This window comes from Astyanax mexicanus, chromosome 8 (genome assembly GCF_023375975.1).
Source record: "Astyanax mexicanus isolate ESR-SI-001 chromosome 8, AstMex3_surface, whole genome shotgun sequence".
Classification (NCBI taxonomy): domain Eukaryota; kingdom Metazoa; phylum Chordata; class Actinopteri; order Characiformes; family Acestrorhamphidae; genus Astyanax; species Astyanax mexicanus.
In genome coordinates, this window is record NC_064415.1 from 1,157,641 (window position 1) to 1,229,729 (window position 72,089).

The 72,089-nt window shown below is 40.4% G+C and overlaps 1 protein-coding gene and 1 long non-coding RNA gene across 3 annotated transcripts; both read right to left on the reverse strand.

Annotated features, from left to right (window-relative positions):
- Positions 1 to 1,290: 1,290 nt before the first annotated feature.
- wnt9a (wingless-type MMTV integration site family, member 9A) lies at positions 1,291 to 56,343 on the reverse strand. Of its 2 annotated transcripts, XR_007440325.1 has the most exons (5): positions 56,205 to 56,343; positions 15,338 to 15,597; positions 13,011 to 13,273; positions 5,437 to 6,829; positions 1,291 to 5,370 (listed from the first exon to the last, which is right to left on the reverse strand). XR_007440325.1 is itself a non-coding variant. In XM_007232454.4 (4 exons), the coding sequence occupies exons 1-4, from the start codon at positions 56,294 to 56,296 to the stop codon at positions 6,332 to 6,334; spliced, it is 1,113 nt and encodes a 370-aa protein (XP_007232516.2). In that variant the 5' UTR covers positions 56,297 to 56,343; the 3' UTR covers positions 1,291 to 6,331. The 2 variants fall into 2 exon arrangements, 1 of the variants encoding a protein (XP_007232516.2); XM_007232454.4 differs by having other exon boundaries at positions 1,291 to 6,829.
- On the reverse strand, positions 47,488 to 49,060 carry LOC125803916 (uncharacterized). Its single transcript, XR_007440338.1, has 3 exons — positions 48,616 to 49,060; positions 48,043 to 48,272; positions 47,488 to 48,008 (listed from the first exon to the last, which is right to left on the reverse strand). It is a non-coding gene; the product is annotated as an uncharacterized LOC125803916 (long non-coding RNA).
- Positions 56,344 to 72,089: the final 15,746 nt, after the last annotated feature.

Here is a 72,089-nt window from a genome sequence, read left to right on the forward strand (position 1 = left end):
TTGGTAAGGTTAGCTAGCTTGTTGTTAGGTTAGCTAGCTCATCGCTAATGGTAATTCTCTCCCCAGTAACATTAGTATTTTAGCTAGGTTATTGCTAAGGTTAGCTAGCTTGTTGGTTTAGCTAGCTCATGGCTAGCTTTAGTTCTCTTCCCGGTAAGATTAGTGTGTTAGCTAGCTTGTTGCTAAGGTTAGCTAGCTCATTGGTAAGGTTAGCTAGCTTGTTGTTAGGTTAGCTAGCTCATCGCTAATGGTAATTCTCTCCCCAGTAACATTAGTATTTTAGCTAGATTATTGCTAAGGTTAGCTAGCTTGTTGGTTTAGCTAGCTCATGGCTAGCTTTAGTTCTCTTCCCGGTAAGATTAGTGTGTTAGCTAGCTTGTTGCTAAGGTTAGCTAGCTCATTGGTAAGGTTAGCTAGCTTGTTGTTAGGTTAGCTAGCTCATCGCTAATGGTAATTCTCTCCCCAGTAACATTAGTATTTTAGCTAGATTATTGCTAAGGTTAGCTAGCTCATTGGTAAGGTTAGCTAGCTTGTCTCAAGCTTTAGCTCTCTTTCCAGTAACATTAGTATGTTAGCTAGCTAGTTGCTAAGGTTAGCTAGCTCATCGCTAACAGTAATTATTTCCCTGTCACTATTAGTATTGTAGCCAAATCATTGCTAAGCTGCTAACATTAGTTATCTTGCTAGTTTTCACTTAATACTCTTTTTTTATATAAATGTCTGGAAAATTTAGTGGTGGTCTCTAAGGTCTCTGTTATAGAAATGTGACAGAATTTGCTGAACATTCTGCTGAACATTTCTTTTTTTAGGATGTACTGCATATAATTTCACAATAATTCACATAAACAAAGAGTATAACTTTGAGTCAAGTCGTTTTTGGTCTTGAGACCGGTCAAGTACTACAACACTAGTGAAACAGATGCTGTAAAATATGGTAGATAATTGTCTTGTGATATATCGAGTATTTTATATCAACAAATGTATATCAACAAATTGTGATTCCCGCCACTCGTCTCCACACAGGGTTAAATAACTTGTAAAATAATTTGACTGCTGTTGTATTTATGCAGTGTCCAGGTGTTTATTTATGTTTTTGCATTATCGAATATATAGTAAGTAAATTTACTTTTTTTTGTCCAAATTCTGCTTTATTAAGTATTTTTTTTAATAAAGAAGCTCAGCTGGCCGGAGCAGAGGGGTCCAGTCTCTGTTCAGTGGGTTCACTCGTACAGGTTTGTGTTAGCGAGCTGCTACAGACTCACACTGATTTTTTCTCGGAACCATTAAAAAAAAAACAAACAAAAAAAAAAAAAAACAGAATTTATAAAGTCACACACTGCTTCCTGTGGAAACCTCAACCCCAAAGAAAGAAGCACAAACACCCAAAAACAGGCCCAAGGCGAGGCGGAGAATACAAAACAAAGAAATCCAGAATATAAAATCCGCTTGATCTGTACAAAATGTACACATGCTCATAAAACATTTAAAATAATTTATATTTATTCTTTATTTTCCTTTATTTTTTCCTACAAAATAAGATTTATATTTTTGTACACATTGCGTTGAGTAATGGAGAGAACTGGAGGGACTGTGATATTGATTAGATTTTTGTTTTTGTGGAGCACATGGCCTGTGATGTGTGTGTGTGTGTGTGTTGGTGTGTTGAGGGGACTGGCTAGCGGCTACGCTAACTCGGCGGCTAACGCCTGCTGTGTGTTTTCTCCTCAGGCATTCGCTGCAGGAGGTGCAGGAAGCCGGCGGCCGGACGCTGGCGCGGTTTCCTCGGCTTTGCCCTGTTGCTGTGGTTCACAGGAATTTCCCCACTTTGCCATTATGGTTAGCATGTAGCGTGCAAGGGGCTAAGCATATGCTACCAAGCCTGCTTTAATTAGCATGTGTCCTCGTCACAAAACTGCCTGGAATTCAGCTTAGAGTTGACAAACAGCCAGCGAAACACATATACAAGCACTGAGACACACACACACACACACATATATATTTATATTTATATATGTACACACACACACATTCCTGTCTTTGTGGCTTTAAGGTTTGAGCTTAGCGCTAAACGCTAAAAAGGCTAAAGACTACTGAACCTAACAGTAAGCTTTAGGATTCTGTTTTTATGGTTTTAATTTTGCAATTTGCATTGTTCCAATTAAAAAGCATCTAGACGTGTATTCACTTTTTCACATTTTTATGCTTTTTCAAGTTTTTACATTTTTATAATTTGATGGTGGGACATAGAGGGGTCTTGGTCCCCACAAAGAGATAAATACAAACAAACACACACACCAGATAAAAGACATCCATCACTATGAATCTCTTTCTTTGTTTAGTGTTACATTTTTGTTTTAGTTTTTTTCTCGTGAAACACTAGTAACTTTCTCCATTTCTCCTATGCTAATGCACCTATGCTTACATGCCAATGCTAATCTGCGCAGCTCCTCTGTTAGCCTCAGTTGTCGTTCTGCTGTGTGCTGTAGCGCAATGCACTAACGTCGCTAATGGAAATAAAAAAAAGGAAAAAGACTTTCCGGACTCACACCACAGGATCATAACCGTAACTATTTACAATAAAAAAAAAAACGCCACAGGAGTCCAATCCAGATCCGCTCCAGGATTTCCTTACAACTGCCTTAGGAACCAACAGTGACTTCCACAGTTCCCCTGAACCCGCCCGGCACTGTAGCCAATCAGCAGCAACAAAATCCTGGATGAGATTTTTTTTTACTTTTCAGACCTGGATTAACCACCGCTGTAGATTTGTACATTTATAAGATATATATAATCATAAATACACGACTTTTCCTTAAATACGTATTGGGATCGCGTCGGAGCTTCAGTGCGTGAACGGTGCCGTTTCGCAAATTTTGGGTCCCTCATTCAGTAGTTTAAATCAAACGAATTCAAAACAATAAAAATGTGATATATATATATTTATATTTGTATTTATATATAGCTCGCTCATTTGTCATAGGTATTTATATATATATATATTTAGCATTTGTATTTACATTGCGTCTAAAAGGAGGTCAAAGGACGTCGGACGCGTGCAGCCGCGGCGTTTACGAGGTTCGGGTTGGATTAGTTGGATCTGGTGATCAGATCGTGTCGGTGAGTCGAGCTCAATGCTCAATGAAGAATGAAGAAAACTAAAACCTCACTGTTAGCATTAGCTAGTTGAGTTAACTCAACTTGAACTGTGGAAATTCTTGATTGAATTCCATGTTTTTGGATGCATGCTGATTTACACTGCAGCCATTGTTGTTTCTTCCAAACAAAGAAATAAAAAATAACGTTATTGTGTTTTTCTATTAGCGGAAGTCGTTGTGGCCTTAAAGGAGGTTGAGTGAGTGAAGGTTGCAGGGCGGCGGCTGGGCAATATGGCGATAAAATCACGATAAACAATATTTAATGAATATATTTAATTTCCGAAACTAATGCCAAATTAAAACGTACGCATATACGAGTTTAATATTCTGTGATTGAATGAAATTTGGTCCAATATGTGAAGCTATGAAACAGACAATTGTAAACTTCGTAAAATGTAGTACGATGACACCATAATACTGTATCACCGTCCAATCAACAGCAAGGCAACAACGACTGTAGAAAAACATGGAAGAACCCGCCCAGGGTTCCTTTTTCTAGCTTGTTAGCTATCTGACAGCTTGACAATAACACTTTTAGCTTAGTTTTGCCTCTTTTTTTACGATAAAGCAGGAAAAAGATTTAAAAACTATTAGGGAAAACCTAATTGTTGGATTTGTTGGTTTAGAATTGGAATTGCTGAGTTTAGAGCTGAGAAATTACATGGAAAATGGGTGAAGCTGTTTTGTTATTGAACATCGTCGCTGTCCAATAAAAAACACTTATCTCCATTTTTGTCGATTTTTAGTTTACTACATAATTTAAACAGGCAAACTGTCCCTTACACTGTGCCAAAATTTATTGATGAACGGACCAATAGAAATACTTCAATATGACCTGAAATAAACTCTTTTTACAATGACTTCCATTAGACGTTTACAAGTTTTTTCTCTCTCCTGTAAAGTTGCAGTTTTTCATTGGACAGTGAATATATGGGGATATATGGAGCTACACGTTATACTGCAACCAGCCAGTAGAGGCGCTAGAGCTGTAGTGAACTGTTCACGTCCACGTCTGAAGCCACGTTGAGACGTTGTGGTGTCAAAGCTTTTCTACAGTCATTGAAAACCACTGCTAAAAACCTATAGATCACACAGGTAAAGAAGGGTATAGTGCGGGTATAGTGAGGATATCATCGATATAGATCGATATAAATTGATTAATCGCCCGTCCATCGCTGGCCGTCGCAACGTTCGGATTGCTGCTGAAGCAACGAGTCTGCAGATATTTAATATTTAAGTTCCAGAGGATTCTCCTCAGACGTTCCTGTACAGAAAAGGCCATAGTGGTTCAACTGGTTCCCTGAACAGTCATCTCTCAGAGTTCATACGAGGCCAAGAAAGGAAAAATATATCAGGAGGAATGGACTGGCAAAGGCTATCGTCGCCAATCGACAGCGAGACGAAGGAAAACACGCGGATACGGGAATTTAACGTAGTTCTTTCCTCATGTAGGACCAGTCCTCAAAGCTGCATAAATAACTCCACGTAGAAAAAACGAAAAAAATCAAAGCGTTAACAGGTCTGTGGTTCAGCGAGGGCCGAGTCGAGGGGATTCAAAGAGAAAGTCTTTACAAAGTCAACGAGAACGCACACAAATAACAGCGCATTTGTGCGATTAGTGGTTATTTTTTACACGTTACGATAAGTGGTGTGAAGATATATATATATTTATATTTATATAATAACTATAACACAATTTAACCTATGTACATGATGCATACACACACTATTGTGTGGGTGTAGAATATATGTGCTTATAGAACAAATCTGACACCCCTGTCGGTTTATTTATATAATGCTAATTCCAAACTCTGTCGTCAGAAGTAGCGCCGTCACACACACACACACACACACACACAAACATACACACAAACACACACAAACGAAATGTTCAACATCCTGGATGGACTTTTGCTGGAGAGCAAGTTATTTACGGAAATTAGTGATTTATCTTCAGGGTAATAAAACCTAACCTCTAAGCTTATGGAGCTTCACCTCTAGAAAGATAGAGTTTTACCTCTAGAGTAATGAAGATTCACCTCTAGAATTATGAAGCTTCACCTCTAGAATAATGGAGCTTCACCTCTAGAATAATGGAGCTTCACTTCTAGAGTAATGGAGTTTCAACTAGAGAATAATGGAGTTTTAACTCTAGAGTAATGGAGCTTCACCTCTAGAATAACAGAGATTTGTCTCTAGAGTAATGAAGCTTCACCTCTAGAATAATGGAGCTTCAACTTTGGAGTATTGGAGCTTCATCTCTAAAGTAATGGAGTTTCACCTCTAGAATAATGGAGCGTCACCTTTAGACCAATAGAATGTCATCTTTAGACTGAGCAGTCTTCACCTTCTAGATAAAGAAAGCTTCAACTCTAGAGTAATGGAGCTTCACCTCTACAATGATTGAGCTTCACCTCTAGGCCAATAGAAAGTCACCTTTAGACTGATGGAGCTAATAGAGCTTCACCTCTAGAATAATGGAGGTTCAACTCTAAACTGATGGGAGTTTATGTTTAGTCAGACTTCCACACTCTTAAAAACAGAGCTGTTAAAAAGTTCTTGGCATGGGCGTATGATTCTTGGACAGACCTTTTAATTTCCTTAAACTTTAACAAGTGGTTCTTTTACGGCACTGCTCCAAGAACCTTTTATCAGCTCTCTTTTTAAGAACGCACTGATCTTTTCCCATCGGACTGGATCTCCAGGGATCTTTGAAGCACAGTGTACCTGCTTCCTCTACTATCCAGGAGGTACAACTTCCATATCCACTTACAGACCCTTACTGTTGTTGTTTTTACCCTTTCTAACACCTGTTTCCACACTTTGCAGGTCTTTGCATGTCATTATAGCCCACTTTCAGTCTTGGAGACCCTTCAGTATGGTTGTCGTTGGATACCTTTGTTCACAGGGTCTGGAAACAATGAAAAATAAATCCTTTCTTTACCCAATTTTCAGACCCTAAGGGAGGTCACCATTGGTTAATCAAGATTACCGTAGATGATAATAAAGGGGCGAATGCTTGTTCATTATTTTTCTTTCTTTCGTTTACCCTTCGTTTTACCCCGTCCTGCAAATGTACACCAGTCTCAGACGTTTAGACGTTGCTGTCGTCGGTTACGTTTTGCCGCGGGGTTTCTGTCGACCTGTTGAGTTTTTGTTTCGTCGGCGTTAGTCCGTCACCCCTTGCACGTGTACACTTCCTCCTTCTGGGTGCACTGCTTGCACTCCACGTAGCAGCACCAGCGCACCTGGCACTGGCAGGGCCGCGTCACCGTGCGACTCTGCGTGTTGTGGCCACGCCCGCAGCAGATGGCCTCGCAGTTCTTGTCCTTGTAGCACTTCCGGGCCGAGGTCCCGGCGGAGTACTTGCTGGGCCGGCAGAAGTTGGGCGAGTCCTCGATGTGCAGCAGGTCGGTGGTGCGGGGGATGGGGTCGGAGGGGCGGGGCTCAGGTATCAGCTGGTGGGTGTGTCCGGGGGTGCGAGGGTTGGGCACCTCCCCCTCCCCAGTGGCCTCGTTACTGGAGCTTCCCACCTTCAGCGACGTCTCGTAGCGCTGCTTCAGCAATTTGCCGATTTCGTGGAAGGGGGCCAGCTGCCTCCAGCAGGTCTGAACCGTACACGAGCCCGAAACACCGTGACACTTACAGGTCGTCTCCACACCTGCCTTAATCACCTGGAAAAAACACAAACAGGAGCATGTATTACTCTTTAGGACCTGAAATGGTCTGGATGACTGCTTAAATAAGGTGCAACTGCTTTGCTCTTGACCAGTATAGGATATTTACAGTATATATGTACAGTATTTGTTTGAGTTTGATGGTTTGATGGATCAAGGATCAACCTGACCAAGCTAAATGAGCCTCATGACCAGCATCACCAAACTAGTTAAACCTAGGGCTGTGAATCTTTGGGAATCCCACAATTCAATTTAGAATCGATTCTTGGGGTCACGATTCGACTTTTTTCAGATTCTTTCAAATTGGTTGGATTTCTTTCTCAGCTACTGTCACGCAGAGCTTTTTAATGGTCCTGTGAGTTCCTCTCCTGTCCTGCGGAGCTCTTTAACAGTAAAACAGCTCAGAAGGACAGCAGGAAAGTAGGTGAGCTCTGTGAGGCAGTAGCTGAACCCCGCAGTACAGTTAAAAAGCTCATAGCGACAGTAGCTGCACCCACAAAAAAAAACGATTTTTTGAAAAGGATCGATTCTGAATTGTTCACTGTTAGAAACGTGTTTCGAGCTCAAATCGATTTTTTCCTGCAACTCTAGTTAAACCCCAATGACCAGCATCACCAAGCTAGTTAACCATCAAGACCAGCAGACCCACATGATAAAATTAGTCTACCAACATGACCCACATGTTCAGGCTGGATGAACACCATGAGCATCACGTCCAAACTGGTCATGACTAGCATGTTATAAGAACATTTAGCTACGTTTTAAAAAGGTTTCACGAAGGCTAGCTTGCAACACTGCAGAAATAATGTTCCAGGAACTTTCTTCAAGCATAGTAATGGTTTGGATCCCAATATTATTAGAATGTTTCTCACATAACATTCCCAACTAGACAAATACTAACAGTATGGAACACATTCCCAAAACTTTCATGGCTAAAACAGTTTAAAGACGTTGCAGCAATGTTACCAGAACGTATAAAAACGATAAATAAAAATATCCAGAACAAAACATCCAGAAAACTCGACACATTGAACGTTCTAAGAATGAATCTCCAACTAAATGACCGAAATTAAGAATAAACGACTCCTGTCTTGAAATTTCTAAAATTTGGGAGCACCTAATCTCTTAATTTCTTAAGAAACAACAAATGAGTCTCAATATGTCTGATCTTAATGATGATCGTGAAGATAATTATCATTATTATTGGAATTTATGCGATAACAGTATACAGGACAGTAAACATTAACCAGACAGAACCCCCATCACTGGGATCTTCTAGACGCTCTTCTCTGGACCACCTGAATGGATCTTTTATTCAGTAACTATGTTTGAAGTGCAGAAGCTTCAATCTTTCCTCTGATGAATGTGATCTTCTTCTAGTCGTGTTCCTCATAATAGATAATGGCTCATCCCAGACTTCTTCAGTCGGGTTTAAATTAAAGACTGGCTTTAAAACTCCATAAGTGAGATTAGTATCAGAGATGTGAACGGGTGTCATTAGGTAAGAATGTGGTAATATTCTCCTCTCCGCCGCTCAGCCGTACATCACCATTAACCCCAGACATCAAAGCTGAGCGCTTGCTCGCTGTTTGGCTGCTTGTTTTGGAAACATCTTTATTAATTCTGACCACCGGTATCTCTATATCTCCAGATCTCCCATAAGGGGTGGGTTTGGGGGCTGCTTTGATCCAGTGCAGCTGTATTGGTTTTTGACATGGTTTAAAAGCTCCAGCTGCTTCTATATGTTCAGTTTTGAGATGAAAGGCCCTGTGGGAGCGCTCTAAAATCACTTATAACTGGAATACATGAAGATACGCTGGATATGTTGGAAATTTATGTTCATTTGTCTTGGACTAGCCTTGTTTTGTGGCCAGTTGGCTGCGGGTTCACTGTAGATTTTTGGTTTACCTGGAAATTACAAATACAGTCCCTAAAAGCTACAATTTTCCTAAGCAGTTCACTTTTAGTGTAGTAAAACATGATAAAGAGTACTAAACTTTGTTAAACAGCACAACTACGCTCTCCTGCAGCTTTCCAAAATCCAGTAATTTTGTGCTTTTTTTTGCTCGCTTTTATTTTAAATCGCTTTTTACACCGTTATCTAGGTTTAAAGTAGCTCCACACCTCCTTACTAGAATCTGGAGAGCCCTGACATTTAAAACGAGGCATTAATAATTTAAAAAAGTACTTAAAAAGAAGATTATTAAACACCACTGTTTACATCCCATAGTGCAGGTTAATCTCCAGGTGCTGCTATCACTGTACTGATCATGACATAGACATACATAGACTCCGCATGCACTGGGGCCGGCTGATACACCAGGATGCAGGCTATGTAGAGTATATGTATATATGTGTCTATGTTATTATCAGTACAGTGATGGCGGCGCTCGGAGCTAAAGCTAGTAGTGTTATAGGATGTAAACAGTGTTTTTTAATAAGCTTACAGCTTATAAGCTTCGAGAGATGTTATGGCGAGAGTGTTATGACGAGATGTTATAGCGAGATGTTAGAGAGATGTCATAGAGAGATGTTACGGTGAGATGTTACAGTGGGATACTACAGGGAGATGTTACAGTGAGATGTTACAGTGAGATGTTACAGTGAGATGTTACAGTGGGATACTACAGGGAGATGTTACAGTGAGATGTTACAGTGGGATACTACAGTGAGATGTTACAGTGAGATGTTACAGTGGGATGTTACAGTGAGATGTTACAGTGAGATGTTACAGTGAGATGTTACAGGGAGATGTTACAGGGAGATGTTACAGTGGGATACTACAGTGAGATGTTACAGTGAGATGTTACAGTGAGATGTTACAGTGAGATGTTACAGTGAGATGTTACAGTGAGATGTTATAGTGAGATGTTACGGTGAGATGTTACAGTGGGATACTACAGGGAGATGTTACAGTGAGATGTTACAGTGAGATGTTAATGTGAGATGTTACAGTGGGATACTACAGGGAGATGTTACAGTGAGATGTTACAGGGAGATGTTACAGGGAGATGTTACAGGGAGATGTTACAGGGAGATGTTACAGGGAGATGTTACAGGGAGATGTCACAGTGAGATGTTACAGTGAGATGTTACAGTGAGATGTTACAGTGAGATGTTACAGTGAGATGTTACAGTGAGATGTTACAGTGGGATACTACAGTGGGATGTTACAGTGAGATGTTACAGTGAGATGTTACAGTGAGATGTTACAGTGAGATGTTACAGTGAGATGTTACAGTGGGATACTACAGTGAGATGTTACAGGGAGATGTTACAGGGAGATGTTACAGGGAGATGTTACAGTGAGATGTTACAGGGAGATGTTACAGTGAGATGTTACAGTGGGATACTACAGTGAGATGTTACAGGGAGATGTTACAGGGAGATGTTACAGGGAGATGTTACAGGGAGATGTTACAGGGAGATGTTACAGGGAGATGTTATAGGGAGATGTTATAGGGAGATGTTACAGGGAGATGTCACAGTAAGATGTTATAGTGGGATGTTATAGTGACGCAGCAGAGGAACGTCTCTGCCTTTATCCAGATCTTCATTAAAGGGCCGTGAACTTTCTCCAGACACTCAGAGCTCCTCACTGCGCCGCGGCTCCAACGGTTTGTTTAGGTTGAAGCTGGTCTTCAGGCCGAGCCGAGGTCACGCTCCAGATAAGTGGAGACAGACCAGAGTGGCGGAGTTATCATGTGAGCACAAGTTAACACACCACGTGTCAGAACCAACACTGTCCTCTCCGGGGAGAATCCCCATTCAGAACTCTACATATTCCACAATAGAGCATCTCACAATACAATATTATCTATATTATTAAGATACTGTTCATGATTCTGCGATACTCAATATATCACAAGATAATTCGCTATGATACTGTACAGTACCTGTGTTACTGACGGGGATGAAATAACCCTAAATTATCAAATACCAGGAATTATGGATTTATTTGTGAGTTACATTAACTTTGGTCTAATTAGTCTAATTAGGAAATCGACTCTTAAGGAGTTTAGAGGACCTGTCTTTTCATAAAAATATGCATATTTGACCCACATAAACTGCAGGTAATGTGTAACAAAGGGAAATCATACAATACATCACAATAACGATATTTTGTCCCACCCCTAGTCCAAAACTTAGTACTAATTACTGTCTGAGAAAATGTTTCTACATTTTTACAGTTGAAACCAAACTAAATAACCATCAACACAATTAAAAAAAAGTATTTAACCAGACGCAGAACTATATAACCATTCTATATACTCTAGAACCAGAACCTTCACTGAGGAACCCTCTAAATTCCAGAGCAAAAAGTCAACGTTTGTTTTACCAGGCCATAGAGGGTCTACTAAAATTACTAATGTAATGCTAAGTACTTCATAACTTCATACTAAAGAACATCCTTAACATAACGTAACATTCAAAGTTACAACTAATGTACTGTAGGCTGAATGGGCGGGACTAAAGTACTGTTGGTTGTTGAATGGGCGGGACTAAAGTACTGTTGGTTGTTGAATGGGCGGGACTAAAGTACTGTTGGTTGTTGAATGGGCGGGACTAAAGTACTGTTGGTTGTTGAATGGGCGGGACTAAAGTACTGTTGGTTGTTGAATGGGCGGGACTAAAGTACTGTTGGCTGAATGGGCGGGACTAAACTTCTATTGAATGAATGAGCGGGACATAAGTACTGCTTTTGACTAATTGGGCAGAGCTAAATTACTGTTTATTGACTGGGTGGGACTAAAGTACTGTAGGCTGAAGAGTATATTAAGTTTTGCTGATTCGGCTCTTTAATTGAAGTACTATTGAATTAATGGGCGGGACTTAAGTACAGCTGTTGACTGAATGGGTACTATTCAGTCTAAAGTACTATTAAATAAATAGGCGGGGCTAAAGTACTGTTGGTTGTTGAATGGGCCGGACTAATGAGCTGTTGACTGAATGGGTACTGTTCTGTCTAAAGTACTATTAAATGAATGGCCGTGAATAACATGCTATTGAATAAATGGGTGGGGCTAAAGTTCTATTAAATAAATGGACGTGACTAACGTACTATTGAATAAATGGGCGGAGTTAAACAACTACTGTAGGCTAAAAAGTATATTGAGTTTTGCTGATTCGGCTCTTTTTTAATTGAGCTTCTGAAACAGAGCGTAATGAACTCGAGTTAAATCTACTGTTTATTTCAGTCATTTAAAAAGCACTCGATTATCACACACACACATACACACACACACACACAGACACACACACACACACACACACACACTCCTCCAGCTGTGTGTGGAGCGAGGGGAAGGTAGTCCTAAAAACCCTGGAAGACTGGGAATGTATAATGGGGGGGGTGTTGGGGGAGGGTCTGATGACTCTCAGCCAAAACAAACTGCTGCTCTGGCTCTCGCGCTGTTCGCTCTCGCGCCGCTCGCTCAGCCCGTCGCATATTGTTGCCATTTTCGTTTTAGTACGAAAATAAATTACTTTAACCACCCCACCCCCTTACACTATTACCCCCCCACCCCCCCACCCCAAACACCGCACGCTCAGGTCTCAGGCCGTGGTGTCAGTGATAAGAGATTTACAGCACTGCGGTTCTGTTGTTGTTCTGCTGGTCGGTGCTCAGGCGCGAGAGCGAGCGCGAGGGTCTGGGGTCAGTTCCCATATGGAGCCCAAACCTGGGAATGTGCTGGACTCGCCTCGGCTCGCGCTGACGCTTCACTTTCACAACTTCCCCTCCCATCCCACCCTGCTGGATCTGCAGCTTTCACCAGCCCACCTTTACGCAGCTCTCACAACCACACGCTCTCACTTCTCCACCTCTTACAACATACGAGCTCTAAACTCCACAACCCAAACCCAGATCCTGCACTGTACACTAGTAATTTAAAAGTGTTTAAGCTCTATAATGTTCATATGATCCACAACACGCTCATTCTGACAGACTATAATACACTACAGGAAGTGTAGGGGGGCTCTATAATGCTCTATAATGTTCATATGATCCACAACACACTCTTTCTGTCATACTGTAATACACTAAAGGAAGCATGGGGTGCTCTATAATGCTCTATAATGTTCACATGATCCACAACACGCTTGTTCTGACAGACTGTAATACACTACAGGAAGCATAGGGGCGCTCTATAATGCTCTATAACAGTTCTAAACCCACCTTCATGCCCACGTTGCTGTTGTGCATGTCTACTCGAGCTCTCAGGTCCTTGTTGGACCTTTTTCCCAGGAAGTCTTTGACGAATTTGTTGCTGTATTTGAGGTTGTCTCCGCAGCCGCCCCACTGCCAGGCCTTGCGGTTCTCCAGGTCGGGCGCCTCGTCGCAGGTGCAGCGCTCCATGCGTCCGGCGCTGCAGGCTTTGGCCATGGCGTGGGTCAGACCGGCGGAGGATATGGCATAGAGGAACGCCGTCTCTTTAAATCCTGCAGAGAAACAGAAAAAAAACAGGTCAGAAAAACAAACATCCGGCCCTCAAACATCTGTTCATTCAGAGCCTACTGCCAATTACTCACAATCCAGTATGAGTTATTCAACATCCACTCTGTATTACCACATTTCTGCTTGATTGCTTTATTTCTGCGTTATTTAGTATTTAATGTCTTATCTATTCTGCATCCATTTAGAAACTATTATCTTAGTTTCCAGTATGAATGCTTCAGAACACACTTTACATTTTGTATCTACTATGAATTATTCAGTGTCCTAAATGACTAAAATAAATTCAGCATCCACTATGAAATATTCTGTATCCAGCATTAATTATTAAATATCTTCTATGAAGTATTCAGTATCCACTAAAAATATTCTGTATTCAGTATGAAATATTCAGTATGTATTAGAGAGTATTCCTTACTACTGTTAAATATCCAGTATGAAGTATTCTGTATTTATTATATATTTTAAAGATTCTGTATTCCGTACAAATTATTCAGTATCTTTTAGGAAGTATTTATCATATAATATGAAGTACTCAGGATCTATCAGGAAGTATTCATTATATAGTATAAAGCATTCAGTATCTAGTATGAAGTATTCAGTATCTATTAAACAGTATTTATTATGTAGTATGAATTACACTCTATTGTGTATTTATTAGACAGGTATAAGTATATAGTATTTAGTATCTATTAGGCAGTATTCATTATATAGTACTCAGTATTCAGTATCTATTGGACAGTATTTGATATATAGTATTTAGTATCTATAAGGCAGTATTCATTATATAGTACTCAGTATTCAGTATCTATTAGAAAGTATTTGTTTTAAATCATGAAGTATTCAGTATCTATTAGACAGTATTTGATATATAGTATTTAGCGTCTATTAGGACGTAGTCAGTCCTGACCTCTCGTGAGGATGTGGGCTCGGTAGCGGTTCTCCAGGGTGCAGTATTTATTATATAATATTCAGTATTTATTATATAATATTCAGTATTTAGTATATAATATTCAGTATATAATATTCAGTATATAATATTTATTATATAATATTCAGTATTTATTATATAATATTCAGTATTTAGTATTCAGTATTTAGTATTTACCTCTCTTGAGGATGTGAGCTCGTTATCGGTTCTCCAGGGTTCAGTATTTATTATATAATATTCAGTATTTAGTATATAATATTCAGTATTTAGTATATAATATTCAGTATATAATATTCAGTATTCAGTATTTAGTATTCAATATTTAGTATTTACCTCTCTTGAGGATGTGGGCTCTGTAGTGGTTCTCCAGGGTGCAATATTTATTATATAATATGTAGTATTGAGTATATAATATTCAGTATTTAGTATATAATATTCAGTATATAATATTTAGTATTCAGTATTTAGTATATAATATTCAGTATTCAGTATTTAGAATTCAGTATTTAGTATTTACCTCTCTTGAAGATGTGGGCTCGGTATCGGTTCTCCAGGGTTCAGTATTTATTATATAATATTCAGTATTTAGTATTCAGTATTTAGTATTTACCTCTCTTGAGGATGTGGGCTCGGTATCGGTTCTCCAGGGTTCAGTATTTATTATATAATATTCAGTATTTAGTATATAATATTCAGTATTTATTATATAATATTCAGTATTTATTATATAATATTCAGTATTTAGTATTCAGTATTTACCTCTCTTGAGGATGTGGGCTCGGTAGCGGTTCTCCAGGGTTCAGTATTTATTATATAATATTCAGTATTTAGTATATAATATTCAGTATTTATTATATAATATTCAGTATTTAGTATATAATATTCAGTATTTATTATATAATATTCAGTATTTATTATATAATATTCAGTATTTAGTATTCAGTATTTAGTATTCAGTATTTAGTATTCAGTATTTAGTATTTACCTCTCTTGAGGATGTGGGCTCGGTAGCGGTTCTCCAGGGTTCAGTATTTATTATATAATATTCAGTATTTAGTATATAATATTCAGTATTTATTATATAATATTCAGTATTTAGTATTCAGTATTTAGTATTTACCTCTCTTGAGGATGTGGGCTCGGTAGCGGTTCTCCAGGGTGCAGTTCCACCTCTCGAAGCGGAACTGGTACTGGCACTCCAGGGCGCTCATGCTGATGGCCTCCATCAGGGTCTCGGCGACGCCCGGGTCTCTCCTGCACAGCTTCCTCTGCTTCTTCTCCAGCTTCAGACGATCACACAGCTTATAATGAGCCTTAGCCGAGCGCTCCTCCGGCTGAGCGCTCAGCGGCAGGATGGACAGCGGCTCGTTACCCGTCAACCTGAAGAGAGACAGACAGGCGGAGGAGTTTAACTACAGGTACGCCAGCATTTTTAGCATTTACAATTCACAGTTTTACTGAAAGTTGGGAGGAGCTTCAATCACTTTGGGGTGGAGCTTGTTTTTCCAATAACTGATTATCAAATCAGTTTATTAACCTGCACTATACGGCCAAATATGGGTGGACTCTAAATAATGAATGCATTCAGTTATAAACTTCTATTATAGTTGCACCCATTGCTGACATAGATGTGCAAAAGCACACACACAAACACAGAGCTTGTGTAGTCCAGGTAGAAGATAAGTACTGCCAGTAGAATAGGACTCTCTGGGTCCATCTTACTGCTGTCAGAGACACACTGCTCAGACCAATCAGCTCTCCCTTGGAGCAGCCTGGTGTTCAATCTTCATTAATTGCACATTGCACCAGTAAGAGCAGAGTGTGAAGGTTCAATTAGCAGGGTAAGAGCACAGTTCTGCTCTAAATATTACAATGCACACAACATTATGGGAGACATACCAGAGTTCAAAAGAGGACAAATTGTTGGTGCACGTCTTGCTGGAGCATCTGTGACCAAGACAGCAAGTCTTTGTGATGCATCAAGAGCCACGGTATCCAGGGTAATATCAGCACACCACCAAGAAGGACCAACCACATCCAACAGGATTAACTGTGGACGCTGTAAGAGGAAGCTGTCTGAAAGGGATGTTCGGGTGCTAACCCGGATTGTATCCAAAAAACATAAAACCACGGCTGATCACATCACGCAGAATTCAATGTGCACCTCAACTCTCCTGTTTCCACCAGAACTGTCCGTCACCACAATCAATTACTGTGCTCTAAAACCAGGTGTTTCAGTTTCATCGTCCAACCTCTGTATGTCTCAGCTTGTCCAGAAATGCATGTGTAAAACGTGTTCTATTTGTTCTACTTATGCTTTATGATTATGCTAAATTTCTGCACAGGACAGTAGGTCTGTGTTTGCTGGCGGTGAAGAGGAAAGGGTCTGCAGGACGTACGTCATGCGTCTGTTTCCGTGGTGTTTACTCGGTGTTTGCATGGTGTTGACGGACGGCTGACAGGACGTTAGGTAAGGTAAAGTAAACTGAGAGATTCTGCTTTGTTTAGAAGCGCCGGGCCCCCGAACACGACCCAGCACGCCGCAGGAATGCAGCTCAGAACCAGAACCAGAACCCAGACCCAGCTGCACATCACAGCACCAGTCCAAAGTTACCTATAAAATTAATTATTAAAACAAAAAGTTTTAAAACGAACCAGAATATGTTTTATATCTAGATTGATTTCCTCTAGCGGGATTTTCTCAGTCAGTTTTATGAAGTAGAGTCACCTGGAATCCAGGCTTTCAGTTAACAGCTGTGCTGAGCTCATCAAGAGTTAATTACTTGAATCTCTTGTCTCTTAATAAAGTGTTTGAGAGCATCAGTTAAAGTAAAGTAGTGAAGAGGTAGAGTTACAGGTATACAGTGAATAGTGAATATTTGAGTAATGTTCGAATCCAGATTATGAGAAACAACAACTACTCAACTAAATAAATAAGAAATGAAGGTCAGTTAATCCGGAAAAAAGAAGAATTTTAAGAACTTTATAAGTATCCTTAAGTGCAGTCACCGCAAAAAAACATCAAAAAAACATTATAATGATGAAACTGGCACTCATCAGGACCACCCCAGGAAAGGAAGAGCGAGAGTTTCCTCTGTTGTACAGGATAAGTTCATCAGAGTTTCCAGCCTCAGAAACCACAAGTTAACAAACAGCTCCCCAGATAAGAGTATCTAAATACTTCACAGAGTATTTTAGGTTTGTTTAACACTGTTTTTAAGTTACTACATGATTCATTATGTGTTCCTTCATAATCTGATAGATCACTTAGATAGATACTATTTCATCAATATGGTTCTAGGTTCTGCTTGGACAAATCAACAAAACAAGAGCATGCCCTCATCATAAAACAAGCCAACATCCCACGTAGTCCTAAATCTATATGATAAGGATTCATAATTAGTTCCACTCTTAGCTTGTTTTATGTGTTTTTACTTTTTAGGAATTAAACTGCCCAAATAAAAAAACAACCAGATCTCTTTAGGGTATTCAGGTCATAATAAGATACAGTTCTGTTCAAAAACAAATCAATAATATAATACAAATAATTAATATTCATAAAAAGTAGTGGTGTTGCATCACTGTGTTCTTTAAAACATCTCCCAGTGAAACAACTAAACCATCATGAGTGAAACTTAGCAGCATAGCAGCCTTTACAGTTTAGCATTCTGTTCTTCTGAAATTAAAGAAATATAGTACAAATATACTATAATTTCAGGCCTAATGATGACAAGTCAGTCCTAATATACAGCAGGAAGTAAATTAGCACACTGTTTAGCCCAATCAGCTCTTCTTCCTGCCCCGCCCCTAAACCCATACATCACTACTTCTAATTCTATGATTTTTTTGCATTTATCAAATTGATATATATAAATGGCAAAATCAGAGCTGTATACTCCACATTCACATCCGTCAGATGTTTCCAGAGTCAGCAGAGACTAAACCTTTGTTTCTAGAGCATGTCTCCACAGCCCAGCGCCTCCTTTATCAGTTTATTTTTGGGTGAAAGGAGGTAAACCGTGCTGCTGGAACCCGGCTGACCGGCATTCTGAGGTTTTTAAGGGAGCAAAGTTTCACAACTACAGGTCCGGGGATCCTGGGGATCCTGGGGGGCCACGGTTTGGGCCTCCCGCTCATTATATATAATTTCTGGGTGTTTTTTAGGTGTTCAGCATGCTGCCGGTAGAGTAAACGGGTTTACTGCACTCAGAAACGCACATTGTGTTTTTACAGCCCCAGATTACCACCTTAAATCTGCCACTTCACTCTGCTAATTCAGCAGCTCCTCTTATTAACCCCCCTTGGGGGTGGTGGTGCCACTTTAAAGCCACCATTTCAACCACCCACCGGACCTCACCGACCACACTGTCCCATCACTACACCCACAGAGAAAGAGCTCTGCACTGAGCTGCACCCACTCAAATACTACTGATACCACTTTAAATACGGTCAGAAATCAGAGTAAACATGTAAAAATCAATTAGTTTATTAATATACTTCCATTCCTGCATTTCAGGCCTGCAAAACACATTCCAAACAAAGCCTGGATGGATTAAAAAACGGTTCAATACTCCATTTATATTCACGTTTATACTGCTTTTTACAAGGGGAACCATCTTCTTCTTGTGAAGTCCACTTATAGTACTGATATAGTAATATAGTAAATGCTGGTAATAAAAATATTAGCACATGCGTAGAATCCATGCAAATAGCTGCTTAGCTGTAGCAGAAGGGTTGTCAGCACCTGACAGACAATCCACCTGCAGACAGATGGGTAATCATTAGGAAATTAAATAATTTCAGATTAGATTTATGTAGCACAGAGAACATGAACAGGTCATTAGAGTTAATATCTAATAGAGATATAACTAAAGCAGTCTAACTATAAGAAGAGATGCCAGACGACATAGAGTTGGTGTGTTGGGGTGTTGTGAATGAGTTGGAGAGTTGGGGATGAGTTGAAGAGTTGGGGATGAGTTGAAGAGTTGGGGATGAGTTGAAGAGTTGGGGATGAGTTGAAAAGTTGGGGATGAGGTGGAGAGTTGAGGATGAGGTGGAGAGTTGAGGATGAGGTGGAGAGTTGAGGATGAGGTGGAGAGTTGAGGATGAGGTGGAGAGTTGAGGATGAGGTGGAGAGTTGGGGATGAGGTGGAGAGTTGGGGATGAGGTGGAGAGTTGGGGATGAGGTGGAGAGTTGGGGATGAGTTGAATAGTTGGGGATGAGTTGAGGATGAGGTATAGAGTTGGGGATGAGGTATGGAGTTGAGGATGAGTTGAAGAATTGGGGATGAGGTGTAGAGTTGAGGATGAGGTGGAGAGTTGGGGATGAGTTGAATAGTTGGGGATGAGTTGAGGATGAGGTATAGAGTTGGGGATGAGGTATGGAGTTGAGGATGAGTTGAAGAATTGGGGATGAGGTGTAGAGTTGAGGATGAGGTGGAGAGTTGGGGATGAGGTATAGAGTTGGGGATGAGGTATAGAGTTGAGGATGAGGTGTAGAGTTGGGGATGAGGTGTAGAGTTGAGGATGAGGTATAGAGTTGAGGATGAGGTGGAGAGTTGGGGATGAGGTATAGAGTTGAGGATGAGGTGGAGAGTTGGGGATGAGGTATAGAGTTGAGGATGAGGTATAGAGTTGAGGATGAGGTGGAGAGTTGGGGATGAGGTATAGAGTTGAGGATGAGGTATAGAGTTGGGGATGAGTTGAAGAATTGGGGATGAGGTGTAGAGTTGAGGGTGAGGTATAGAGTTGAGGATGAGTTGAAGAATTGGGGATGAGGTGTAGAGTTGAGGATGAGGTATAGAGTTGAGGATGAGGTGGAGAGTTGGGGATGAGGTATAGAGTTGAGGATGAGTTGAAGAATTGAGGATGAGGTGTAGAGTTGAGGATGAGGTATAGAGTAGGGGATGAGTTGAAGAATTGGGGATGAGGTATAGAGTTGGGGATGAGGTATAGAGTTGAGGATGAGGTATAGAGTTGGGGATGAGGTATAGAGTTGAGGATGAGGTATAGAGTTGAGGATGAGTTGAAAGTTGAGAATTGGCTTTGGGAAGTTTTGGGATGAGTCGGGATATTGGGGATACTCTGTACTGTACAGTACTGCGTCTTAAAAACCCTACTGTTGATCTGAATGAAATAGGTGGGGATTTTGTTGCATGTTAAGAATGAGTTTGTGGATGAGTTGGAGAGGAGTGTGGGAGCTGGGGATGAGTTGGGATATTTGGGATACTCTGTACTGTACAGTACTGCATCTTAAACAGTCTACTGTGGATCTGACTGAAATAGTTTGGTATAAGTTGGGGATGAGTTGGGGAGGAGTTGCAATATTGGGGATACTCTGTACTGTAGAGCACTGCATCATAAACACTATACAGTGGATCTGTCTAGAAGAGTTTGGGAATGAGTTGGAGAGTTGGGGATGAGTTACAATATTGGGGATACTCTGTACTGTGTATCTTAAACAGTCTACTGTTGATCTTACTGAAATAGTTGGGGATGAGTTGAAGAGTTAAGTTTGGGAAGTTGGGAATGAGTTGCAATATTGGGGATACTGTGTACTGTAGAGCTCTGTATCATAAACACTATACAGTGGATCTGTCTAAAAGAGTTTGGGGAGGAGTTGGGGAGGAGTTGAAGAGTTAAGTCTGGGGAGTTGGGGATGAGTTGCAATATTGGGGATACTCTGTACTGTACAGTACTGTATCATAAACTGTCTGAAAGAATCTGGTTCACAGTTTCTGCAGGTCAGAGGTCAGGTCTGGTTTTGCTGGATGGTTGTGAGGTTGGAGTTTTCTGAAGTCGGGAGGTTATCAGCGTTTCCGCTCGGACAGCGTTAGACTGTCCTGATGCTTTAATTAGCAGGATGTTTAGCTAAAGCGAGTCCTGACCCTCAACTCCTCGCTATTAACCCAGACACTCACTGCTGGAGTGATCTGAGGAGATCTGAGACAGAAAACACACCACACACACACACTCAGCATTCAGAACATCCATATTTTACCTCTTTACTTTAATATTTAAGCTCTTCAGCTCCAGTTAATAACCAGAAACTGTACAAAATCCAGAGTACAAAACGTAACACTAAACTTCCAGAGCCGTTAGGAAAAACAAATAAACAAAAAAACTGAAATTAATTGGTTAAAAGCTTACAGCTGGTCTGTAATTCTTAGTCTGTAGTAAAGTAGAGGTGGAACAGATGGTGTTAGAGCACGCCCTCATCATAAAACAAACCAACGTCCCCCTTAGAGCTAAGTCTAAACTATAAGTGTTCATAATTAGTTCCACACTTGATTTGCTTTATGCGTTTTTACTTTCTAGACATTTCTAAATTTCTGCACACCCATCCAGAACTCCAGAACATGGTATTCCGGTCATAATAAAATAAAGCCCTAATAATAGATTACAAATAAACAACATTCATAAAAAAAGTAGTGTTAATAAATCATTATTAGCTATCAGTTTACTAGCCTGGCTAATCCAAAACTAGCATATATTTCCACTTGGGTGTCAAATTCCCCTATTAACACTTTAAACACTCCAATTACCAAAAAAATCCATCTTTCTGTTTTCTAAAAAGAGTGAATCAGCTGAAAGAGTTCATATGCCTAGCCAGCAGACTTCGTCTGAGGGAGGGATCTATACCTACTCTTCATAGTAAGTCAGCAGATAAGGGAGATGTAAGTAGTTTTAAATAATGAGTTTTGTGCTTCTATCACAGTTCTGCCACACTTTCCCATCACTTCACCCAGAGACTCACTCAAATACTTCTAATACCACCTTAAATATGGTCGGGAATCAGAGTAAGTTTGTTAATTAATATATATCCATTCTTACATTTCAGGCCTGCAAAACACATTCTAACCAAAAGCCTGTATGGATTAAAAAAACGGTTCAATACTCCTACAAGACATATTTTTATAAACTTTGTTTTAATAAATGAGACATATGTATAATTGTATTTGTATATACTTTGTCTGAGGGAGGGATCTATTTATGCCTGACCTCCACAGTAAATCAGCAGATAAGGGGGATGTAAAAACTGATGTAAAAGCTTTCAAATAATGAGTTTTCTCTTTCTATCACAGTTAAGCATCAAATAGCTTATCACAAGCTAACACTAATCTGTGGTAAACGCTCAGCGTTAAAATGGGGCGTGGCCTGTGACAGCTTTTTTGCATAGCGCGTAAGTAAACGTGTAAAAATCCATTCTTGCATTTCAGGCCAGCAAAACACATTCCAAACAAAGCCTGTATGGATTAAAAACAGTTTAAAATTCCATGAAGACCTATTTTTATAAACTTTTTTGTAATAATTGAGCCATTTGTATTTGTATAGACTGTATAGACTTTGTCTGAGGGAGGGATCTATACCTACTCTCCATAGTAAGTCAGAAGATGTAAAAACTGATGTAAAAACTTTCAAATAATAAGTTTTCTCTTTCTATCACAGTTAAGCATCAACTAGCTTAGCACAAGCTAACACTAATGTGTGGAAAAAATTCAGCATAAACATGTGCTTATTTGCATAACGCTCATCAGCCCGCTGAGGCAACACGACTTTAACAGCAGGCGTTCAGAACCGACCGGACCTCATCGACCACACTTTAGACTTTGTCTGAGGGAGGGATCTATCTATACCTAATCTCGACACTAAGTCAGCAGACAAGGGAGATGTAAAAACTGTTAAAGCATCAACTAGCTTAGCTAACACAAGCTAACACTAACGCGTGGTAAACACTCATTGTAAACATGGGGCGTGGCCTGCAACTGCTTATTTGCATAAAGGTGACAGAGACCTTATACGGCTCAAGAATAGATCTGTTTTTAACTTGTGTAAAAACAGGTTTAATATATCCCCTTTAAAAACGATCAGGTTTCTCGCAGTGAGCAGCGCGACTCTAAGGGTTAAGGCTGAAAGCCGGTATCTCCGGGCTGTAGGTGTTGTTGAGGAACAGCAGCAGCTCGTATTTGTTCAGAAGTGAATTTGTCATTTTCCGAGCTGAGCGTATCTCCATTCCTCTCTCTTTGTGAGACTCTGAGACGTGCTGTCCCACCATTTCTGCCCCAAGTTGGAACTTGTCGGCTCGGAGCTGCAGAATTCATCCCCAGTTGTCAAAGCAGTGGAGAAAAGTAAACAGGTTCTGGAAAGGAGCTCCACCGGGCCTCCGAACGGACAAATTCCTCCAGCTTAACTTCACTTAACACACACACACTCCTGCTCCGTACGCTGAACCCCGGGGGAGCAGCGCAGTGTGTGTGTGTTTTCTGTCCTAACACTTACGGCAGCTGAGCTAATGCTACACGGCTGCAGGTAAGAACCTTCTGGACCGACTCAGATTCAATTACACTGATCCACAGGAACCAACCGGCAACACCGTTATACTCCACTATACTTTACCTAAAGCTCCGGTTACTCTACACGTCCAAATACTAATGAACACCTCCCTCTAATAAATAATACACTCAGCTATTTAAAGATGCACCCACTGCCGACACAGACGTGCAAATGCACAAACAGAGCTTGTCTTCTAGTCCCTCAGTAGAGAAATATTGGCAATAGAACAGCAGAAAAACAAACATGGTACTGATATAAAAGGTAAACGGGTTAAGGTGGTGAGTTGGGGATGAGTTGTGGATGAGTTGGGGGTTTTGGGGATGAGTTGGGAATGAGTTATGGATGAGTTGGGCTATTGGGGATACATTGGGGATGAGTTGTGGATGGGTTGGGTATGAGTCAGGAATGAGTTGGAGAGTTGGGAATGAGTTGTGGATGAGTGGGGCTGTTGGGGATACATTGGGAATGACCTGGAGAGTTGGGAAAGATACAGTTATTAGGGATGAGTTGCGGACGAGTTGGGGAATTGGGGATAAGTTGAGGATGAGTTGCAGATCAGTTGGTTTGGGATGAGTTGTGGATTGGTTGGGGAATTGGTGAAGAGTTGTGGATGAGTTTGGGTATTTGGGACGAGTTGGGTGTATTCGGAATGAGCTAGAGAATGAGCTGAGTTGGAGATGGGTTATGGATGATTTGGCGATGAGTTGGGGCCATAGGGGTTAAGTTGGGTAAGAGTCAAGTATGTGGTGGGGTGTTCGGGATGAGATGGGGTACTGGGGAAGAGCTGTGGTATAGGGGATGAGTTTAGGGTATAGAGGATGAGTGGGGGAAGAGTCGAGGATGTGTTAGGGTATTGGGGATGGGTTGGGTATGAGTCTGGGATGAGTTGGAGAGGTGGGGAAGATACAGTTGTTAGGGATGAGTTGCAGACGAGTTGGGGAATTGGAGATAAGTTGAGGATGAGTTGCAGATCAGTTTGTTTGGGATGAGTTGTGCATTGGTTGGGGAATTGGTGAAGAGTTGTGGATGAGTTTGGGTATTTGGGATGAGTTGGGAGTATTCAGAATGAGCTAGAACTGAGTTGGAGATGGGTTATGGATGATTTGGCGATGAGTTGGGGCTATAGGGGTTAAGTTGGGTAAGAGTCAAGTATGTGGTGGGGTGTTCGGGATGAGTTGGGGTACTGGGGAAGAGTTGAGGGTATAGAGGATGAGTTGGGGAAGAGTCGAGGATGTGTTGGGGATTAGTTGAGCAGTTGAGTTTTTCATTTGAATGTGGAGAGACCAAAACACCGGAAACCAAAAGTCAGATTACCATTTCAACTGCATATTTTAAATCAATGATACAAATGATGATGAAAACATCATGAACAGTTTATAGCATTTGAGCCAATAATGCAAATGCTGGGCAGGGTCACATGACACACTTTATGAAACATATTATTCATTATAAATCATTTTTTATGCCACATCACCTTTTTCAAACTAAATACAATGGCAGAAATGCCACTGATGATTCTGTGCAGCCAGTGGAAAACTGCTAAAACTGCATTCATAACTCGTAAGAGTGAAGTTTTAGTATTAGTTCCACACAGCTCTGAGTTCGGACCGCTTCTGTTTTCACCGTACCTGCTGCCAGGTCATGTGATGTTGACTGATACGCGCTCATAATCCTCTAAAAACCCAAATTAACCCCCTGTTTACAGAGGCTGTATCTAATCACGCAAACTGTACACAGCACCACCTTCTACCTGTGGGCGCATGTGAAGCTCTGGGTTTAAAAGGTGCAGCTTAGCTTCAGGCTAAATAGGAGATCCACAAGTTCAGCCACAAACAGACACTTCACTCCACAGGTATAATTACCTGATCCAGGCTCCGCCCACCGATACGCTCCTGTTGTGGGGAAGGAGAAGCGTTACAGAGTGGTTACAAAGGGCTGTCGCAACTGGATGGATTAGCCACCATGCTAACACCATCAAAAACAATCCAGCAAGCCTGTTAGTCCTGATCTTTCTGACCTTTCACACACTGTAGATCTAGTCATCTGGAGATCTTATACTAGCTGCCCAAACCCAGAGTTTGCTCTCTATTTATACGGTTTAGCAGCATACACTATCTGTCCAAATGTTTGTGGACCACTTTAGTGGCTGAATTCTATCAAATCTTAATGCAAATATTTTAAAGTCTAGTACAAATTCTTCTCTGTACCAGAGAGAATGTTACTCCAGTAAAAGCAGGATAAACTCTTTTTAATACTTTATTTTTCAGATTCTATTTGTGTTACAGAACTAAGTCTTAGTACATCTGGCCTGATATCTCCATTGGCTCAAGAGTCTGGGTCTCAACTGGCCCAAGAATCCTGAGAGTCCCCAGAGTGCTGAGAGTCTAAGTCTCCACTGGCCCAATACTGGCCTCTTCCAGCTCGAGAATTCAGGTCTCCACTGGTTCAAGAGTTTAGGTTAACTCCAGCCCAAGAGTTTAGGTCTCTACCAGTTCGAGAGTCTGGATCTCCACCAGCCTGAGAATCCAGGTCTCCACTGGCCTGAGAATTCAGGTCTCCAATGGTTAGATAATCCAGGTCTCCACTTGGCCAAGAATCCAGGTCTCCACTGGCCTGAGAATTCAGGTCTCCAATGGTTAGATAATCCAGGTCTCCACTGGCCCAAGAATCCAGGTCTCCACTGGCCTGAGAATCCAGGTCTCCAATGGTTAAATAATCCAGTTCTTCACCAGCCAGAGAGTTCAGATCTCCACTTGTCTGAGAGTTAAGGAATCCAGTGACTCAAGATTCCAATTATCTAGTCTCCACCAGCTTGAGTATTTGAGTCTCAACTGTCCAGAGAGTTCAGATCTCCACCAACCCAAAAGTTCAGGTCTCCACTGGCCCGAGAGTTCAGGTCACCACTGACCTAAGAGTCTAGGCCTTTAATGGCCCGAGAATCCAGTTCTTCACTGTGCCGAGAGTCCAGATCTAAACCAGCCCGAGAATTTGAGTCTCCACTGGCCCAAGAGTTCAGGTCACCACTGGTGTGAGAGTTCAGGTCCCCACGTGCTTGAAAGTTCAAGTTTCCACTGGCCTAAGAGTCCAGCCTGAGAGTTCGGATCTTCACTGGCCTGAAAATTCGGGTCTCACTGGTTCTGGAGAGCTCATATTTACAAAAGAGGGAACCCGCACCTCATTCTTCCATGGGAAGTTCATCCATCTGCAGCACAAAGACCTGCAGCGGCGCTGGATCTGATCCAGACGCTGGAGCTGCACTAATCCCTGCAGCCTCTCACTCCCAGCCTGTATTTATAGCCTTTACCCAGAGTGCCGTGGGGCAGGGGTGAGAACAGGAGCGCAGTCAGGCAGTTTCCAGAGATGAGGTCACCCCACCTCACCGCAAGAGTGTGTGTGGCCAGAACAGATGAACCAGGAGGTACCAAACGAATCGGTACCTCAGAACCTGAAAACACTCACACACTGCTGAACGACCTGCCATGGACTGTTTACTATTTACACCATCAATTACATCTTCAATTACAAAGTCAATTACACCATCAATTAAGCTTTGAATTAATACATATACAAGGTTAACTGATTGCCTATTTTAGTACAGACTAATTATTCTGTAATTAATCTATAGTAATTACAATTTAGGCTGTAAAATGGTGTGAATAATTCAACTTTACGTTAGACCTGTAACACCTGTAGTAGAGCTGCATTGCCAATAGAATAGGACTTTATAAAGCAGATGAATTAAAATGAAGCTATTGGCACCATGCCTACTGCCAGATGTGAGCTAGAGGAGTATACAGTAGGCAGTGTGATATGAGAGAGATGACCTAAGAAGGGTTCTTGCGGCTGAATGCAATCAAATACTCATGGAAATCTAGTAGAAAGTCCGACAAAAGCAGGGTAAACTCTTTTCAATACTTTCCTTTTTTGCAGGTTCTATTTGTGTCGCCACTGGCCCAAAAATTCATGTCTCTATTACTGACCTAAGAGTCTGGGTCTCCACTGGCCCAAGAGTCTGGGCCTACTTATGGAAACAAAACTGGAAATCCACGAAATTCTTCCAAAGAGCGTCCATCCATCTGCAGCAAAACAAACTGCAATGATGCTGGAGCCAAGTCAGATGCTGGACCTAGGTGTCCACTACTGGTCCAAGAACTTGGTTCTCCACTGGCCCAAGAGTCTGGGTATCTACTACTGACCCAAGAGACTGGTTCTCCACAGGCCTGATAGCCCAGGTGTTTACTTCTGAAACAAGAATTCAGTTTCTGCACTACTGGCCCAAGAGTGTGGTTCTCCACTAATGGCTCCAGAGTCTTGGTCTTCACTGGCCCAAGAGTCTGGGTGTCCACTAATGGCCACTAATCATTTGATTCTCCACTCCTGGCACAAGAGTCCAGTTCCCTTTGACACAAGAATCTGGTTCTCCACTATTGGCCGTCTGTCCCAAGAGTCTGCTTCTTCACCGACCTAAGAGTCCAGGTGTTCACTTCTGGATCATGAATTCAGTTTCTACACTACTGTCCCAGAAGTCGGGTTCCTTCTGACCCAAATGTCTGGTTCTTTATTGACCAAAGAGTTTAGTTCTCCACTATTGGCCCAAGAGTCTGGTTCTAAACTACTGGTCCAAGAGCTTGGTTCTCCACTACTGGCCTAAGAGTCTGGTTCTCTATTGGCCAAAGAGTTTGGTTCACCACTACTTTGAGTTCTCCACTACTGGCCCAGGAGTCTGGTTCTCCACTGGCCTTGTCTGCAGTTCTTTATTTATAAACATCAAAGCTTCTGAACATACACAAACAGAGTGTGGTGTTCCACAAGGCTCTGTTCTAGGACCACTGCTGTTTTTATTATACAGTATATTCTGCTACTGTTTACAGATATTATCACTCAGCAGACAGAATAACATCACTTATCCAGGTTTTTACCTGCAGAACTCTGTAAGGTGTTTAGGCCTCCTGTCGAGTTAATGAAGTCGAGCTCCTCCCCCTCCATCTGCTCGGGGTCACGGCAGGAAAATAATCTTTCAGCGCCCGAGTTAACTCAGACCCGGCGAGTTAGCGGCTCAATAGCCGCCGGTAACGGCCGGAGAAAGCTCAGCACGCTGTTGCTGTGTTGATGTTTGAAGTGTTGGCACAGCAACACATATGGAGCATGATAGGGACGGCTCAGCGGAATAAAGCTGGCTGTTATCTTTGGGAAAGGTGTGATCCTTCACCTCTGTTTGCTCAGCTTGGCTTTTTCCAGCACAGGCTCACTTTGCACGCTCCTCGCTAAAGCCCTGGATACACTATACATCTCCTCACATGCTAACAGATCCTGAAAAGATCAGCCGTCTCAATTTTACCCCCCCATTCAATTCTACAGGCGAACTTCTTTACCCAATATTTCATTTATTAATATACTGTACATCCATTCTCATTCCCACACTTCCCACACTTCAGATCTGCAACATGTTCCATAAGCAGCTGCTACAGTGGAAATGTAGTGCTAAAAACTAAACTATAGTAAAACTAAGTAATGATATTAACCATGTCCAGAAGTTGCAAAATTGGATAATGGACCATCAGATCAATCAGTATTCCAGATCTTTTTTTGGAAGGACCATACTACACAAGCCTACTGCTCAACTTTAAAGATGTTGGAGAACCATACTGTTTAAAATCGCGTGATTTAAGATAAAAATAAATACAATAAAGCAAGAAACAATAGACCAACTAAATATAAATATTAAATCAGTGTTAAATTTACATCAAGAATTGCACTATGTCCACGATTACTGTGAGTAATATGAGATATGGATATGGATCCAAGCACCACTCCAACTAACCCAAGAGCTGTAGAATTACTACCAAAGACTACCAAAATATATTACTGTATCTGCTGAACTACATTAAATGAAAGCTACATGGAGACAAAGAAAGACCCAATAGATCACTTATAAGACATTTAGAAAAAGATAAACACAGGCAGACTTTTGATGAACAAACTAATGCTCAGCTATAGTTGTCTCAGGTAATGGAAATATGGTCTTAAGTGTGTTTAATTGCATGTTTGTTCACATACAGCTGCAAGAAAAAGTATGTGAGTTTGGGACTACATGGATTTCTAAGTCACAACAATAGACAAACACAGTCTGCTTAAATTAAAACCACACAAAACATTATATGTTTGCATGATTTTATTATATAATATTCACAGTGTAAACCTTTGGATTTAATAACTCCTTTGGATCCTCCTTTGGAGATCAAGATCAGAACACATTTAATGACCAATTTATGCAGAAATCTATGCAATTCAAAAGGATTCACATACTTTTTCTTGCAGCTGTAGACAACAGTGAACAGTATTTTATCCGGTCACGCTAAATGGAGAAGAACAACTATATATTTCCCATTTAATTATCTAAAAATACCAATAAGATTGTGTATCACAATAATATCGACCACAAAAAAAATCGTATTGTGACAGGCCTAATTTAGGCTATAGAATCGTTAGAGGAGGTGATTCTGCTGTCACCGCTGAAACAATCCTGACCAAAACTCTGTGATTTAAGAAGTTTTGACTCTAAATTATCCTTAATAGATGTACTGCTGAACATCCACACCAATGTAAAGTTGTAAAAGTAGACAGACAGACAGACAGATAGATAGATAGAGAGACAGATAGATAGATAGATAGATAGACAGACAGACAGATAGACACTTTATCTATCCCTAGATATATCTCTATTTATATCTCAAAACTCACCAAAGCAAAACTCACACAAAGAATTATCCCAAATAAAACTCTCAATTTCCACTAAATTTCACTGTAAAAAGCAAAGATCCAACAAAGATCCACCACTCTCCTGAACTCTGAAGCTGTTCTGGACCTGGATTGGCTGCTCTGTCTCGACTGTCAGCGCCGTATATTAGCCGTGACGGTACCGTCCCGTACTGAACATAAACAAGGACGGGTCCAGAACGCTCCATCAGGCGATGGGGAGGGAGGCGGGACCTCGGCGTCCTGCCGCTGGTTATTTACTCAAACCCGTGTTTAGAGAACTCCAGCGCCGCTGACCTCGCGCGACCCCGCCGTCCATTACCGCTAACCGCTTTTAAACTGGGGCTTGAGGGTCGTTATGGAGCCTAATGAGGTCATTATGTCTTCAAGGGAGCAGAAATGACTGCATTATGTGTTGAAATAATGAGATATATTATGTCAGAAGAGTAAGTGATGACAAAATTGCTTAAAACGAGCTGAAACAGCTAGAAATTAGTTAAAGATTTGAGTTGAGTAATGTTTAAAACTATATACAGCTCTGGAACAAATTAAGAGCCCACTTCAAAATGATTAGTTTCTCTGATTTTACTATTTATATATTTATAAGTTTATGTTTGAGTAAAATTAATGTGCTGTTTTATTCTTTAAACTACAGACAACATTTCTCCCAAATTCCAAATTAATATATTGCCATTTAGAGCATTTATGTGCAGAAAATTAGAAATTAAATAATCAAAATAATGAAGATTAAAGATGCAGAGCTTCCAGTCCTCAAATAATGCAAAGAAAACAATTTCATATTCATAAAGTTTTAAGAGTTCAGAAATCAACATTTGGTGGAATAACCCTGGTTTTTAATCACAGTTTTTTTTCATGCATCTTGGTATCATGTTCTCCTCCACCAGTCTTACACACTGCTTTTGGATAACTTTATGCTGCTTTACTCCTGGTGTAAAAATTCAAGCAGTTCAGTTTGGTGGTTTGATGGTTTGTGATCATCCATCTTCCTCTTGATTATATTCCAGAGGTTTTCAATTTGGTCAAATCAAAGAAACTCATCATTTTTAAGTGGGATCTTATTTTTTTTCCAGAGCTGAACAGGGAGGAGAGAACAGGTGAAATCAATATTCTAGTGATTGTGATCTGGGGAGTGTCAGGTGATCAGTCATGTGAAGTGAGTGAATGATGTCAGCGTGTGGTGCATTCTGGGTAGTGGAGTAAAAAGCTGAACATGTGGAGAACTTAGAAACGTAAAAACGTATTTATAGAAAAAAGGGACGAAATAACACCTGAAACCCTTCAACACTTCCTCTGTAGCAACTGTATCTAAACTTCTTTTATAATAGTTCATGTTTTTTTCCCAATAATAAATGAAATAAAACTCTTTATTCCTCCAGAAACACTCAGATCAGACAGCATAACTTCAGCCAGTCTGTTACTCAAACCCCCACAGTGTGTGGTGGTGTGGTTTTCATTCCTCACCTCACTCCCCTGTAAGAACAATCCACAGGACCGTCCTGAAGCTCTGCAGTTATTACTGATGTTTTCCACATCCTGTTTAAGAGTAATCACATAATCACATAACTACACACTCCAGCCATAATCACATTTCAGCACTGTAATAACAGTCTGAAGACCCGAACATCACAAACTACAAAAAATATATATATTGACTCTTATATTTCAGTTTTATTCTGGACCAAAAACCCCAGCGCTAAAGCTAGGCTAACACACACCCCAACACACACCCTGCCCAACACCGCCCGTCCTACCCCAACAACAGGTGCCGGAGTAGACCAGACTAAACTCAAACACAGAGGAATGTGTCTTACTGCGGCTAAACCACAATCCAAACCTGTCTATCTGAACCCAATTACATCCTGTCCTTTACCAGTAAAATACAACTGTGTTGGGCTACTTCTGTCTAAACCCCACTGTAGCCCAACTATAGCCCAACACAGATCTGTTCAAACCCCAACTATAGCCCAACACAGTTTCTTCTGTCTAAAACCCACTGTAGCCCAACTATAGCCCAACACAGTTCTGTCCAAACCCCAACTATAGCCCAACACAGTTTCTTCTGTCTAAACCCCACTGTAGCCCAATTATAGCCCAACGCAGTTCTGTCTAAAACCCAACTATAGCCCAACACAGTTTCTTTTATCTAAAACCCAACTATAGCCCAACACAGTTTTGTCTAAAACCCAACTATAGCCCAACACAGTTCTGTCTAAACTCCACTGTAGCCTAAAACAGTTATGTCTAAACTCAATTATAGCCCAACACAGTTTCTTTCCAAAACCCAATTGTAGCTGAACTATAGCCGAACACAGTTGAGTCTGGACCCTGCTGTAGCCCCTGGTCAGGTGGTGTTGAGTTCCTGTACTCCGGCTCTGGTTGCTGGTCTGCAGGATGTGTGGTCTGTAGGTGGGGTAACTGCAGGACCTTCAACAGCCCAATTACCCCAAACCCCCCAAACACATGCCAGTCATTCCCCCCAGCTGCTGACCCCAAACACAGCCCAGCCTCAGACAGACCCCCAGCCCTCAGCACCCAGACCCAAAACAAAGGCAGATGTTGGGAGAAGTGAAGCTGCTCATGCAGCCCAAACAAAAACGCCCACAATCCCGTCCTCGAGTTTCAGCTCAGAGATCCGAACTCAACCCTCAGATTCCTGCAGAAATTTACCTGCTCTCACATAGAAATACAGCTCTACAATAAGAGAGCACTTTTCTCTAATTTTACCAAATTAAAAACCTCTGGAATATAATCAAGAGGAAGATGGATGATCACAAACCATCAAACCACCAAACTGAACTGCTGGAATTTTTACACCAGGAGTAAAGCAGCATAAAGTTATCCAAAAGCAGTGTGTAAGACCAACCAACCAGGGTTATTCCATCAAATATTGATTTCTGAACTCTTAAAACTTTATGAATATGAACTTGTTTTCTTTGCATTATTTGAGGTCTGAAAGCTCTGCATCTTTTTTGTTATTTCAGTCATTTCTCATTTTCTGTAAATAAATGCTCTAAATGAGAATATTTTTATTTGTAATTTGGGAGAAATGTTGTCTGTAGTTTATAGAATAAAACAACAATGTTCATTTTACTCAAATATAAACCTATAAATAGCAAAATCAGAGAAACTGATTCAGAAACTGAAGTGCTCTCTTCATTTTTTCAGAACTGTACATATAACAGGTGACTATAATCATGTTTAGGTACAAAACCTTTATTAAGCTCTACAATACAGAGTTACTATATTCACTAATACCACTTACACCTTTACTACTGTACACAACACAAGCCTTATTATGTTCACCATGACCAGAAGTAGCTCCGCCCACTTCTCTACTGGACTCTACTGGGTGCTATTTTGGTGATCTATAGATGAGCCGTCAACCGTGCACAGTGCAGCTTGATTTAGGGCCTGGTGTCAGTGTGTCTTTGCTATCATAACGACGGGAAAAGTACACCTTGCTCACTTTGAAACGTGCAAAAAGCATGTACTAATACTAATTTTATTAATTAATCATGGATGTGTTTTTTAATTAATTAATTTTGGGTTGAGTTACACTCTGTCGCTCATCATTCTCTTTAAGAGTAGATCAGGTGAGCTCTGACTTTGGTGGATTGCTATTGTAACGGTGCAGCTACCTGGACGTGTTCAACAAACTCTTCTCAGCAGAGGAAACTGAGCTGCTGGTTGACGCTGTGAAGGAGCTCCAGCAGCTCATTTACGGGAACAGCAATGTTATTTTATTTACTATTCTGTTTATTGTTGATGTAAAAGTTGGGTTTGTTGGATTTTCCCATGTTGCTAAGATAGCACTGAACGTCTGACTGTTGGTTTCTGTCTAGGTTGTATTCAGTCAGTGGAGCTCCTGTGTTTTCTGTTACCAAGATAAACAAGATAAAACTCCAGAAATGTATCTGAACACACCTCATTTCCAGACTGTATTTCACTAATTTAGAGGTGTGTCTTGATGCTTTTGTGTATATAGTAATTGTATTCTGGTGGAATGTTCTACATCCAGAGCGAAGCTCCTAAACCAGCCGGACGTTTCAAGGATGTTCTCAGGGTTCTGAAGGTAAGGTAAGCTGGGTAGGTGTGAGAACACTGCCGTAACCAAAACACCGTAACGCTAAAAACTGAGAGTCTGTTCAGTGTCAGTCTAATGAGCCTCCATCATTACCCACTATTACCAACGTTACCTCCTCTCTCTCTCTCTCTCTCTCTCTCTCTCTCTCTCTCTCTCTCTCTCTCAGAAGCCCCGCCCCCTCTCTCAGGCCGCTGGTTCTGCAGGAATGTGAGTGCGGTCAGGCGGAGGTTTGTTTTACCAACTTTCTGCCCAAACCCAACAACCATGAGCTCCAGCGCCGTCCGGTTCCGGACTTTAAACTGCGGGACAGGATTTCACCTGCTGTTTACCTGAAACTCTCTCACCTGAGTGTTACCTGAGTCACTGTCACCTGGGCCTTAATGTGACACATCCTCACATCCTTACCGGGTCTTTACTTTAACTGTAAACTGTCCTTATTCTGCCCTTTTCCTGAGACACCGTCACTTCAGCCTTTACTCAAGACTCTCACTTCTACTGTTAACTGTATTACCAGGGTTTTTACCTGAGACAATCTCACTTCAGTTGTTATCTGTCTTACCCAGGTCCTTACCTGAGACAATCTCACCTCGGCCTTTACTTTAGACTTTCACCTTATCTGTTAACTGTCTCACCTGGGTCTTTATCTGAGGCAATCTCACCTCAGCCTTTACTTGAGACACTCTCATCTCAAATGTTAACTATATCACCTGGGTCTTTACCTGAGACAATCTAACTTCAACCGTAAACTGTCCTTATTCTGCATTTATCTGAGACGCTCTCACTTCAGCTGTTAACTGTCTTACATGGGACCTTTCCTGAGACAATCTGACCTCTGTCTTTACCTGAGACCCTCTCACTTTGGCTATTAACTATATTACCTGAGTGTTAACCTGAGACAATCTCACCTCTGTCTTTACTTGCGACAATCTCATTTCATCTGTTAACTGTGCTATCTGGGACTTTATCTCACCTGGGTCTGTACCTGAGACACTCTCAATTCTGCTGTAACTGTATTACCTGGGTCTGTACTTCAGACAATTTAACTTCAGCTATTACCTGTATTACCTGGATGTTTCCCTGAGACATTCTCACCTTTGACATCCTTGCATGATCACCTGGGTCTTTACAAAACCTCTAATTGTATATTTACCTGAGAGCTAATCACAAATCAAACAGGTACCCTCAGCTACAGTACATTATAACCCTGTACTGCAGTATTACACACTAGAGATATAGAACTACATAATACAATACACAATATTACTACAGTCCAGCTACAGAACTACATAATACAAGACCACAGTATACTACAGTGGAACAAATGACTTTATAGTACAGTATATTACACCATTATCACCATAGAGAAGTGTACTACAGAGTAAGGTACACCTACAGTACTACTAAATGTAATATAGCATTAAGCATGTATTACAGACTAAAGCACAGCTAAGATACTACATCCTACAACAGCACAGACAGCATTACACAGTTACAGTACTACTAAATACACTTGGCTGCAGTACTACAGACTACAGTACAGCTACAGGACTATTACTGTTCTACAGTGCAGTAAAGTACAGTATTTAGCCAAGTAATCCTGTTTAATACAGTATAGAACAGAACTACAGACTCTGATTTTGCTATTTATAGGTTTATGTTTGAGTAAAATGAACATTGTTGTTTTATTCTATAAACTACAGACAACATTTCTCCCAAATTACAAATAAAAATATTCTCATTTGGAGCATTTATTTACAGAAAATGAGAAATGTCTGAAATAATAAAAAAAAGATGCAGAACTTTCAGACCTCAAATAATGCAAAGAAAACAAGTTCATATTCATAAAGTTTTAAGAGTTCAGAAATAATCAATATTTGGTGGAATAACCCTGGTTGGTTTTTAGTCACAGTTTTTTTTCATGCATCTTGGCGTCATGTTCTCCTCCACCAGTCTTACACACTGCTTTTAATCATCCATCTTCCTCTTGATTATATTCTAGAGGTTTTCCGTTAGGCTACAGTACAGTTACTACTGTGTGTGTGAGAAATAGCGATAGCATGACGGACTGTCTGCACCACACACACACACACACACACACACAGGAAAGGACAGGTCACATGACAGCTTGGGGTGAGTGACACACACAGGAAGTGACCCTGAGTGAGGTCATGGGTGACCTCTGACCTCTGAGTCAGTTCAGTAGAGCTGCAGAGTCCGGATAACACGCTAACATGCTAACACTGAGGTTACAGTGATGCACAGAGCCTGTGATACTGTATCACAGTCCAAACACATTAAAAACCACACACATGTTATAGTTTATCCATTATCTACACACTGCTCTAATCAATAGTAATAAATCACCTTCAGATATCACACACACACACACACATCTAATCACCTGTCTGATCAATACATAAATCACATATGACCTTTAGATATCACACACACACATACAGTATCTAATCACATGTCTAATCAATGCATCATCACTTCAGCATCAGATATTACACACATCTAATCACCTGTCTAATTAATACATCATCACATATCAGCTTCAGATAATGCACAAATATATTCACCAGTCTGTTTAATATGTCACCGCAAATCACTTTCAGGTATCACACATCTAATCACCTGTCTGATTATATATTTGTGATATATTATCACAAATCAGCTCCAGATACTGAATATCTCACCACCAGTATAATGTACTGTATACATGATCAACACAGTTTATACATTTTAGATGTTGCACAGATACAATCACATGTATAACATATACATACTCACATTGCACTTACATATTACACATTCAATCACATGTCAGATAAATACATAACATACACGCTTTAGACACCATGCATTTAATCACATCTCTGAGCAATGAAATATCACATACCAGCCTCAGATATCACATTTTAAATCACTACTCTTATTCATTTACTGTATCATCACATTTCAACTTCAGATATCACATTCTGATCTTATCACCTGAATACATGTGCATTATACACCAACATTAGATTACATTTAATCTAAACCTGTTTGATTAATATATAATATTAATAAAATTTCAGCTTTAGATACGGTGTACATCGATCAATACATCACCACAAATTAGCCTCCAATATCACATGTATTTAATCACCTGTCTGAATATCGCATCATAAAATATATATTTCAGACACTGCAAACATTGAATCACCTCTATAAAATACACATCACCAATCTGATCAATACATTGTCACATATCAACTTCAATTATCACACAGCTAATCAGCCCTCTGATTCATCAATCATCACATTTTATCATCAGATATCACACATACAATCATGCATACACTCTGATCAATACATCACATTTAAGCTTCAGATGTAGCACATAGAATTAAATGGTGAAAGGGTGTATCAATGCATCAGCACATATCAACTTATAAGTGTGTATCACATTTAGAAATTGCACACATCCTATCACCTGTATAATACATGTAATAAAATATTAATCACCACTCTGATCAATGTATTATCAAAATGCACATGTATTTAACTCTCAAATCAAAGTACCATCATATTGCTTTATAGGTTTCTCATATAATCACAATCGCATTTCAGCTTCCGGTATCACGCATGCAACAAATAACATATCTACTCAATACAGCATCATATCAGCATCAGTTATCACACATATAAATCACATTTCAGTTTTAGATATCACACACATCTATTTAACTTTCTGATCAAAGAATCATTACATTGCTTTGGAAACTGCACAGATAATCACCTCTCCTATTAACCCAATCATCACATTTCAGCTTCAGCAAATTATTTCAGCAAATAACATGTATAGTCAATCCAGAACCACACATTAGCCTCAGATATCACACATATAATAACATTTCAGCTTTATATATGGCACCCATCTAATCACATGTCTGATCAATACATCACAATTCAGCTTCAGGCACAGCACACATCTAATCACATGTCTGATTAATCCATCATAATCACACACTCAGCGAATTACATTTCTACTCAAAACAGTATCATATCTGCCTCATATAACACATTTAAATCACATTTAAGCTGATCAATACATCACAATTCAGCTTCAGATATCACACACATAATCACTATTCAGCTTCAGATAATACACAAAACTAATCATTAATGTCTAGTCAATACATCATCACATGTCAGCTTTATTTCAGCATATTTCAGCTTCATATACAGCACATATCTAATCACATGTCTGATCAATACATTTCTACATCAATAACATTTTAACCTCAGATACATCATGCATAGAGCCATATTTTAGCTTCAGATATATCACATGTATGATCACATTTCAGCTTTATATACGGCACACATGTAATCTCATGTCTGGTCAATACATCACATTTCAGCCTCAGATACATCACATATACAATCACATTTCAGCTTTAGAGAGCACACATATAATTACATTTCAGCCTCAGATATTACACATATAATCATATTTCAGCTTCAGATATCACATTTCAGCCTCAGATATTACACATATAATCATATTTCAGCTTCAGATATCACATTTCAGCCTCAGATATTACACATATAATCACATTTCAGCTTCAGATATCACATTTCAGCCTCAGATATTACACATATAATCATATTTCAGCTTCAGATATCACATTTCAGCCTCAGATATTACACATATAATCACATTTCAGCTTTAGAGAGCACACATATAATCTTTTTTCAGCTTCAGATATCACATTTCAGCCTCAGATATTACACATATAATCATATTTCAGCTTCAGATATTACATTTCAGCTTCATATATGGCACCCATCTATTCATTTGTCTGATCAATAAATCACATTTCAGCCTCAGAAATCACATGCATGATCACATTTCACAATCTAATCATATGTCTGATGAACCCATAATCACATTTCAGCTTCAGATATCAGATACAGCTAATCACTCAGGTCTAGTCAATACATCATCACATCACCACCTAGCCTGTGATATCACATGAATGTAACTGAGGATTTAAGGGGTTAATAAATATGAAAGTTATGAAGTAATGAATCTGAAGGTTAATAAGGGAATAATAAGGCTGTAGTTTAGGGGGTTAAGAGCTCGGCTGGTACACGCGGAGTACAGTGTGTGTGTGTGTGTGTGTGTGTGTATAGTGTGTGTGTGTGTATAGTGTGTGTGTGTGTCGGTGCGAGGCGGTGCGCTCCTGCAGCAGGGGATTGTGGGTAAGAGGTTTAACTCTGCTGGAGTGGGTGACTGACTGGCACTGTGGGGCCGAGCGACGCCCGCCTGACTCCCCATCACACAGCATGGCACCGAGCGCCAGCACCCGCCTCCCAGCATGCACTGCACCGACAGGTACCGGCACCCACTCAGCACTCTCACTCATTAAAGCGATAGTCCCTTCACCCACCACACACACTGAGACTGGAGGACTATCTCCCACCAATTAGCACTGCGGCTAACAGGCTAACACACACCCTAACCAATAAACAATAACCAGTACCAGCCAAATCTTATTTAATATATATTAAATATATATTAAATTAAATTTAAATTAAATTAATATATATATATATATATATATATACTACAAGAAATCATGTAGTAAATTAAAAGTGTTAAACTAAAATACTCTGTTAACTTGTGGTTTCTGAGGCTTGTCACTCTGGTAAACCCATCCTGATGAGTGCCAGTTCCATCAGTATAACATTTTTGATGCTCTTTGTGGCGACTGCACTCCAAAATACTTTCAAAGTTCTTAAAATTCTACTTAGTTAAGTAGTTCTTGCTTCTCATACAGGATTCATACAGTTTTTATCCATTTAATTTCCAGGACTTTTTCATGACTTTTCAATGCCTTCAAGGCAAATTTTCATGACCATATGATTTTTAAAAAATCAGTGCAGACATGGACAATAAAACCAAAAATCAACTAAAACTATAAACAAAATAGATTACACTAGGCCTAAAATTATTTAATAATAAAAAACATTTATTTAAGCAAAGTTGAATAAACATTTTTATCAATAAAATTAATAATCAAATCTTGAGAGCTCCATTGTGTAGAGATAAATCACTGAATTAAATCTGAGAAGATGTATCTGTTCGCTCTAAATAGTTTTTCTCCGTCGATAGATGCAAATTTCCAAGATTTTTCCAAAACTTTCTGGGTATCTTAAAGTGCAGTCGCAAAAATGACCATCGAAAATGTTATAATGATGAAACTGGCACTCATCAGCACACACACTGTTTTTAAGTTACTACATGATTCAATTTGTGTTCCTTCATAATCTGATAGATCACCGCACTATTCATTTACTATGTAGGAAACAAAAAAAAACACTGAATTGAAGGTTTAAATTTTTGACTGGTACTGTATATTATATTACACATGCATTACACTCTACTTCTGTATGTGTAGATCAATATATATATATATAAAAATAATATCAGTCTAAATTTATAATAATTTATTGATCCTGATCACTTTTATCTTTCGTCTGAGTGCAGATATTAGTTTGGAAATTTGTGTATGTAAACTACACACACACACACACACACACACACACTCTCTAAGTGTGTGTCAGTGTTTGTGTGTGTGTGTGTGTGTGGGGGTATTTACAGTAGCTGCTGAGAGATTAGGGGGTATTTCTCTCAGCGAGTGGGAGAGACAGAGACATTCCAGCAGCCCAGACTGCACCTAATCCATGTGTGTGTGTGTGTGTGTGTGTGAGGTGTGTGTGTGTGTGTGTGTGTGTGTGTGTGTGTGTGAGGTGTGTGTGTTTGGGGGGGATTTTACAGCAGGTTACGCTCGGTGTGTTTCATTGGTCTATCAGAGTGTAGTTCTGGCACCATCCTCACAGCCCGCACACTGACCGCACACCAACCGCACACGGACCACCGACCGCACACCAACCGCATACAGACGACCGACCGCACACCAACCGCATACGGACCACTGACCGCACACGGAGTGCACACGGACCGCACACTGTCCATGCACTGTCCACACACCGACTGCACACTTTCCTCACAGCCCACACCAACCGCACACCGACCACACTAGGACTGCACACTTTGCTCACAGCCCACACCGACCGCACACCGAACCCCACTGACCAAACACCGACCGCACACCGAACCCCACTGACCAAACACCGACCGCACACCAAACCCCACTGACCAAACACCGACCGCACACCGAACCCCACTGACCAAACACCGACCGCACACCGACCGCACACCGAACCCCACTGACCAAACACCGACCGCACACTTTCCTCACAGCCCACACCAACAGCACACTGACCACACAGGTACAGCGAGAGTAGAGTGAGGAAGAGTGGGGGCAGATTAAGACAAAAAGAGGTAGAGCAAGTGGGAGTGAGGTAAAGCAGGGTGTAGTGAGGACAGATTTAAGTAGAATGAGGATGAGCAAGACCGAGAGACACAGAGTAAATTAGAGCAGGACAGAGTAAGAGAAAAAGGTAGAGTAAAATAAAATGAGGTAGAGTGAGGTAGAGTGAGGTGTAGTGAGGGTAGAGGAACAGTGAGGAACTGCTGGGTAGAGCAAGGAATAACGAGATAAAGAGAGGCAAAGTGAGGTAGATTGAGGTGTAGTGAGGTACAGTGAGGAACTGCTGGGTGGAGTGATTTATAGTGAGGTAGATCAGCGTTGGGATATTTAACAGCATTATTGCAGAGGTTATTTTATGATTGTAGTTTCTGTGTATCCTGTAGGACTACAGGACTGTCCTGTAGTGTTTCTGCTGTATAAACCGCAGCGGCTCTGTGCTGCTCTGGTTTCTCCGTGGTCTAATCTTGGCTCTGGTCTCCGGTCAGTCGGCGGAGCGGCGGGAGGAAGCTGGGCTGCGGTTTGGTAAATGGAAAACACACAACACTGCAACACCGCTAATTACCATCATACTCATCAATCCCTGCCCACTGCAGCTCACAAACCACCAATCCCACACTGCCTTCCTGTTTTTACCATACGGCCCCTCCCCCTCCCCCTACCCGAGCACCGCCCGCCCGCGCCCATCACACGCCGACGCCCTCTTATAAAAAACAACCAGCACCCAACCCCTCTTCACCCTGCGGTCAGACAACAACCCAGCACCCAGCGCCCACTCCATAACCCAGCGCCCAGCGCCCGCTCCCCCACAACCCAGCACCCGCTCCACAACCCAGCGTCCAGCACCCGATCCACAACCCAGCACCCAGGGCCCGCTCCACAACCCAGCACCCAGCACCCGCTCCACAACCCAGCACCCAGCACCCGATCCACAACCCAGCACCCAGCACCCGCTCCACAACCCAGCAACCAGGGCCCGCTCCACAACCCAGCACCCAGCACCCGATCCACAACCCAGCACCCAGCACCCGCTCCACAACCCAGCACCCAGGGCCCGCTCCACAACCCAGCGCCCAGCACCCGATCCACAACCCAGCACCCAGGGCCCGCTCCACAACCCAGCACCCAGCACCCGCTCCACAACCCAGCGCCCAGCACCCGCTCCACAACCCAGCACCCAGCACCCGATCCACAACCCAGCACCCAGCACCCGCTCCACAACCCAGCACCCAGGGCCCGCTCCACAACCCAGCGCCCAGCCCCCGATCCACAACCCAGCGCCCAGCACCCGATCCACAACCCAGCACCCAGCACCCGCTCCACAACCCAGCACCCAGGGCCCGCTCCACAACCCAGCGCCCAGCACCCGCTCCACAACCCAGCACCCAGGGCCCGCTCCACAACCCAGCACCCAGCACCCGCTCCACAACCCAGCACCCAGCACCCGATCCACAACCCAGCACCCAGCACCCGATCCACAACCCAGCCCCCGATCCACAACCCAGCGCCCAGCACCCACACCAGCACCCAGCGCCCGCTCCACAACCCAGCATCTGGGCGTGCCAACACGCTTTACAGCAGCACTACCATTTACTCTGTGTAACATTTAAGTCTTAAAACCGAGTTAAAGTTACTTAAATTTATCTGAAATTACATTTACTTAAATAAAAGCAAATGCAGAAAGTTGCAAATCTTTTTTAAAGTAAATTTTGCTCATCACACAAGCCAGGCTTCTGAATTTCATCACTGGAGCTACAACACTAATATAGCCAACATGTAATCAAAAAGGCAATCAAAAGCTACATCCAACCAAAAATTAGCGCTGTAGCTAAAAGGCTAAATTATATAATATAACAATTAATTTACAATTCATTTTTTCATCCCAACAATTCGATACAACAAAGCATTGCTGTAAAGCATCAAGGTTAATGTTAATTACAAAAAAACTACATCTTAGATTCTGGAAAATCGTTCTAAAGCTATGAAGATAATATTGATAACAAGCACAGATTAGCACTGGAGCTATATAGCTATACATTTACAAAACTATGAAGCTATGAGGATGAATGTGGCTAACAAGCAATAAAAGCTAATTATTCACCAATTACTGTAGCATTGGAGCCACCAGGATAAGATAGCTAAAGACTAATAAAAAAGAGGCACTCCTGATGAGTGCCAGTTTCACCATGATGTTCGTACTGACTCACCTTTCTCACATTTCTTTTTTTACTTAGTTGAGTAGTTTTCACCATAACACAACTTTACAACTGATGCTCTCAAACTAAGATTAAGGGGCAACTCTCGCTCTTCCTTTCCTGGTGCAGTACTGATGAGTGCCAGTTTCATCATTATAAAGTTTTTGAAGGTCAGACTGACTGACCTTCCTGACAACTCTACCTCTTCACTACTTTACTTTAACTGATGCTCTCAAACTTTACATTAAGAGACAAGAAATTCAAGTAATTAACTCTTGATGAGTTCAGCACAGCTGTTAACTGAAAGCCTGAATTCCAGGAGACTCTACCTCATAAAACTGACTGAGAAAATCCAGCAGAGATGTTCAAAACTGATCATCTAAACAAGAGAATATAAAACATATTCTGGATTATTGAATTTTCTTTGCCTCATGGTTTATCTGGTACTGTGTTTACTGCAGGTCAGTAATCAGAATCTGAACGGCGTTCTCTCTCTCCTGATTGGTGTTCCTGCTCTCCCCCGGTTCAGTCCGTATATCTGCTCTAGCTGCTGTTTCCCACTGTCCTTGGGTTACAGCGAGCAGCGGTAGGTGCTGAGTGAGGAACTGATCCACCGGCAGCTCTGGACTCTCCGCCTGGTGGTTGCTGTGGTCACTGCAGGGGTTTATCTGAAGGCGTCCGAGAGAGAGGAAGGTCTTCTACCCTCACAAAAAGTATGTTTGTTGAATCAACTGAACTTTCTAATCTTTTAATTCACTTATATTCACTCACACACACTAATTAATTATTTCTGAAGTATTATTACATATGGTGGGTTTATAGAATTTAGCTTTTACAACTTTAAATTTACAAAATTGACATTGAAATTCTCTTTATGACAGAATTAGTTCTGATTACTGTCATTTTTTGCTGTACCACTTTAAAATAAGACTACATTTATAAAGGGTTTATAAATGGTTTACAGTTAGTTTATTAATGGTTACTAATTAGTAATTAGTAATCATTAATAACCAGTTATAACACATATGTAGAAAGGGCAACAATGACCTGTTGTTTGCTGAATAGTGAACCCACAGCCTTCTATATTGTTGCCCTTTCTACATATGTGTTATAACTGATTATTAATAACTAATTAGCATTTACAACCTAATTAGTAACCACTAATAAACCCTTCATAAAGGTAGTCTTATTTTAAAGTGGTACCTTTTTTGGGCTATAAAGCCCTATCCGGACGGGATTAGTTTCTCAGGGGGTCCTGGGTTAATTTTTTAAATCTCTTTTATGGGTTTTTTTTTTATCCTCTGTGATTTTATTCCTGTCCAGAACGATCATGTAGGTGTTTTTCTCAGACGTCCTCTGAGAAAATTACAGGCTGAATTATCTACTGTTTTTCTCTGAACTCCGTGCTCCTCCGGTAATTTTAGTCCCGTCCGGATGCACATCTCTGAGTTTCGTCTCCTCGCCTTTAATAAGATAGATATTTGTCCACTGCTGCGCACCGTAATTACACTTTGGGTGTGCCACGGTTTCCACAGAGATCTACGTTAAAAACACAACAGTGAGTGGAAATGGAGGAGCTACTGAACTCTGTGATGTAATGTAACCAAGAAAAACTAAAGCCTAAAAAATTGCAGTCTGGATGCAGGAGTAGAAGTGTGAAATATTTTTCACAGAAACTAATCCCATCCATATAGAGCTTAAAAAGCATTAAAAATACTTTAATTTTCCAAAAATCATCAGAGCTCCTTATATATAATCCGGTGCTCCTTATGTATGAATTCTATCAGTCAGGTATTAAGGAGCAGTAAAGCCACTCTGCTGAAGTACAGAGTTATACAGGAGTTTCAGTAAAGTTTCTCCAGCACTAAAGCTGGAGCAGCATTAGCATTACCTTTCCTGCAAACCACACAAAGCACTCGTTATATCTTTTGCTGTTAAGGGGTGAGTATTATCGGCTTATAGTCTGCTGCTAACTCCGGCTAGCACTGCTGGAGCAGCATTAGCTTTACCAGTTGACCACGCAAAGCATTAGCTAGCTATTTACCTGTTCAGAGTCAAGTATTATCGGACTGTATTCTGCATTTTTACCATGTTAAAACAAGCTACGTGGAACAAACTGCTAGCTAATATCACCCTGGCTTACAGAAAAACACTCAGGGTTCCTCAGTGTAGCTTTGTGTAGTAGCTTTAGTGGAAATCTGGAAATCTAAATTTACTGTAAATAAAATGAAGCGCTTGACTCACCCAAATAAACAGTTTTCAGGAGAGAAATCTGTGTAGATTAACATCCAGCACTCGATTAACTTTAAAAATACTTTGTCTTATAATCCAGTGCGCCCTGTAGTTGAAAAAATACAGTATATGTTTCATATTTTTTAAGTCTATCAACAACAAAACACCTCGGCAACATAGAATAAAAGTAACTTGCTCTTACAGCCTACAACACAGAGGCCTGCAGCTCTACAATATATAAAACAAAGCTGCATGATTGTAGAGATACAGAACCAGTCAAAAGTTTGGACACAACTTCTCATTCAATAATTATATTTCTTACTACATTAATAAATGAATAGTGTAGTGATCTATCAGATTATAGAGGAACACATAATGAATCATGTAGTAACTTAAAAACAGTGTTAAACAAACCTAAATACTCTGTGAAGAAGTATTTAGATGCTCTTATCTGAGGAGCTGTTAACTTGTGGTTTCTGAGGCTAGTAACTCCTGATGAGTGCCAGTTTTATCATAACATTTTTTAATGTTTTTTGCAGTTACTGCACTTGTGTATACTTACAAAGTTCTTAAAAGTCTTCTTTTCAGGTTGACTAATCTTCATTTCTTTTTATTTTATTCTTTATTTAGTTGAGTAGTTGTTTCTTCTCATAATCTGGATTCGAACATTACTCAAATATTCACTATTCACTGTATACCTGTAACTCTACCTCTTCACTACTTTACTTTAACTGATGCTCTCAAACTTTACATTAAGAGACAAGAGATTCAAGTAATTAACTCTTGATGAGTTCAGCACAGCTGTTAACTGAAAGCCTGAATTCCAGACTGAGAAAATCCAGTTCAAAACTGATGATTTTTTTGTTTAGTAAATAATTCCATGTGTTTTTTCAAACATAGTTTGGATGAGTTTAGTATTAATCTACAATACAGAACATTTTAACACACACACACACACACACACACAGTGTGACGGAGTGGTGAAATTGCTGTTGTGAGCAGCAGTATATCAGTCAGTAAGCTGAGCTAACAGCGCTAATGCCTGAGGACACACTGACGGCTCAGCAGCAGACTGAGTGGGAGTGATTGATTAGCGTTAGCATTTCTGCAGGCAATTATGACTCAGGTGGCTGTAAACATTACACACACACACTCTTACACACACACACATACACACACACTCACTCAGGTTCCAAAACACTTAGGACACTCTAACGCCTTTTTTCAGGGCCACAGCACACTTCCTCCCACCTCACTTGATAGCGATGAACGTCTGACTGTTGGCGTCTGTCTAGGTTGTATTCAGTCAGTGGAGCTCCTGTGTTTTCTGTTACCAAGATAAACAAGATAAAACTCCAGAAATGTACCTGAACACACCTCATTTCCAGACCTCTCTCTCTCTCTATAGCACTCTATCACTCTTTCTCTCTCTTTATCACTCTCTCCTGCTCTGAAACACACTCGGCTTTCTCTCCACCCCTCTTTCTTTCTACCTCTCTCTCTATCTCTCTCTCCTGCTCAGTTAAACCCTCACTGTTTTCTCTACCACTCACTCTCTTTACCACTCACTACCCTCTCTCTACCGAATTCTCTCTTTTTACCATTCTCTCTCTCTACTACTCTCAGTTCAGTTCAACAGTGCTTTATTGGCATGAATATAACAAGCAACACTACTGCCAAAGCATAAAACTCTCTCTCTCTTTCTACCACTCTCTCTTTCTGCCACTCTCTCTTTCTACCACTCTCTCTTTCTGCCACTCTCTCTTTCTACCACTTTCTCTACCACTCTCTCTCTTTCTACCACTCTCTCTCTTTCTACCACTCTCTCTTTCTACCACTCTCTCTTTCTACCACTTTCTCTACCACTCTCTCTCTTTCTACCACTCTCTCTTTCTACCATTCTCTCTCTCTACCACTCTCTCTCTATTACTTTTTTATGTTCTGTAACATCCTCAATTTCTCTCTACCACTCTCTCTCTCTTTCTAGCAGTCTTTCTCTACCATTCTCTCTCTCTACCACTCTCCCTCTTTCTAGCAGTCTTTCTCTACCTCTCTTTCTCTCCCTTTTCCTTTCTCCCCCTCTCTCTTTCTACCACTCTCTCTTCCACTCTCTGGTTATACCATTCTCTCTCTCTACTACTTCTCTCTTTCTACTACTCTTTCTTTCTTCCCCTCTCTTTTCCTTCCATTATCTCTCTCTCTTTTTATCTTTTTACCATTCTCTCTCTCTCTCTACCACTCTCTCTTTCTTCCACTCTCTCCTTCTACCATTCTCTCTCTACCTCTCCCTCTTTCTAGCAGTCTTTCTCTACCACTCTCCCTCTTTCTAGCAGTCTTTCTCTACCACTCTCTCTCTCTACCACTCTCTCTCTTTCAAGCAGTCTTTCTCTACCTTTCTCTCTCTCTTTCTCTCCCTTTTCCTTTCTCCCCCTCTCTCTTTCTACCACTCTCTCTTCCACTCTCTGGATATACCATTCTCTCTCTCTACTACTTCTCTCTTTCTACTACTCTTTCTTTCTTCCCCTCTCTTTTCCTTCCATTATATCTCTCTCTTTTCATCTTTTTACCATTCTCTCTCTCTACCACTCTCTCTTTCTAACACTCTCTTTCTCTACATTACTTTCTCTTGCTCTGTATTCCCCCCTCTCTCTCTCTCTCTCTCTCTCTCTTTCAGTGCAGGAATGTTTTGGTAATGACATCGCTGATTTTCCCCTTCACCCAACAGTCGACCCACCCACCCCTCTCCATCTCCCTCTCCGTCCCGGTCCTGTCCCGGTCCCGGTCAGGTTCAGTCGGAGCACCTGCTGGTCCCGGTCAGGGTCCCGGTTGGATTGGTTGTGGATAACGCCCTCAGAAGAGCGTCCGGCTCTTTCACTTACTGACACTGTCATAATAAAACCACGTATCTCCCAAACACATCACTGCCTACATCTGCTCTAAACCTGCTTCAGGGGAATTTCAGGATCACACTCCTCCAGAGTCGGGAGGGAACTGTTCTGTGTAAAACGGATATTTATATATCTTGCCAATTATATATATGATGTCTCAAAAGTCATGGGACAGCAGTAAGCAAAGTGATCCTGAAGTGTTCTCTTCAGCGTCACGTGTGAATCGAGAATACAACAAGCTAATATTACCTCCTGCAGTGCACAGAGCAGCGGGGGGTAATGATCGTGACCGGTGGCTTCTGGCTAGAACTAGCAACAAGTGACCAGATTCCACATTCCTTATCTTCAGCTTATAACCTAACATTAACATGACCATCACCTAACATTCAAGTAACATTTACCCAACGGTTAACTAGCATTAACCAACATTTAAGTAACTTTCACCTAAAGTTCACCTAATGTGTCATATTGTATCGCATGTGATATCACCAACGTTTTTTACACGATAAAAAAACTTAATATTGTGATACTGTGATATTACTGAAAGCAGTCTTTTTTTGAAAGTTTGAAACTGTTTATTTATACTAAATAAAACGTAATATTTTTTATTGCAGTTTTGTCATATTGCCAAGAATATTGTTATTGCAAAAATACCCTGAAATATCGTGATATTATTTTAGTGCCATATCGACCAGCCATAGTGTCAAATCTGAAATATAAACACGATGCCTTAAATATATCCTTCCACTGATTAATTACATGACCTGAACATGATCTTCTCAAGAACACCAAACCTAAAACACTCAGTTTTCTGTTTATATCCTAATTGAACTGAAACAAAACTAGTTGAATTCAGTGCAATAAGAAATGCAAGTCAAGAAAAGTCAATTTCTCTGTAAACAGGCAGCGGTCCAATCCAACAGTTATTTTAACAAGAGAGTGCACAGGGGGCCCCGTCCAAATCCCACCCATAAAACACTAGGCTTCCTTTAAGTGCACACTTAGCGTTAATTAGGATTTGATTGGGTGCGCGAGTCCAGAGCTCCATTAACTCTGACTCAGCTTCAGGCCGCCGTGCCAAAACCACTTCAGACCTTCAGAAACACCTCCGGTACCTGTTTCAGCCCCAACCACTCCAGATAACATTCATTCAACAACAGATCAATCAAAGCTACAGACCAAAGAGGCCTTTCTTTATTTCCTTTCTTTCTCCTGAATCGATGCATCAACACCTGAGACTCGGAGCTCATTACCAGAGATAAGAGCGACGGCCGGCGCAAATCTCCAACTTATAACTTATACTTATAAACTTCCTACAGCTTGTTTTCCTGACCCGACCTGGAGGAAGGGCAGGTTCTCTTCATCATTATATAATTATCAGGGTAAGAGCACAGTTCTGCTCTAAATATTGCAATGCACACAACATTATGGGGGACATACCAGAGTTCAAAAGAGGACAAATTGTTGGTGCACGTCTTGCTGGAGCATCTGTGACCAAGACAGCAAGTCTTTGTGATGCATCAAGAGCCACGGTATCCAGGGTAATGTCAGCATACCACCAAGAAGGACCAACCACATCCAACAGGATTAACTGTGGATGCTGTAAGAGGAAGCTGTCTGAAAGGGATGTTCGGGTGCTAACCCGGATTGTATCCAATAAAAAACATAAAACCACGGCTGAACAAATCACGCAGAATTCAATGTGCACCTCAACTCTCCTGTTTCCACCAGAACTGTCCGTCACCACAATCAATTATTGTGCTCTAAAACCAGCTGTTTCAGTTTCATTGTCCGATGCGAAACGTCTTGAGGAACACAAGGCCGTGGTGATCGCCTCACTTCCAGCCATTGAAAGCAGAATTCTCAGGGGCAGATCAAAGACGAAGGGCTGTATGTAATTCCTCACGCAGAGCGCCCCTCCCACCCGAGGTAACGCGATCCAGAAGCGAATCGGAGGAGGAAAAGAGAAAGAAAAGCCCGGCCCCGATCTCTGGCCCAACAAACCACTTTTACAGCTTCATAATGTTTCAAACTGGCCCTCAGGGAACCACTCCTTCAGAGTGGCCTCGACTGGCCCCGAGAAAACCTTGCATCTCCAGCAGCAGAGAATACCTCCAGCAGATAACATCAGATAACATCTCCACCCTCCCCCCCCCCCACCCGTGCACCGGCCAGCAGCACAACATGACACAATATTTTGAGCTGCGTTACACACCTTTTGTTCCCTCGGCAGGTTGCCACCGCCGCCGCCAGAGCTAACGGAGGCCAAACACCTGCGGAGGAAGTCGTCCAGCCACCTGAGGTAACAGCGCTCCATTAACGGAAAACATTAGCAGAGATCTCCAGCTCCAAACATGCTGGGATGTCTCCAAAAATCAGACACGGCTGGCTCTCCCGTTTAAGAGGAACCTCGCCGACATTTCCACTTTTCCAGAGTGTAAAACGCTCCTAACGGCCCAGGCACTCAAAACAGCTGTAAAGAGTCCCTCTCAGAAAGTTCTTACACCAGTGAGCAGCTCTGAAAACCAAAATCAAAAATCCAAAAATAATGAAACACATCCGCCTGATGTGTCTTGCATGTATTCCTCTGCTATTTAAAAGAAAAGAGTCCTCAAAGTATCAGTAGTGTCAAAGTATCTACCAATTTACTAATTTACTAACATCTACATTAACCCATCACCACCACTGTAAATTAATAAATAATTAGATAAAATAAAAATAAGTTCCACCAAACTCCAGTGTTCTGAGGTGTTTCTTAATTCTACTGAGCTCAGCGCACAGGACATAATATACTTAGTTAAAAATGAAAATTCCTTGTTACATTTTACTGTCTACTATTTATGTTTATTTGCATCTGAATTCAAAATCATATGTGGTTCCACAAAACCCCAGAGTTCACCCAGAGGTGTTTCTTAACTCTACTGAGAATCTACCAAACTCCATTGTTCTGAGCTTCCACCAAATCCATGTATTTACCAAACCATTATGTTCTAAGGTGCTTTTAGCCTTCTATGGTTTCTTAACTTAGAAAAATCCACCAAACCTCAAAGTTTTGAGGTGTTTCTTAACTTAGAAAAATCCACCAAACCCCAGAGTTCTGAGGTGTTTAATTCTACAGAGAATCCACCAAACTTCAGTATTCTAAGGTGTTTCCTAACTATTAAAATTCCACCAAACCCCAGTGTTCTGAGGTGTTTCTAAACTGCTAATAAGCTATTAAACCCCATAAGTTTGAGGTATTTTTTAACTACTAAAGATCCACCAAACTCCAGTGTTTTGAGGTGTTTAACCCTACAGAGAATCCACCAAACTTCAGTATTCTGAGGTGTTTCTTAACTGCTAAAAATCCAACAAACCCCCGTGTTTTGAAGTGTTTCTAAACTGCTATTAAGCTACCCAACCCCAGTGTTCTGAGGTATTTTTAACTACTAAAAATCCACCAAACCCCAGAGTTCTGAGGTGTTTAATTCTACTACTAAACTACTAAAAATCCACCACACTGAGGTGTTCTGAGGTGTTCCTTTCTTCCATCGAGAATCCACCAAACCGCAGTGTTTTGAAGTGTTTAATCCTACAGAGAATCCACCAAACTTCAGTATTCTAAGGTATGTTTTAACTACAAAAAATCAGAGTTCTGAGGTGTTACTTAATTGTACTGAGAATCCACCAAACCCCAGTGTGTTGAGGTGTTTAATTCTACAAAGTATCCAACAAACTTCAGTATTCTGAGGTGTTTCCTAACTATTACAATTCCACCAGACCCCAGTGTTCTGAGGTACTACTGAACTACTGATTACTGAAGACCCACAAGACCCCAGTGATCTGAGGTGCTACTGAACTACTAATTACTGAAGACCCACCAGACCCCAGTGTTCTGAGCTGCTACTGAACTACTGACTACTGAAGACCCACCAGACCCCAGTGTTCTGAGCTGCTACTGAACTACTGACTACTGAAGACCCACCAGACCCCAGTGTTCTGAGGAGCTACTGAACTACTGATTACTGAAGATCCACCAGACCCCAGTGTTCTGAGGAGCTACTGAACTACTAATTACTGAAGACCCACCAGACCCCAGTGTTCTGAGCTGCTACTGAACTACTGATTACTGAAGACCCACAAGACCTCAGAGTTCTGAGGTACTACTGAACTACTAATTACTGAAGACCCACCAGACCCCAGTGTTCTGAGGAGCTACTGAACTAGTGATTACTGAAGACCCACCAGACCCCAGTGTTCTGAGCTGCTACTGAACTACTGATTACTGAAGACCCACCAGACCCCAGAGTTCTGAGGTACTACTGAACTACTAATTACTGAAGACCCACCAGACCCCAGTGTTCTGAGGTACTACCGAACTACTAATTACTGAAGACCCACCAGACCCCAGTGTTCTGAGGAGCTACTGAACTACTGACTACTGAAGACCCACCAGACCCCAGTGTTCTGAGGAGCTACTGAACTACTGATTACTGAAGACCCACAAGACCCCAGTGTTCTGAGCTGCTACTGAACTACTGATTACTGAAGACCCACCAAACCCCAGAGTTCTGAGGTACTACTGAACTACTGACTACTGAAGACCCACCAGACCCCAGTGTTCTGAGGAGCTACTGAACTACTGACTACTGAAGACCCACCAGACCCCAGAGTTCTGAGGTACTACTGAACTACTGACTACTGAAGACCCACCAGACCCCAGTGTTCTGAGGAGCTACTGAACTACTGATTACTGAAGACCCACCAGACCCCAGTGTTCTGAGGAGCTACTGAACTACTGATCAGGCAGATTCTTCTAAAACTTGGTGGAATTCCCCTTTAAATGTCCTAAAACAGTAATAGGAGGGCTGTTCCTCTAAAAAGATGGAATGTGCTGCCTAGATTACACTCGTGTGTTGAGGAGAAACCGCAGAGAAACAGACCTCCACACACTCACACACACTCATACACACTTCCTCACATACTTACGCACATCTGAGTCCACAGAAACACTGGGTGAACCGAGAGAACTCCTGTAAAAACGAGTGCAGAATAGAAGCTCGGTTTCCATGGCTGGAGAAGAACCTCAGCCTGCCAGTATGTGTTATAATTTAGTTCCAGGGTTTAGCTGGTCTACAAACATCTGATCAACCTGACCGAGCTAAACAAACAACAGCCGAGACCAGAGGACCAGAACTCCCAATTAGACCATTAGTATTAATGTTGGAGTACCAGTAAAATATATGACAGGAAAGTTTGAGAATTTAAATAATTTAGATGAAATTGGAAAAACTGTATAAATCTCATAATCAGTTATTTATTGAGTTATTAAGATATGATAAAAACCAGCACTCCAAACTTCACTGCAATCAGCTTTCCAATTAACACTATAACCAGCTCTCCAATTAGCACTTTAACCAGCTCTCTTACCAGCTATTCAATTAACAATTTAACTAGCTCTTCAATCAGCTCTCCAATTAATATTTTACGCAGCTCTCCAATTAATGTTTTAACCAGCTCTCCAATTAATGTTTTAACCAGCTCTCCAATTAATGTTTTAGCCAGCTCTCCAAATAAGACTTTATCCAGCTTTTCAATTAACATTATAACCAGCTCTCCAATTAACACTTTAATCAGCTCTCCAATTAATGCTTTAACCAGAACTTCAATTAACACTTTAACCGGATCCCCAATCAACACTTTAACCAGATCGCCAATTAACACTTAACCAGCTCTCTAACCAGCTATTCAATTAACACTTTAACCAGCTCTTCAATTAACACTTTAACCGGATCCCCAATCAACACTTTAACCAGATCCCCAATTAACACTTAACCAGCTCTCTAACCAGCTATTCAATTAACACTTTAACCAGCTCTCTAACCAGCTATTCAATTAACACATTAACCAGATCTCCAATTAAGACTTTAACCAGCTTTTCAATTAAAACTCCAACCAGCATCTTAAACCAGGATTTCCATACTACAGGACTTCATACTAACCAGCACTTTATCCAGCACTTTATTCACCACTTCAACTAGCACACAAACCAACACTCTGACCAGCACCTCCAACCAGAAAACCAACCAGCACTCCACCATAACTCTACAGAGTGATCAACAAGTCCAGCATGCACATAACACCCATCACTCTAACTAGATCTCTAATAACACTCCAACCAAGACTACAAAATGTACCAAACAGAACTCTAAAAACACTCCAAATCATAACTCAAACTCTATCCAGCTCTCCAAACTGATCTATCAGTCCAGCACACTCATACTAACCAGATCCCCAATAACACTCCAAAAAGTACCAAACAGAACTCCAAATCATAACTCAAACTCAAATCATAACTCAAACTCTCTTAACCAGCTCCAATCCAAACTTCACTCCATCCAGCACTTATAGAGAGTGATCTATCAGTCCAGCACCTCCATACCAACCAGCACTCTAACCAGATCTACAATAACACTCCAACAAGAACTTCAATAAGTACCAAACTTCACTCCAATGACACTCCAAATTATGACTCAAACTCCAGCCAGCTCTCCAAACTTCACTCCATCCAGCACTTATAGAGAGTGATCTATCAGTCCAGCACACTCATACCAACCAGATCTCTAATAACACTCTAACCAGAACTCCAAAACGTACCAAACTTCACTCCAATAACACTCCAAATCATAACTCAAACTCCAACCAACACTCCAGCCAGAACTTCCACAGGGTGATCTATCAGTCCAGCACAATCATACCAATCAGCTTTTTAACTAGAACTCCAAAAATGACCAAACTTCACTCCAATAAAACTCCAAATCATAACTCAAACTCCAGCCAGCTCTCCAAACTTCACTCCATCCAGCACTTCTACTGAGTGATCTACCAGTCCAAAACCTTTATTCCAACCAAACTCCATTCAATACTTTATCCAGAACTTCTATAGGGTGATCTATCAGTCCAGCACAATCATACCAATCAGCTCTCCAAAAACACTCCAACCAGAAATCCAAAACGTACCAAACAAAACTCCATAACTCAAACTCCATCCAGCGCGCGCGGAGAGTGAGCAGCACCTGCGCGCGCGGAGAGTGAGCAGGTCGCGAGCACCTACCCGAAGTAAGCGGCGGTGTGATTGGGCAGAGTGCACAGGAAGATAATGATCGTGACCGGTATCCATCCCAGAGCTCCGCGTCCATCCAGCATCTTCAGCACGTCCAGACCAGCTCATCTCTCCCTACTGGAGACCCGCGAGAGAGTGAGAGAGAGGAGGAGAGAGAGCGCCTTATACCGCAGGAGGAGGAGAGAGAGAGGGAGAGACTCCGCCCACTCAGAGAGAGAGAAAGAAGGAGAGAGAGACAGACAGAGAGAGAGAGAGCGTGTGTAGTTCATTTTTCTCACCGTTTGAGGCTCAAAAACAGAAAATATCATGTAAAACCTCATGATTTTGCGTTAATTCCATTCAGTATAGTTAATTAGAATTTAGTTCTTATTCTTTCATTTTTCAGATTTTTCATTTTTTCCATCACAATCCGACTTATAAGAAAAATAAGTGCATTTTATTTATTTATTTTTTTTTTTTCAATTTTGCATTTTGTACCAAAAGTACAGCTCCGAAAAAATGAAGAGATCGCTTCAGTTTCTGAATCAGTTTCTCTGATTTTGCTATTTATAGATTTATGTTTAAGTAAACTACAGACAACATTTCTCCCAAATTCCAAATAAAAGTATTCTCATTTAGAGCATTTATTTACAGAAAATGAGAAATACGGAGCTTTCAGACCTCAAATAATGCAAAGAAAACAAGTTCATATTCATAAAGTTTTAAGAGTTCAGAAATCAATATTTGGTGGAATAATCCTGATGGTTCTAATCACAGTTTTTTTCATGCATCTTGGCATCATGTTCTCCTCCACCAGTCTTACACACTGCTTTTGGATAACTTTATGCTGCTTTACTCCTGGTGCAAAAATTCAAGCAGTTCAGTTTGGTGGTTTGATGGTTTGTGATCATCCATCTTCCTCTTGATTATATTATATACCATTTTTTTAATGGTAAAATCAAAGAAACTCGCCATTTTTAAGTGCTCTCTTATTTTTTCCAGAGATGTATAAAAAAAGCTATCCAAAAGCAGTGTGTAAAACTGGTGGAGGAGAACATGATGCCAAGATGCATGAAAACTGTGATTTTGACTGATATTGATTTCTGAACTCCTAAAACTTTATGAAATTTGATTTTCTCATTTTCTGTAAATAAATGCTCTAAAGGAGAATATTTTTATTTGGAATTTGGGAGAAATGTTGTCTGTAGTTTCTAGAATAAAACAACAATGTTCATTTTACTCAAACATAAACCTATAAATAGCAAAATCAGAGACACTGATTCAGAAACTAAAGCGCTCTCTTCATTTTTTTTTTCAGAGCTGTATATATATGTTGTCTTACTGTTATATTTATGTGTTTCAGGGATCAGCGGAAGCTCGAGCGTCTTTTCCGTGTTAATTCTGTTTATTCCAGTTGAATATTGTCCAGAAGAGTCTGAATTCGGCCCGCGCTGCCCTCCTGCTTCCTCCATTCATCTGATTTTAAACATAACTCATTATTCTGAGAAGAAACGCAGCGCTGGCGGCGGTTCAGCCGCAGTGAACGAGTGCGGGGAATATTTTCGGTCTGTCTGTAGGGTAATATTTTGCAAGAGATGGAGATGAAACATTTTAATCAGTAAGCAAAATAACTTATTGGAAGTCATAAATCTCACTGAGGAGTTTGCTTTGGCAGGAGAGAGGCCTGTAAAAGCGCTCTGTCTGTTCATGCCTCAGCGTTTTATTAACACAGGAACAATCTACAACACACACACACACACACTTATACACACTGATACACACTCACACACACTCTAATACACGCGCACACTCAGCACAACCCAACCTCTCCACCCTTTTTTATGAGATAATTCACTTTAAATGACACTCAGATGAAAATATGCAACACAAACATAAATACTGAACCAGAGGGACCGTCCAGAAATCAGTCCCCGCTGATAAATGTGCTGAAAGCTTATGTGCTGAAATGCGTTTCCAAAACGTCCAATAATAATTATAATATACTGAATATATCCTGTGATGTAGAGTCTATTATTTGGGTGTATGTTCAGAAAAGGTTCTGGCTTTAGGACAGATATGAAACACTGGTTTTCACTGCACTGTAAAGGAAAGGCAAGGCAAGTTTATTTCTATAGCACCTTTTATACACACCGGTAATTCAAAGTGCTTTACAAACTAGAAAATACAAAGAGAAGTCAAATAAAAAAAATACAAAAACATGTAAAAGAATAACAGTAGAAATGGAAATAAAAACTAAAATAAGAATAAAGCATGAACGATTCAAACATGATTAAAACAAAGAGAAGTGAAATAAAAAAAAACACGTAAAATAACCACAAAGAATTGGAAGTAAAAATAAAATAAAAATAAAGCATGATACAGAATAAAAGTGGGCGAAGCTGCAGTGTTTTAAGCTGAGCTGAAAGCCTGATCAAACATGAAGGATTTCAGTCTAAATTCTAAGTGTCTTCTAATCTTCTAATGCTCTCTGTTAACTGGTTCCATTTAAGAGCATGAGAGCATCCTAAAAACAGAATATTTAACTTTTCTATACACACTAACATCCTAAAAATAATGTTTGAGACACTATTTTAACAGATTTTACAGATTTAACTGGAAATCGTCTACAGTGATCACCAATCATTAAATTGGCGGAGGGAAATATTTAGAGGTGTGATTGAGTGAAATATAGTCCCCAAAGCAAACTTAAATTTATTTTTTCAATATTTGCCTCCGTTCCACCATCATTAACATTCTCTATGAAGCTCAGACGATAAGCCCACTGCTGCCGTTGCAGTCATTGCAGGTGATGTGGTTGACGTAGAGTTTATGACGGTCATCATAATGGTTTTTTATACTCCTCGAAAATTAGATGGAAAAAGAAAACACTTTAGAAACGGGGGACACACTCAGTATACAAACAGATTGTAAATGCGGCCAAAAATGTTCACGAAACTTAAAACTTAAAATAGTTGTGTAATATTTGGAAATATACTATTTTTTACATAAAACAGTATTCATTTATTTGAGTTCAGACAAATAGTGGGTTTACAGTGTGTTTACAGTCCTACATTGTGCAGCCGTCTGCCAATGGTGCTGGCAGATATTATGACTCATGAAGGGCTCATCAGTGCTCTCGCTGATTGTCCACAATCGTGGCTGTTGGCTTTCCGGTGAGGGATAATGGATAATCCATTGGTTTTAACTTTCCTACGCCTTTATCTATCTACTGCCACCAACAGCTATGCTATGCTAATATCCCAAATGATATATAATACATGTAATATAATGATATTATATAGTTTTATTTAATATTTCAAAGTACTTTCCTATTTACAATTCACATTTTAATGTTAAATATCTGCTTATATTTTATATCTCAGTTTTTTAGATTTATCTTTGTCTATTTTGCTTTGTTACAGTTTTTACATAAAATACTTGATTACTTTTATCCTTTTTATCTTTACATTATTGAACATCTGCATTTTTGCACTCTAAAATCGTGTAGTTTAAAAATGATCATTTTAAAGCATTTCACAAATACTGTCGTTTTGTGTATTAGCATGTATGTGACCAATTTTTTTAATCAGATTTTAACTGTTTTAGTGTTTTAGAGGAACGTTGTTTTTAAACATTTCCATTATTTTATATCAACTATATTTGATATTTTACAAATTGGAGATCCTTTTCTTATATTTAGTTTTCAAAGATTTGTAGATACTGCTTTATTACATTTTTTACAGTTTCGCTTTACCTCATCCTGTTCCTCGACTTGTTTTTTAGGCCTAAATTAATTAAATGAAGTTAAATTGCATTTCCATACATTTCCAACTGTTTCTGATTTGGGGTTTTTGTGTAGAGCAGGTTCTTATTTCTGGTCCTGGAGTTCATCTCTAACTGTGATCTATTACCTGATCCAGGAGATGGGGGTGAAGAACGGAGACGGGAGATCGTAGCTCATTTTTTATTTAAATGGACGTGTTTTGATTCCTTCTGTCCTCAGCGGTTCAGAATTGGACGTGCAGGTGTTCCAGCAGGTGGACGTCTTCGTCTCCACCAGCATGAACCAGGTGGAGGAGAGGGGTTAAATACTTCTGCACTGCGGGTTTACAGAGTTCTCCTTAAAGACCTGTCCTCCAGCTGAACTCTCCAGAGTTCACAGCTCAGTTCCACGTCTCCGTCCCCGTCCCTGTAGATATACTGTCTACTGAAGACTGATGTCCCCTGGGCAATAGAGTTAGACAGAGTCTAAAACCCAAATCTAACTCCTAATCAATACCTACACTCAACCCAGACTTACATTCTACCATAAACTAACCCAGTCCCTTCTTAAGCCCAAACCATAATCAATCAATCAATTAATTAATCAGCCTGTATTTTTAAATCCAGTTTAATCTGTTTAAACTAAACCTTAATGAAACTGAAAATAATATTAGCCAAGCATAATGGTAAACTAATTAAACATACATTTCTTTGATTTTACCAAATTATAAACCTCTGGAATATAATCAAGAGGAAGATGGATGATCACAAACCATCAAACCACCAAACTGAACTGCTTGAAATTTTACACCAGGAGTAAAGCAGCATAAAGTTATCCAAAAGCAGTGTGTAAGACTGGTGGAGGAGCAGAACATGATGCCAAGATGCATGAAAAAAACTGTGATTAAAAACCACCAGGGTTATTCCACCAAATATTGATTATTTCTGAACTCTTTAAAACTTTATAAATATGAATTTGTATTTCTTTGCATCTAAATGACTTTAAATCAATATTTTTATTTGTAATTTGGGAGAAATGTTGTCTGTAGTTTATAGAATAAAACAACAATGTTCATTTTACTCAAACATAAACCTATAAATAGCAAAATCAGAGAAACTGATTCAGAAACTCCTCTTTACTTGACTGCAGAAGCTCTTGAAATTCTTCTCTGAGTAAAATAATGAATAGGTTTGATCTGATTGTATCCTGCAGGGTCCTGAAGGCAGGAACAGCAGGCCGGTGGTGCCGCTGCTGGAGTTCACTGCCAGGTTTCTATTTGTAGATCTTCCAGTTCTGCAGGATTCAGGCTGGATCTCAGTCCTGACGCAACGCTGTCTGCTGTGCTCAGAGCCCATAATGATGAAGGTAATCTCTTATTAGACTCTTATTCCTGCTTTACTGCCCAGAGGAATTGTGGGTAATGAGCCGTGTGATATCTGAAGAGCTTCGTACAGAAGCTGTGATTCATTCATCGTCAGGTATTAAAACACTTGGGATTTCACCACTCGTTCAACCAGTGCTGACAGAAAGATCTCTCAGTATCATCTTTAAGCTCTTCTCTGGACCACACCCACTCCTCACCCGGTTCCTTTACACTTTAAAGAAGAACTCTGGTGTAAAATGTACTTTTGTTGTAGTAAAACATGATAAAAGTTCTTATCTTTGATGAATAGCACACCTCCATTCTCCCACAGCGTTCAGAGATCCAGAAATTTTAACAGTTTATCCAACAAACACCCTTCAGACTGGGAGATACGGAGCATAATTTACCCTGATAAATCACTTTTTACACCGTTATCCAGCTCAAAGTAGCTCCACACCTCCTTACTAGAATCCTAAATCTTAAAACTTAAAACTTAGGACTTGAAAAGTGCACAAGAAGATGATTAAAAAACACTGTTTACATCCTATAACACTACTAGCTTCAGCTCCGAGCACCGCCATCACTGTACTGATAATAACAAACATAGACATATATATAGACATATATATACATAGACTCCACATAGCATGACTCCTGGCGCCGGCTGCTACGCTATGTGAAGTCTATGTATATATATATATATATATGTCTATGTTATTATCAGTACAGTGATGGCGGCGCACAGAGCTAAAAACTAGCATTACAGGATGTAAACAGTGTTTTTAATAAGCTTCTTCTGCACTTTTCAAGTCCTAAGTTTTAAGTTTTAAGATTTAGGATTCTAGTAAGGAGGTGTGAAGCTACTTTGAGCTGGATAACGGTGTAAAAAGTGATTTATCAGGGTAAATTATGCCCCGTATCTCCCAGTATAAGGATAATAATATATAAGTTTATTGGGTTAAGCTGTAATTCTGTATCTGAAAGTAGACTCCCCTGTTGGACCTTCCTTTAGTTTGGATATAAGATTATTGAGATTGAGTCCGTTGGGTTTGGAGGTTCTACAGGTTTCATATGCTGCTATAGCTGGGCCTGTAGATCCTGCTCCTTAAATGCTGTATTGATGATAAATCTGGATGAATCTGGGAAACCCTTGCTGTGTGTGGGGGAGCATTATCCAGCTGAAAAATGCTGCTAGTGAGCTGTTAGTGATCCTCCTTTCACTACTAGGGGTTACCGACTGTTGTAGGTGATCAATCATTCAATCAATCAATCACACGTCTTGCTTCTCTTAGTCCAATGTCTAGCAGCCAACAATCTCTCACCAGGAGGTACACTACCCAAAACTCTCTAGCTCTTTAAGAGTTATATATAGGGTGGCATTTTGGACAAGATTATTTTTTGTTAATCACTGTTTATAGGAATAAGCCTTATCCTAAATCAGAATATCTTATAAAGACGTTCTGAACTTTCCTCTGCTACTGTAGTGTGATCTGAGCTGGAAGCACCTGTAGGTAACGCTGTAATGCTGGTGAGAGGCCACACTCGTGGACATGGGCTGTCGCAGATGAGAAATGGAGGTTGGGTAGAGTTGTGTCAGTGTTGTGTGGGAGTCGACCAGCAGGAACGTCAACAAGCCCGGATCTCTGCAGAATGTTCGGATCTCTTGGGGTGAAGTAAAGTCCTGCATCACCTCAATCCAGCAGAATATTTCACTCATCTGCTCACTTAACGCATCTGCACCCAGAAAGACCTTCTCAAAACGTGTCCAGACTCTGTCCAAAAACGTATTTCAACTCCAAGTGGATCCTTAAGGACTAGTATTAACTCAAACTACATCCTTACAGCCCAGTTCAACACTAACTCAATCCTAACTTAAACCAAATTCTAACTTAAACTCAGTTCTAACAACCCAATTATTACAGCCCAGTCCTAACACTAACCCAATCATAACAATTCAGTTCTAACACTAATCAATCTTAAATCAAACCAGATCCTTACAGCCCAGTCCTAACACTAACTCAATCCTAACTCTAACCCCATCCTAACTCAACCCACATCCTTACAGCCCAGTCCTAACTCTTACTCCATCCTAACTCAACCCACATCCTTACAGCCCAGTCCTAACACTAACTCAATCCTAACTCTAACCCCATCCTAACTCAACCCACATCCTTACAGCCCAGTCCTAACACTAACTCAAGCCTAACTCAAACCCAGTTCTAACTTAAACTCAGTTCTAACAACCCAATCATTACAGCCCAGTCCTAACACTAACCCAATCATAACAATTCAGTTCTAACACTAATCAATCTTAACTCAAACCAGATCCTTACAGCCCAGTCCTAACACTAATTCAATCCTAACTCTAACCCCATCCTAACTCAACCCACATCCTTACAGCCCAGTCCTAACTCTTACTCCATCCTAACTCAACCCACATCCTTACAGCCCAGTCCTAACACTAACACAATCCTAACTCTAACCCTATCCTAACTCAACCCACATCCTTACAGCCCAGTCCTAACACTAACTCAATCCTAACTCTAACCCTATCCTAACTCAACCCACATCCTTACAGCCCAGTCCTTACTCTTACTCCATCCTAACTCAACCCACATCCTTACAGCCCAGTCCTAACACTAACTCAATCCTAACTATAACCCTAACCTAACTCAACCCACATCCTTACAGCCCAGTCCTAACTCTTACTCCATCCTAACTCAACCCACATCCTTACAGCCCAGTCCTAACACTAACTCAATCCTAACTGTAACCCCATCCTAACTCAACCCATATCCTTACAGCCCAGTCCTAACACTAACACAATCCTAACTCTAACCCCATCCTAACTCAACCCACATCCTTACAGCCCAGTCCTAACACTAACACAATCCTAACTCTAACCCCATCCTAACTCAACCCACATCCTTACAGCCCAGTCCTTACACTTACTCAAGCCTAACTCTAACCCCATCCTAACTCAACCCACATCCTTACAGCCCAGTCCTAACACTAACTCAATCCTAACTCTAACCCCATCCTAACTCAACCCACATCCTTACAGCCCAGTCCTAACACTAACTCAATCCTAACTCTAACCCCATCCTAACTCAACCCATATCCTTACAGCCCAGTCCTAACACTAACTCAATCCTAACTCTAACCCCATCCTAACTCAACCCACATCCTTACAGCCCAGTCCTAACACTAACTCAATCCTAACTCTAACCCCATCCTAACTCAACCCACATCCTTACAGCCCAGTCCTAACACTAACTCAATCCTAACACTAACCCCATCCTAACTCAACCCACATCCTTACAGCCCAGTCCTAACACTAACACAATCCTAACTCTAACCCTATCCTAACTCAAACTACATCCTTACAGCCCAGTTCAACACTAACTCAATCCTAACTTAAACCAAATTCTAACTTAAACTCAGTTCTAACAACCCAATTATTACAGCCCAGTCCTAACACTAACCCAATCATAACAATTCAGTTCTAACACTAATCAATCCTAAATCAAACCAGATCCATACAGCCCAGTCCTAACACTAATTCAATCCTAACTCTAACCCCATCCTAACTCAACCCACATCCTTACAGCCCAGTCCTAACTCTTACTCCATCCTAACTCAACCCACATCCTTACAGCCCAGTCCTAACACTAACTCAATCCTAACTCTAACCCCATCCTAACTCAACCCACATCCTTACAGCCCAGTCCTAACACTAACTCAATCCTAACTCTAACCCCATCCTAACTCAACCCACATCCTTACAGCCCAGTCCTAACACTAACACAATCCTAACTCTAACCCCATCCTAACTCAACCCACATCCTTACAGCCCAGTCCTAACACTAACTCAATCCTAACTCTAACCCCATCCTAACTCAACCCACATCCTTACAGCCCAGTCCTAACTCTTACTCCATCCTAACTCAACCCACATCCTTACAGCCCAGTCCTAACACTAACTCAATCCTAACTCTAATCCCATCCTAACTCAACCCACATCCTTACAGCCCAGTCCTAACACTAACTCAATCCTAACTCTAACCCCATCCTTACTCAACCCACATCCTTACAGCCCAGTCCTAACACTAACACAATGCCAACAAAGCAGTTCTAATAACCTAATCCTAACTCAAATCCAATTAAAACCAAACCCAATCCTATCAACCCCAATCCCAACAATCTATTCTTAACTCAAACTCAATCCTAAAAACCTAGTTCTATCAACTTAATCCAAACCAAACCCAATCCTAAATTGTTTCATAATATTTTGATGCAAATCTTTGCCCATCTTTGCTTCTAAAAGAAAATCTCCTCTCTCTAAAATGGTATTTTTTAAACACCCAGCCATGTGAGTTGGTGTAAATTGCTTATTTATCTGAATTCAACACATTCAACACCAGGGGTTTCACATAAAGAAGTACAAATACTTTTTAAAAAACTTTTTATCTGAACTTTCTCCTTCGTACATTAAAAAAACAACATCGTTACTCCTCTTTCATTTCAGATGGTTTTCATTCCGGCTTCTCATCGTTCAATAAAACCCCTATCCAGATAAATCTCTCCATCCAGATAGAGTGAATCTGATTGTGATTGGATGTAGAGAAGTATAAACATATACCATTCCCACTCCCTATTGGTTTATTCCGTGATCCATCACACCTGCACTTTTTCCCTCTTACATTACTTTTACTTTTATACTTTAAGTAGTTTTGAATCCAGTAATTTTTAAACACTTTTACTTAAAGAGTAAAGAGTTGATTCTACAGAAGTGTTTTATTAAACACTAAAATCTATACTATATTCTACAGAGTAATGAATGGAGAATGGAGATTTTCCCATCACACACTTTTCACAGTAATTCAACCTCACACACACACACACACACACACTCCTAATGTGTTATGGCACTCTGTCTAAATCTGACTGGCAGGTTTTGTGTTCGACCCCTACTGAAGCATCACACACACACACACACACACACACACACAGTTGCTCCAGGGAGAAGAGCTACTGAGAAAAGAATGTAAAATATTCATTTTAAGCCTCATTTACCCCACTGACAGATACGAGCAGGAGACCCCCGCTCTGCTACTAACCCCCAGGGGACGGGATACCTGTGGAATGTCCTCTGTGCTGGAAGGAGATCAGGTTTAAAGCGATAGTTCAGGTAGAGGCGATAATGCTAATCAGTGCTAATGCTAATCAGTGCTAATGCTAATCAGTGCTAATGCTAATCAGTGCTAATGCTAATCAGTGCTAATGCTCAGCAACACTGTGTTCCTCACCCCTGTAAAGTGTAAAGGTGAACTGGAGTGTGTGAGGATTCTCAGATCAGAGTTTTAGGGGGCGGAGTGTGAACGTCCCACATGATCCCAGGAGGAGCGAGTTTATCAGATAAACATAAATAGAATAATAGAATAAGGTCTTTTCAGACACATTTTTAGCAGATAAGAAGAAAAAACTGTTGAGTGCGTTTACAGATTTTATACTACAAGTATTACTGCAGTTCTTCTTCTCCTGTCAGATTAACTCTAATTCTTCTCTTCTCTGCTGAAACTGAGTCTCAGTTCTTAATCATGTTAATCTGAGCTAAAGGCTAAAGCTGCTGTTTCCATGTGGGTCAGCCAGACGTCTTCCTGTAGCAGTTTTTTTTCTCCAGTTTCTAAGAGTGGGTGTAGAATTGGTTGGATGGATGGTTGGTTGGGCGGTAGGGTGGTTGGTTTGTTAGTTGTTTGGTAGGACGTTTTTTTTTGGTTGGTTGGTCAGGTGGTTAGTTGGTTGTTTGGTTTGTTCGTTCGTTCATTTTTGTTTGGGTGGTTAGTTTGTTGGCTGGTTAATTGGTTGGTTGGGTGGTTGATTTGTTAGGTGTTTGGTTGGATGGTTGGTTGATTGGGTGATTGGTTTGTTGGTGGGTTGGGTGGTTGGTTAGATGGTTAGTTGTTTGGGCAGTTGGTTTGTTGGGAGTTTTTTGGATGGTTGATTGGTTTGTTGGTTGGTTGGATGTTGGTTTGTTGGATGTTGGATGGTTGGTTTGTTGGTTGGTTGGATGGGTGGTTGGTTTGTTATTTGTTAGTGGGGTAGTTGTTTTTTAGTTGGTGGGTTGGTTAGGTGGTTGGTTGGGCGGTTGGTTTGTTATTTGGTTGGTAGGGTGGTTGGTTTGCTGCATGTTTGGTTGGTAGGGCAGTGGGTTTGTTGGTTGATAGGATGGTTAGTTGGTTTGTTGGATGGTTGGGTGATTGGTTTGTTATTTGGTTGGTTGGTTGGATGGGCAGTTGGTTTGTTAGATGGTTGGTTGTTTGGTTGGGCGGTTGGGTTTTTGGTTGTATGGTTTGTTGGGTGGTTGGTTGGATGGTTGGCTGGGTACTTGGTTTTGGTTGATGTGGGTGATTTGTTTGTTGGTTGGTTGGGTGGGTTGTTCGGTGATTGCTTTATCAGTTGGTTGGATGGTTTATTGGTTGGTTTATTGGTTGGGTGTGCGGTTGGTGTGTGTGTTTGGCTGGAGAAGGTGTATTCAGTGTGAATTCTTTGCTAATACACCCCGGCGTGCAGGAACGTGTCCGTACCCCACAGGCGTTCTCCTCAGACACTCTGTCCTCACAGCGCTGCCCTGAATTCCACAGAGGAAAAGTTACTGGGAGAAAAGGTGAGATTCCAGCACCTCTAGGAAACACACAACATCACAACATCACAACATTACAATCCAGCTCATTAAATCAATAATAGTGCTGTTTAATGGTGAGTGCATTTACATAGTGAGAGTAAACGGCTGTAATTTTATTCCTAAACTTAAATTAAAATTTACTTTCTAAGATTTGAACATATGTTTCTTGTTATCAGCAAAAAATATATTAAACAAAACTACTCCCATGTTTAAGTGTAAATAAATAGACTCTTAGACTCAGACACAGTTCACATTTAGGGTCATGTCTTTCACCCTGTGCAAGAAGCGTCACAATGCTCATCGCTATCTTACACCTCACCAACAGTGTATTTTCACTCCTTCCTCCTGCCTGCTTTAAACAGCAGCAGAGCTTCTGAATATATCTACACTGATGGGCGTGCTGTTCTGGAAATGAGGTGTGTTCAGGTACATTTCTGGAGTTTTATCTTGTTTATCTTGGTAACAGAAAACACATTAGCTCCACTGACTGAATACAACCTAGACAGACGCCAACAGTCAGACGATCATCGCTATCTCGGTAACAGAGGCGCTGTGCCGAGCCGAGCGTACACCCCCACTTATTACACACACATGAACACACAGCAGCACAAACCCAACTTTTACATCAACAATAAACAGAATAGTAAATAAAATAACATTGCTGTTCCCGTAAATGAGCTGCTGGAGCTCCTTCACAGCGTCAACCAGCAGCTCAGTTTCCTCTGCTGAGAAGAGTTTGTTGAACACGTCCAGGTAGCTGCACCGTTACAATAGCAATCCACCAAAGACAGAGCTCACCTGATTCTACTCTTAAAGAGAATGATGAGCAACAGAGAGACACTCTGATTGGTTTATTATTTTATGTTACGAGCAAAACTAACCACACCCAAGCTGTACTTTACCCAACGTTATGATAGCAAAGACACACTGAAATGTCCAAAATCAAGCTAAATAGATCACTAAAACAGTTCCCTTAGGCTTTAATTTGTCTTATCTAGATTATATAAAGATTGATTTCCTGATAAAAGATTTGAAACCCCCTGCTAGAACCCGGGTTCTGCTGCGATGCTGTAGGGGAAGTTGGAGCTCTGTTTAGCAGCGGCGGAGGTTAGCGGTGGTTAGCGGCGGCGGTGAGGACAGGAGTGGCCGCAGACTGACCCACATCAAACACCTCCAGGCTGAATTAAAGATTTGCTATTGTTCTCCGCTCCCAGGCCTTCAGGAAGTTCTAATAACCCAACAATAGAAGCGCCGACAGCCCGGAGCGAGGGATGATGGATGGAGATATAACTCCACTTTCAAACGTTTACAGAACCTGATTACTCAGAGAGAGAGAGAGAGCTTTCAGTGGAGTTATTAAACATCTACTGAAGCCCTGTAGCTCCGCCCACTTCCCTTATAAACCCTTTATATATGTTTATTTCCCGCCCCCTAATTCATCATGGCGAGTTTCAACCTTCTGGAACCACATTCAAAAATTAAACAAACTTTTCACGTTTTAAAGTGATTTAAACTAAGCTGGACTATTTAAAACTATATTTACATTAACAATACATTAACCATACATTAACCAACCATGCAGACTGATCTTATGCTGTGCAACAGAAATATCATGTCATATATTTACCAATATATAATGCAATATATGTATGTAATTTCCTTTGTTACAATGTATTCTCATTGTATTTTCAATATTAAGTCACATACATGTACACATTTTTTTCATATTCTGTACAATATATACACATAACACATTTTCTTATATTTATCTATTTTACAATATACAGATCATTTTTACATGTGTACACATTTTAGAATTATACAACATACAGAAGTGTTAATATACAGTATGTACATACTTTACAATAAACATTATACAGCGCATTGTCAAATATATGAAAATGTGCATAAATACTGTGTATATAATTTAAAATATATTGCAATATATTTTTCACAAATACTTAGTTCATTTGTGTACTAAGAAAATACAGTGTTACAGCTCTATATTTTACTCACAGTATATTCTGTATCTTAAAATATATTTGTAAATATATTGAATACAGGCTCTCATTAAATCACAATATATTACGTATTTATGTTCTTCAATACTACATACAATAACCTGTGTATTGTAAAACATATTTGTAATATATTCTCAATATATACCACAGTATCTGAATTTCTGTGTCTTTTTCTAGTTGTTATGTAAGTGTTAAACAATGAGCTGTTTACTAAAAATCACTCCTACTGTTTTTTTTTTACAATATACCGATTTATTTCTTATTTTACAATACAAAAATTACTTTGTTTCAGTTTTTAGTTTATTTGTTTTCCTAAAAAGCTCTGTTGGTTTACTGCTAAAATTTGTAGTATTTGACTAAACCTGAAAAAAAAAAAATAACAATAAACCTTAAAAAAGTAAACTTGATTAAAACAAAAACAATAAAAAAGCTAAAATGGGGCTGTTCTAAAACGTTTTAATTTTAGTTAATGTTTTATTGTGTAAAGTTGGACAGGAAGGAAGTAATTTATAAAAAAATAAATATAGAGCAGGTAATTCTACACTGTTCTACAGAGAACTCTACTGACCTCTACTGGTCCAATCACACCAAACCAATCTACTGATCTTCTCTAATGTTCCTCCACTGCAGATATTTAGAAGTAAAATTAAGGTACACTTTATTTATATAATAAATACATGTAATATTATGTCTTCTTAACCCAGATCAAGACATAAGTATAACTTTTTCAACTACTGCCCCCAGATTTATGGAACAACCTACCCTCATACATTAGGCAGGGCTCTTCACTCACTTCATCTATCTATCTGTCTGTCTGTCTGTCTGTCTGTAGAACTGGAAAATCCAGTTCTGGAAGCAAAAAGACAAAGTAATTTGTTTAACAAATGCATTTTTCTATGAACAAATAAAAACACAAGTAATCCAGTTCTAGTCTCTAATCTGATTTTTTGCTGATTTTTTGCCTCAGATCTGATTTTTTCATGGCTGTGTGAACGTGCTGAATCCGATTTATTTATTTTTAATCAGATTTGAGTCACTTTCATACGTGGTCCTAAATCGGATACTAATCTGATCCACGAATATGCAACATGAATGTTCAAATCATGCAGAATTCATGCGTCTTTTTGCTTTTACGCATTAGCATTAGCGCTACGTGCTTCTCTCTCTTGGAATTCAGGCTTTCAGTTAACAGCTGTGCTGAACTCATCAAGAGGTATTCAGTGAATAGCTCTATTTGAGTAATGTTCTAATCCAGATTATGAGAAGAAACAACTGCTCAACTAAATAAAGAAAAAATACTGACGATCAGTCAATTTAAAAAGAAGAATTTAAAGAACTTTGAAAGTATCTTCAAGTGCAGTTACTGCAAACACCATCAAAAATATTATAATGATGGAACTGGCACTCATCAGGACCGCCCCAGGAAAGGAAGAGCAAGAGTTTATCACTTCACTATTTATTTACTATGTAGGAAAAGATAAAAGTATTGAATGAGAAGATGCTGTACGTGGTGAGAACAGTGTATAGATAGTGTACAGTTTTGATGGAACAGTGTATAGAGAGTACGGTTCTGATGGAACAGTGTATAGAGAGTACGGTTCTGATGGAACAGTGTATAGAGAGTACGGTTCTGATGGAACAGTGTATAGAGAGAGTACGGTTCTGATGGAACAGTGTATAGAAAGTGTACGGTTCTGATGGAACAGTGTATAGAGAGAGTATGGTTCTGATGGAACAGTGTATAGATAGTGTACAGTTCTGATGGAACAGTGTATAGAGAGTACGGTTCTGATGGAACAGTGTATAGAGAGAGTACGGTTCTGATGGAACAGTGTATAGAAAGTGTACGGTTCTGATGGAACAGTGTATAGAGAGAGTATGGTTCTGATGGAACAGTGTATAGAGAGTACGGTTCTGATGGAACAGTGTATAGAGTACACGGTTCTGATGGAACAGTGTATAGATAGTGTACAGTTCTGATGGAACAGTGTATAGAGAGTGTACGGTTCTGATGGAACAGTGTATAGAGAGTACGGTTCTGATGAAATAGTGTATAGAGAGAGTA

Bases quoted from the DNA above. Each gene is read 5' to 3' on its own strand.
- wnt9a (XM_007232454.4), bottom strand. From the start codon at position 56,296: ATGCTGGATGGACGCGGAGCTCTGGGATGGATACCGGTCACGATCATT. The intron at 13,274-15,337 runs GTAAATACTAAA...GTTTCTCTGCAG, and splicing joins AGCCCACATCCTCAAGAGAG to GATTTAAAGAGACGGCGTTC. The intron at 6,830-13,010 runs GTGGGTTTAGAA...TGTTTTTTCCAG, and splicing joins ACAGCAACGTGGGCATGAAG to GTGATTAAGGCAGGTGTGGA.